Here is a 64,903-nt window from a genome sequence, read left to right on the forward strand (position 1 = left end):
CAGTGGCCAACTATGTAAACGGCAGTTACAGTTTATATGTACAAGGGTGTTTGTTTGTTCTTTTTTTTAATGAAAGAGCAGTGAAGAACATGCCAAGATGTTTCTGTAATAGCATCAATCATGTCAGTAATTGTCCATACATCAGTAATAGTATTTAAAGATCCCATATATTTAGGCTGAATGAAAGAAGCAATAGGCCTACTCGCGCAAATAAGAGAAGAGAGAGAAAACAAATCTAGGGATGTTTAGCATTGTTTAAAATGGCTACTGCAAATATTCTGACAACCTGGTTGATGCTGTAGGCAGTGTAGGGTGTAGGCCTACATCAATTATTGTGCTGTACAAAACAGTGATAGGGCACTCTCTGGTGGCCATACATAGCACTACATTCAGAGGTATCTAATGGAATTCAAAGTTGTATTCCTAGGAGGGGTCATCCCTATGTTCCCCATGCACTTACCTTAGGGTTAAGTTTAGGGTTGGAACATAGAAACTGTGGAACATGAGAAGGCATAACATCGCTGTTGGTCAGAAACCTCTTATTTCCATATTCTGTTGTGTTTTCCCGTAAATTAATGATCTGCTTGATCATAGGCCTACTACACAAAAGCATAAAAATCACACCCGTGTGAAGTGAGTGGTGCAACTCTGCGTGGGGGTCCCGGGGGGGGGGGGGGGGGGGGCAGATGAACATGACTTGTGCAAAATGAGTGTGTTGACTTTTGAATAAGTCAAAACGTTTGTACATTTTCAATTTCTTCTTTGCTAAAAACCTTCACCCGACAGCGACGCTATGCTGTAGCCTACTAGATGTTTTAATCCAACTTTAATTCAACTTCAATGACCAATAAGAGTGAAATTAACACTGAGGATTCGACTGTGTACTATTAACTGTTTTAAAGTGTCCCCTTGTTGATGCTGGGCTGTACATTGTGCAAGTATATTTACAACATTTTATTTCCAGGTTAAAGCTGCAATCCGGAACTGTTATTTTCAAAAGTTTTCAGAGTTGTCTCCCTTCTCTTTTGCTGCAACATTTACACCCTGGTATCAGTTAGTTGGGTCAAGTGTATTAGTTGACAAGCTATATGTCTTTTACATGGGAGAGCAAGGGTGTCTAATTCGGTGTCGTGGCTACAGTACATGAAATTGACTGATTGCAGCTTTAAGTGTATTCATTCAAAGGCTTGTTTCAAACTGTACAATAGCAACAACTAAGCATTAATCAATTCTTTCATTAGAAAAAAAAAATATCCACATATTTTCTACATCTTTACATAACAAAACAGTATATATACATATTTTATTTTCCCTCTATACCAGCAGTCATCAGCCACTGGAGCAGTGTGGAGCAGAAAGAAACACACTGCCCTCGTACTGTATTTCATAGTGTTTTCACTGTTTGTTTTGGTTGTCCAAACACGTCCCTGCCTACCAAATCCAACCGTGAAAACACCAAAATACAGCGACAGGACATTGTGTTTCTGGTGGCGGAGGAGACCCACATGCAACCCAATACTCATCCAGCAGTCCCACAGTAAAATCCTCAGTGTTCATCTATCCATAACCATTTGTAACGTCAAGATTGTACAAATGTACATTTACATGTGTATTTGTATACCCTCTCAGAGATAAATTAACACTCAGGATTTTCCTATGTACGCAAACTACGCATACCATTCACACGTTGAGCACATGCTCACAGGTGGGCTAGACTGTCCAAGGGAAATGTTCAAAAGCCAGATAATCAACAATTGGCTCTAATTTATGCACAGCATCCATGTTGTTAGGAAATTAGGCCTTTTCCCTACTTCCTCCTATCCTGTCCGTAACACAGTGCTTCTCAAACCTTTTAATGTCAAGGACCTCCATAACTCGGAGTGTACAAATGGAACCAAATGGTCCATTTGGTTCTATATGTACACTCTCAGAGTTACACACCATGAGGGTCTCTGGATCCCAATTTGAGACCCACTGGTGTATAGCAGAGTGTTTCCGCAGCCTGACTATTTGACCAGAATGGAACAGAGCCTTCATCCGTAAGAAGAAGATGAAGGAAGAGACTCGAGTTAGAGCTAAAATTACTTTCCAATATGGCTGCTGTGCATAGAGCCTATCGCATCTGTCAGCTCGGACATGTGGAAGGAAGTGTTTAGTTCGACATACAGAATAATCTTGGTGCTGAGCCAAACTGTTAACAGAAATCATGAAGAAAAGCAAAGGCTCGCAACTCACTTTTGTAATGCTCCACGTATTTTATTCACAAATTCACAATTGTCTTGAAAAAGACAAATACCGGTCGAAACGTTGCATGTCCTACGTGGAGCATTACAAAAGTGAGTTGCGAGCCTTTGCTTTTCTTCATAGTTCGACATACACCACATACGTCCAGAGATCATTGAGGATCTTGCCATTCTCCATTTCTCTGTCTCTCTCTGCCTGGCCTAGAGCGAGAGCTTAGTGTGGACCACCAAGTCAGCATCAGGTCCATATCCCTGGATGGATTGTTCTATATAGGGTTGTTCTGGAGTATCTTCACACTGCCGACTACTAGCTGGTCTCCAACACGTTGATGCTTATCGGGAAGCAGATGTAGGAGAAGTATTCGTGCGGACAGGGATTCATTTCTGGGATGTCGTAGCTCATCTGTGGGATAGAGAGAGCACCGTCACAGCATGTTGAGTTGAAAAATGAACATTATTTGTGGGTGCAAGTCAACACGTGCACGCCAACAACTGTTGCCAGATGAATGATAATTCTCGTATTTGTACTATCAATTTTACCCTCTGTGTGCCCAAATGTACAATAATTTCGAAATATCACAAAAAGGTGTGTGAATTTGCTAGATTCCGCCGTTGGTGATTCGGGATCGGGCTTGACTTTTCAAAATAAGCCAGTAAATCCCCGTCCCTTTGACCGGGGGGGGGGGGGGGGATTTAGCCATTGTCCCTCTGAGGGTAAGGTACATTTTGTATAACTCTTAAAGTAACCTGTTGTCTCAGCTTGTCAGGGGATGTAGGGACAGACTGACAGCTGCAATGCAACGAAGCATGTCATTTATGATTAAAGGAACAGCAATTCAATTTCCAAAAAGCATTTCTTGGACTTGCACGAGTGAGCATGTTATTTGCTCACGTGGCCCATGTCGTGTGTGTGTGTGTGTGTGCGCATGCGTGCGTGCTGGTGCATGTGTCTACATTAGAGATTTATTTTTCACTCTATACTCTTCGGCCACATTCACACCAGTGATAATTTTGAGCTTTTTTTTAGCTTTTATGTCTTTGAATAAAATTCAATTTAGTCGTATTTTAGTCATGTGAAATGTTTTAGTTTAGTTTTAGTGCCTGATTTGTAGACCAGCTATACCAAAAAATAGCCGATCTACAAACTCACAACTCACAAGGTGTCTGTGACGGTTAGTCGACGAAATGAGCACCGATTCACACAACCAGTGGTGGAAAAAGTACTCAATTGTTTTACTTAAGTAAAAGTATCGATACTGCATTGTAGCAATCCTAAATTTACTTGAGTAAAAGTACAAAAGTATTGGTATCAAAATGAACTTTAAGTATCAAAAGTAGAAAGTACTCATTATGCAGAATGTCTCATTTCAAGATTTCAAATGTATAAAAATCATTTGATCATTTGCTTCACGACGCATTGTGAGCTTGTAGATTGGCTGTTTTCAAATGGCTGAAATGTATATAGGGCTATAAGTAACTAGTATCTAAAGTTGTCAAATAATTGTAGTGGAGTAAAAGTACAATATTTGCCTCTTAGATGTAGTGGAGTGTTGTAATATACAACATGCTGTGTACTTGTACAATGCAGTTGTACGTAACTATACAATGTACTTATATGTATTGTGTACTGCTTGCTGGTATATTACAACATGGAGTATAGAAGTATAAAAGTATTGGAAATTGGAAATACTCAAGTAAAGTACAATACCTCAAAATTGTACTTGAGTACTTGAGTACCGGTACATTGTTGTTGTATTTAGTTACTTTCCACCGCTGCACACCACAGACGGAGTGGAGTGATTAAACGCATGGAGTGGAGTGGTTCAACGCATGGAGTGGAGTGGTTCAACGCATGGAGTGGAGTGGCTCAACGCATGGAGTGGAGTGGTTCAACGCATGGCGTGGAGTGATTCAACACATGGAGTGGAGTGATTCAACACATGGAGTGTAGTGGTTCTCACGTACGTCTGTCTTCTTGCTGCTGGTGGTGGCGGTGGGGTCCAGGTGCATGAACAGTGAAGCCAGCACTTGTCTTAGCTTCTTTGTACACTTCCTGTCTGGCTGCAGCAGAAAAGCATGATAGCTCACCGGTAAACCATACCTGGCAGATCATTTCAATCAGTTAGGGATTTTGTCAGATCAGACATGAAAAGCCATTTTTTCAAGCTGATAATAATTGTGTGTGTGTTTGTGTGTGTGTGTGTGTGTGTGTGCGCGCGCGCGCGCGTGCACACGTCAAATTCAAGACTTTACAACTTTAAAATCGCTCTACAAGCTCCTGATGTGACTCGATGTGAGCTTGAATAGCCAAAGTAAAATATAGGCTTAAGGTGGTCAAACTGATTGTGATGCTGTGACGCTTCACTAATGTAGATGGGGACCCCCTGGAAGCCCTCCAAGGACCCCTGCGGCTCCGTGGAGCTCACTTGGGAGTTGTGACTGAGCAACGCTGACCTGAGGACTGATTCCACGAACACCCTCAAGGCCTTCAGGTGAATCCAGGCGACAAACACCTCACTGAAGTTCACCTTCAGCCAACGCACAAAGATTCCCTACGGGGGAGTCATAAAATATACACACATGAATGCAGTGGTGGAAAAAGTATACTCGCATGTCTTTATGACTAACTTTAACTGACCTTGGCTACTACATAATCCCTTCATTGCCTCTGTCTGCTATCAACCTGTGTGTGGTTACTGGGTCTTTATGTTCACACATGTACAGTACAGAATGGTATGTACAGTTTTCATGTCAAGGTCCAAGGTCCCCCAAATCAATATGCATTTGGCCACGGACCCCCATCTGAAAATATTCTGTCCAACAACCCCCCCATAATAAGATTTTCCTTTTTTTTTATAGCAGATGTACAAGCTTGTATATATGCAGATGTGAGCTTGTATATCTGCCATTTGTTAATAGCAAACATAGAAAATATGGATACAGTCGTTGGAAACATTGTGATGCTGTATTCACAAATTTCGCTGGGGACGCCCTGTTTTTTGAATAGTGAAAATAGCCAAACAACTACAAGCTCAAGCAAAGCATTGTGAGCTTGTAGATCGGCCATTTTCACAATGTTGGCCCCTTTCTTAAGTCATATTTGACAATGTTTGTTGGAGTGGTTCCCCCAGTTTGGGAACCACTCCACTACTAGACATACACACAGTGACACAACCCATCCACACAACAGTACTCTATGTATTCACTCACATACTGCTCCCTCTTGTCCACACCAAGTTGCTTCATCTCAAGCCTTTGTCGCTCATCCAGGTCGAAATTGTACTCGCGCACGGTGAACCTGTGTGGGCAACGGGCTACACTATGGTAATCGACACAGACAACACGGCTCTGAGCCGACATCCTATTTTCTGGCAATCAAACCTGCTTACTTGCTCTGTTTGGCATTGGTTTTGAATTCACGGACGGCTCTTTTGAAAAGTGTAACAGTGAAAATCCCTTCCTCTCCGTCCTCATAAAGCTTTCTGTTGGTCACACAAAGCAACAATAAACAATTAGAGTTGGGAAGGAGCTAAAGGAAATCTAAGTACCGGTAGTGCACACCGTTGTTGTGACAAGCAATATGAAAGTGGCCAAGAAACTATAGCGGGCAACCTCGTCCTCCAGAGAAGAAACTCCAAGAAACTCTTCCATTAAAAAAAGATAATATTTCACAAAGACTGTCTTGAGAAATCAATATCAAGCCATTTCGGAAAAGTACATTTTCTTCTGAAAGAATACAGTGAATTCTAGTGTTGTAGTTCTCGAAACATTGTCTCGTCTCGAGACCAAGACCAAAGTTTCGTTGTCTCGGTCTCGTCTTGTCATTTTGTCTTGGTCTTGTCTCGGTCTCGCCCTTCATTTGTCTTGGTCTTGACTCGGTCTCGGACCAATTGTCTCGGGTCTCTTCCCCCACCAAGACCACTCGAGACGAGACGAGTCACTACAATGCAAAGGAATCATTTTATTATATCCATATTATGAGTAGGGGTGGGTCCCAAACCTCGAGACCAAGCAGGTAACGAACCTCTTGTCTTGGTCTCGACCCCCCTAGGTCTTGCTCTTGTCTTGGTCTCGACCCCCTAGATCTTGGTCTTGTCTTGGTCTCGAGTCTCTCGACCCCCCTGGGTCCCCCTAGGTCTTGGTCTTGTCTTGGTCTCGCTTTAGTTGGTCATGACTACAACACTAGTGAATTCTGTCTGAGGTAAAAAGTTTGTGAAACTTAACATGGGCTCATACAATGCTTTTAAATATACATTCAATGAGCCTTCCTGTAAGAAAGTCTAGCCTGGCTGATGAGAGAACTATACAGTATGTGTATAGGTACATCTAAATTAATTGAATGGGCTTGGACGGCAGAGAATGCTCACTGCTTTGAAAACAAATCCTGATACCACACCAAAGCCTCCACCACATGTATCAGTAGGCAGAGATCTCTGATCGTCTGGCTACGCAAGACTAGATTGATGCATGGATACTATCACATTAAATTATCTCATCTGCTACTCTCACAAATCATTATTGATGGCGCTATACAGCATATTACAGCTGGAATGGAACATTCTCTCGTTTCATTGCAACTCACTACAGACTCTAAACAATGCAAGGCCTTTAAAAGCAAAAGTTCAGTGGCATTCCTTTAAAATCTCACATATTTCAGGAGATTACAGAGGTTGCCCGAGACCACATGTGACCAAACTTTGAATAATTAAATAAAAGCTCAAGTGTTTTATCTCACGTTGCACATAGAAGGCACTTCTGGTGCTGTTTGAACGTATGCTCGGATGATCAAGAGTATACATCAGTTGGTTCGCCTAATTGAAGCCATATTTAATGAAATACTGTAAACGGAGACGGAGATTTGATTCTTCCGCCAGCGATCCTGGAGATGTGTCGGGACTCTTACTTTCTGCCGGTAACACAATACATGTGGTTTACTCCCGACCTTGTGGACACTGAGAACAGGACGCTTCACTGGCACACTTTAGACATGGATCAAATGGAATGGCTTACAGTCTCATTGCCACCGACCGCCAGGGAATCCAAAAGAACGCCTCCTTACCTGCTGGAGCGAGGCACCACAAACTGGGACAAGGACTCATAAGACTGCTCCCACTGCCGGTAGCTCCGTCTGTGACAACAGACGACGTCCACATTATGACATGAACAAGAGAGAGACACACACACACGCGCAGGCACGCACGCACGCACACACACAGACACACAGACACACACACACACACACACACACAAAACGAAATACAAAAACTAGCTGTTTTTAAGGAAGCCCTATTTAATTTGTCATAACTATGATTATTTGTATTCAGTTCGTTACACATTGCAAGCTTAATTGTAAATGTTTGCATGTAGGCCTACGCCACGCCACGCATGTGGACCGCAGAGACCACAGCAAAAAAAGTTCTAATTACAATGTGGCTTCTATGTAATGTGGATCTGAGACAATAATGATATATATACAGTATAAATGATATATAATGGGTTAATGGCATGCCCAAAATAGGGATGCCGGGTTGAAACTATAGCTTAATGAAAATCTCAATATGCTAAGCATGAAACCACCTCTAATCTAATGTTGTAGATCTGGATGGGGAGCAGATCGCCTCCTTGGCCGGGGGTGCTCAGCTATGGTCAATAATAAACATAATAAATAAATTAATAACACCACAGAGGTAGTGGCGCTCCAAAGAATAAGGATCCAAGACTGTTGGTTCAGATGCACATCTTTATTGCTACCCCAGGCAACAAGTTTTGTCTCGACTATGCACAACTTTACTGTGCTCTGATGAAGGCCCCTGCCGAAATGTGCATCTTCTGAGCCAATAGTCTTGCATCTTTCTTTTTTCTTTGGAGTTCTGCTATTCACATCTCAAGTGTTTTGTTTCAATGAACCACTCCATTTTCGCCTTTTCCTGAATGTTTTTCACTGACCTGGGGCACCACTGATTAATTGACTGATAATTGCATTAACAGTTTGTACAGTAAGCACAGTTCGTGGAAAGCACAGGTCAATAATACCTTAGAGTATAATACTCTAAGGTCAATACAAGGTCTGCTAAGAGGATTGAAATACCAAGAAAACCACAATGGCTTGTTTACATTGGGATCCTCCATTTTCAATTCATCAGCATTTATTCAACATGTATTTAATGACATACAAATATACAGTTTTATGCAAAAGAAAGAAAAGAAGAACATCATATCATAGGCCTATAAACGGTTAGAAATCAAACTAAAATAATAAATGCTCTTCCAGAGTGGTTTTGAAGGAGAGTAGGGACTCACATTCCTTTAGGACTGTTGTTTATGAGCTGAGCATTTTGTAGACCAGGGCCATTGCAAGTTGCTGCACTCTGTCGTCTACCTAAACCCAACCCACCACTACCAGTGTGACAAGGTATTCACTGCCTGGGCATTACGACTACCAGTAGTATGGTGAGGTATTCACTTATCTGGCATCGATACCAGTAGAGTGGTGAATATACTAACCTGGCCACCACTACCAGTAGTGTGGTGAGGTATTCAGAGTCCAACAAATCGTCTCTTCTGACTACTTCACTCAGGCTGCAAGTTACCAAGCTCCCCCTGGAAAGATACACACATTCAATATGAATACACCCGACTCGTGCATTTTTAAATTGCATCTATGCGGTTATATAGATACACAGCTCCTGAATTCTTTAGCCTTTTCGTAAATAATTCATGTCGTGCATGGTTCGAGGGGCCGTACTCACTCAGTTCTGCGCTCAAGGCCTTGCAAGCTGGCTTTGATGTTGTTGTACGCCAGCGCTCGAGATTTTAGTTCTGTCTCCACCAGGGACACTTGCTGTCGGACATGCAAGTACATGTGCATAAGCAGGCATCAAAACTGGGCAAAACGTTAACATGAACTAACACAGAAATGTGTTAGTTTAACTAAAAATCACACCAGTGTGAACTGAGTGGTGCAACTCCCCTCTCTCCCCCCCCCCCCCCCCCCCTCTCTCTCTCTCATTAGCAGGCAACAGTACAGCACTATCTATCTGTTTCTGGCACAACAGCGCCCCTACTGGTACTAATAGTCATACTCGTGCTCATTAACGTCACATACATAGGCGTCACATACATGCGGACAGACACGGACATTGCTGTTCCTTGGAGTGGCTCCAAAAAGGCAAATAAGTAGCAGAATTCTAAATATATATCTGCGGGCTGGCTTGACATGTTTCTATATGTCACGTCAGAGAGACACAGAGTTTGTGTACTATCCTCCATCATGGTATGCCTTCCTTCCACTGTCTGTTTGCACTGCATGTGAGGTTCAGGGTTATTGTGACATGCAGCATTATGCAACACCTGGATTCTAATTCCTGCTCTCCCACATGGTCATCTACTGTATAGGCCCCCTACTCAACCAAACGTGAACTCCGTCCTGCACCATGGTCAGGCTTCTGTAGTTCAAGCAGAGCTACTCTGCTATATTTGTCCCCTTCAACCTCTCCCCGAGTTTATAACGCCACATTTAACCACCTGGGTCTGAACCAGCTTGCATACGAAAGTTAGTTCTCATCAAGGAATATAATTTGCCAAGAGACATGTCTCATTTCCTATAACATCACAGCTAGGGGTTGCTTAGCAATGCGTACTGTAGTTTATATAGTATTACTATACATTTTGTATTAAGTACCTGTATCATTTCTTCATCAAAACATTATATCTCAGTGTAGCCTATAATTCATATAATATGCATTATAAGAAAGTTCAGTATAAAAGCAACTTTATAGATCACAGCTGAGCTTTGATGATCTACTTCGGTCATGACCGCGAGGACGGTTATTTACTGTAAAGCGCTACCGTGTTCATGTCCTATTCCTTAAATCATTCTCACTATGTTAATTCAGCCATATACTACTAGCACCCTTTGTTACGGGTATAAGCAACGTGTATGTTTGGATAACATTCAGTACCTTACTGATGATGTCTGTCAGGTTCCGCAGCGGCATAACAGTGGGATACTTGGCTCTGTCCCACTGGAACTTTGTCACATAGTTCACCAGATCCACTGACCAGCACGCACGCACGCACAGTCACACACACACACACACACACACACACACACACACACACACACACACACACACACACACACACACACACGCACACGCACACGCACACACAGCACCGGCTAATAAGAAAACAAGGCAGGGTCTAATTACACAAATTACACATGAAGCATCGGCTAATAACAAAACAAGGCAGGGTCTAATTACAATGTTCCTCAGACGTCACGTCAGCACTACAGTACAGTTTTAGTTAAGTTTTCAGCCCGACCTAGCCTCCTTTGACCTCCAGCATAAAAATGTAAGTTCTAAAAAGTTAACATAATATTTTACAATATTTACACACACACACACACACACACACACACACACACACACACACACACACACACACACCCGTGTGCACGCGCGCACGCATGCACGCACACACGCACACGAAACGTCAAAACGAAACCTCACAGCAGCCAGCCAGCCACGGCTTAAAAACAGACTCTACCACACAAGAGGAGAGAAACCAGTGATGGAAGAAGTTCTCAAAATAAAGTTTTTACTTACAGTAAGAAGTATCAATACTGCAACGTAGATATAGGCTACTCCAGCATTCAGAATGTTAAGTAAAAGTACAAGTATTGGCACCAAAGTGGTGTACCAAAAGTAAAAGTACTCATTGTGCAGAATGTCCCATTTCACAATGCGTCACATCGTGACGCATTGTGAGCATAAAGATCGGCTATTTAAAGATCGGCCAAAATATGTAGGGCTGAAGTGTTTAATGTATGTTTTGTGCAAGTTACTAAAGCTGTCAAATAATTGTAGTGGATTAATAAGTATACGACATTTGCTCCGAGATGTAGTGGAGTAGAATTGAAAGTACATAGATAATTGGAAATACTGAAGAATGTAAAAGAAAATACCTAGTTTACTTACACCACTGGAGGAGACAGGACAGTTAGATAAGGGCCATTCAAGAACAGTGCAGTGTTGATTTTGTCGACTAATACTATGACGAAAACTGTTCGTCGACTACCTTTTTCCATTGATGAAAACTAAATGGAAATGAAAACTAAGCTATGATGACTAAGACTAAAAAATATAACAAAAACAGATATTGACAATTTCGTCAACAAATATAAACTGGACTAAAATGTTAGGAAGGGACTAGTGGACAAGAGATCCAGTAATACCAAAGTAAAAGACACAAGTCATTTTGCGCTTCGTTGCATGCTGAAAATAGCCGATCTACAAGCTCACAGGGCGTCGCGCTGAGCTTGTAGATCGGCTATTTTCAGCGTGTGTTAAATATAGTCGACTAAATCAACTAAATCTATTTAGTCGACTAACATCTTATGACATTTAGTCGACTAAAACTAGACTAACACTAAAACATTGCAGGTGACTAAAATGTGACTAAAACTAAATTAAAACTATTTAAGAGACTAAAATCTAAATTTGCTGTCAAAATCAACACTGGAACAGTGACTGGTGAGTAGGCATGTAAACGACATATCGTATATCGATATACTGTATAGCGATATAAACTGGTGGCGATTTTAATTGATTTAACCCATTCTGACCGGGCACCCATTTTGGTGTCGGCATCATGTTATGCTTTAGCTATTGAAAAATAGCAGATCTACAAGCTCATATCGCGCCACCGAGTGGCGCGATACGAGCTTGTAGGTCTGCTATTTTTGAAAAATCGAAGAGCGACTGACATTTTTTAGAATCTGATCTCAGGTCAGAATGGGTTCATCAGACCAGTGTGTGTCCGGCGGAAACCTCGTATGAATCTGATCTCAGGTCAGAATTGGTTAAGAGAATAACATCATTATTTTGTCTGGAAAATAAATTTGTGAGCCTAATATCGTGATTCGAATCGTATCGTGAGTTGAGTGAATCGTTACATGCCTTTAAGGTTGCGTTCACACACGGGGCAGATGAAACGATGCAGTCTACCATTCATTGCCAATGGAAGCCAGCGACATGACGTTGCAAAGACGCAACGATGCATGTACAGTAGCTTCTCCAAGTCAACTCATGGTGGTGAGTGATGCACACTGCATGCACGGCACCGCAGCTCAAAGAGCACTCTCTGTTCAGATATATACCCCTCAGGGCTGCGAGGTAGGCTTTCATGGGAGACACGTGCACTTTGTGACGATGCTTGTGGTGGTCTGAAGGAAGGGGGCGAGAGAGAGAGAGAGCGGCCAAAATCATTTATTAGTGATGGACTTACCATGCAGGACTCGGTTATTAATATTATCGACCTCATCTGGTACAATAGCCCTCCAGATAAGTTCACCTTGTGCAGTCATGTTTAAAGTGTGTGGTGTGTAGTGTGTGTGTGTGTGTGTGTGCGTGTGTGTGTGTGCGCGCGTGCCTGTGTGTATGAGAGTGAGTGAGGGGGGGGCAGGGGTGGGGGTTGTACATGTACGTACACGGACAGTATGTGAGTTTAGATGTACATGCCTTTCATTTGCAAATGGCACCGTATTGCAAAAGTAATGAAAATGTAATACTATCTATGACTGTGTGTGTGTGTGTGTGTGTGTGTGTGTGTGTGTGTTGCCTGAGGCCATTGCACTCTTAGCTAATGAGTTACTTTACTATGCAATTAAGTGTGTGTGTGCGTGCGTGAGTGCGTGCGTGCGTGCGTGCGTGCGTGTGTGCGTGCGTGCGACTCACCTCCGTTGGCTAGGGCGTTTTCCAGCACTTTGTCACTGGAGTGTTCCATCACCTCCCCCATACACTGACATGTCCGCTTGATAACACTGACCGGAGGACAGCAATTAAAAAAAAAAACACACACTTTTGCAATGTGAAAATTAATGCTTTACAAGGGTTTATCTTGAGACAAATTTTGTTTCCTATATCTGGATGTAATCTAGGAACCAATCTCAGGCTCCTTTTTAATGAAGGGGGGGGGGGGGCGAGGGGAGTTTTTCTGGAATGTCTAAATATATTGAACGCAATGCGTAAGACATAGATTTCATTTGACTGACGCAACATCCCCCAAGCCTCTATGCAGAGCTGTGAAGGAGCACAGTGTACTATTAATCACATGAACCCTATAGCGAACCCTATTCGTGGCCATGTCATCATTATAATTAAACAGACCTCTGGGGGACCACTGTCAATAAATTATGAAGGGTTTAAGTGTTAATATAACCCTGAGTCTTTCAGTATGTGTTTCTCCCCACCTGGCTATAAAGACGAGGCTACTTGCCATAGATATCTTGTGTACAGTGAAGGCAGGATTTGAATTTGAGTTTTGCTTAAACCCTATATGGTTGACTGGAGTGAGTCCCTCATATACCAACCATATTTTCTATTTTCTGTTATTGTGGGAAACCCTTTCGATGAAAGTAGCCTACACATTTCTGCGAAAGCTTTTTTGCAGCCGACGTGGGGGCCCCAAAACTACATTAAAACCCAGATGTCGACCTTGACTATGTTAGCGGCTTAGCGCTCTCTAAAAGCTGAGGCTCAATTTAAAATCAGGTGTGGGGAAAAGATACATTGCTGGCAATAAAAAAATATTGTAGGCTCTCACTTGGTATTTATGCCTCCTCAGCTCAGGTACAAGCCCAATGAATTTAAAAGCAGACGGAAATCTAACCGTCAGTTGGGCCTGAGCATAAATTAATAATGGCAGAGAGACCTCACAGGTTCCCAGAGCCACTAGACTTAATTGAGGACAAAGCTACACATTAAGCGCTCTGCATGCATGTAATTCATGTGCAAAAGCCACCGATCCAACAGGCATTTATAAACAAGGTAGCGTACCAAATTTGATTTCTGTACAAGCAAGCACACATATGACTGTTTTACCTTTCGGTGTACGTGTCCAGCCTTGAGATTTCATCTGAAACAACAATCAGATTGTCCAATGTTCCCACCTGGGGGCATAGTCATGAGTCAGCATTAACAACATGGTAGTGGTATATATGCTATGTCTGTTCTAGCGGGCTGAAATTATGAGCGACAGAATTCCATTTCTAATCTATAGTCTCTTAAACCAGTTTTGAATCGGATCACAAAAATGGCCATAGTTTGAATTCAGCGGAACACGTGATGGCCTCCATTTGACTTCCTCAAATAGGTGACATGAGAATGTCATTTCTCTCATAGTGTATGCCGTAGGTTATAGGGCCTAGCTGTCCACACTGAGCAATGTGAGCATGTTGAAAGAAATGGGTCGGATGGAAATTTTGCCACAAAACGTACTAGAGAGCAACCTGAGCCTATAGCCCTTCACTGGAGAAGGACACCAAACACCTGCAACCTCCACGAACTACACTGTACATTACATACTCCTCCCAGTGCATATTAACACTAGCAATACTCTTGTCCTTTTAATTTAGCCTACACTAGTATGTCAGTATACTCATATCACATTATTTGGAGAGGGCTATAATTGTGTTATCCATTTGTTACTCCATTTGTTATTTGTTACTGAGAGTGTACAAATGCAATCAAGGGTAGCCTATATGGTCACATTTGGACACTCAAGAGTAAAAAATAAGGATAGGATGTTCTGTGTGTGCCCAAAGGCAGTTACAGTTCACTCAAGCTGACTCAAGTCCCTTCTCTGAGAGACAAAACCCTCATATTCCTTTGAGAGACTGTAGAGATCCATATAGCCAATATGCTACCTTCAGCTCTGGGATGGCGAACTTGCTGGTTGAAGCCAGGTTGGTTTTGGCAATGGTGCGCTTCAGCTTCTCTAAACTGGTTGCGCTGGTCCTGTCCAGTGGAACAGAAATCAACCAGAAGTCCGTCATAATCCCCACTGGTTCACGTCTTTTTCCAACGACAGCTCCAGTCGAATTCCTCCAAATAAACCGATTTGGCACGAATTGCAGACGAAATGGCAGACCTGGCCCAGAGCAAACACAAATTAATGTAGAATAACTACAAACAGTTTAAAAGGTCATTTTTCATTAGAATACCAGCACAACCTGTCATTCCGCTTTATTTGTAAAGGTCTATGAAAGGATGAGAAAACAAAAACAACGAAAAAACAACGAAATAAAATAAATAAAATGAAATAAACCTGTAAGAAAAGGCTATAATGAATTGTACAATAATTCCTACCTCTAATGAATCTTCATGACCATGTCCAGAGATGAAGCAGCCCGTGTCAGTCAGGTGGAGTGTTTGGAAGGTGAGCGGAGCGCTCTGAGAGCACCATGGGGATCGTCTGTCCTACCCATATTATTACATCATTCATTGAACAGCAGGCAGTGGTGGAAAAAGTACTGGCACTGTTTTACTTAAGTAAAATGACCAACACTGCAATTTAGAACTATACTAAAAATGTACTTGGATAAAACTACAAACGTTTGGGCATCAGAATGTATAGGCCACTATACCAAAAGCAGAAAGTATACTCCTTATGCAGAATGTCCTCGTTATTATAAATATCATTTGAAAATAGAACACCGACAAGCTCACGATGTATATGAGCTTGTAGATCGGCTGTTTTCAAATGGCCAAAATATATCGGGCTATACGGCTGTATAGTGGTTAATGCATGTTTTGTAATAATAATCAAAATCTATTGAAAATTGGTAATACCCTCAAAATTGTACTTAAGTACAGTACTTGAGTAAATATACTTGGTTACTTTAGTTTACACTACTGACAGCAGGTACTCTCCAGGGGGACTGCCCATAGAGCCGAAGTCCCGTTAGTCCGAACATGCATGATGCATTAAGGTTGGCAAGCAAACATTAAGGTTGGCGAGCAAGCATTAAGGTTGGTGAACATGCATTAAGGTTGGCGAACATGCATTAAGGTTGTTGAACATGCACTAAGGTTGGCGAACATGCATTAAAGGATTTGGATTTAAATGCCAAAAGTTTACTAAACCACTCGGAATGAGATGACCTTCCACATAAATCCCTTTCTGAGTGATATATTGTCAATGCCAAAAATACAAAAAAATACAAAAAAACTTAGACCCTATGAATGATTACCAATAGATAATCTTCATATGACCAGAGATCAAGCCTTCTATTGGGGCACAACTCCTTAGCGTTTTAATGCCCAAAAATGGATAGAAGCCTACAGTTGGATGTACTGCATGACATTTGGATAACATCTGAAGGAGTCATATTAGAAAATGTGTTTTACATATGTCAGGAACTGTCCGGTGGTGCTGCACAGTAGTGTTGAGGAAAAGCTGAAAAGCTGCTCCTTCTGTCCTCAAGCCCTTGGATGCAGTTTATCACTCTGCTCTGCGGTTTATATCTGGTGAACCTTACAGAACTCATCACTGCATCCTGTATGACAGAAATAAACATTGGTAGGCTATCTGTTTATCTTTAAAGCAATTGAACAACTGTTAACTGTGAGTGGACGACACCATAAACACTTGTTTACAATAGGGCCCACCATTTTCAATTTATCAAAACAAAGACGTACGAATATACACAACTATATAGTCAAAACAGGAAATCATCATAGGGGAGGTAAAAAGGGAAAAGAAACATATACAGTGAGGGAAAAAGGGTGGGTGGAATGACCCAGCTTAAATTAACGATCTGTTCTCCCATAATATAGGGTCAATTTCAATCTTTGATTGCAGACTTACCCCCAAGTGTGCAACTGTTTTTAAACATGCGTGCTACGGTGCTACATCACTCGATGAGTTGCATCTCGACGACAGTGCAAATGAGGGTGACCTCTATGTCTTTTGAGAATAAATAAAGATTTGAATGAATGAATGACACAAACATTTTGATTGATTGAAATATTTATTAACAGTTTGCAGAATTTACAGTACATTTCAAGCACAAACTCAATACAAAGACTGTTAACTGTGAGTGGACGACCCAATTAAGCATTACACTTGTTTACAACAGGGTCCACATTAAATTCCCATTGACAATGAATGGAGAATTCTACGTCATAGTGTCTGATGATGTCATAGCTAAGAAACATTGTAACTGTCATGACCAAATCCGCAAAAATAAACTTTATCAATGACAAAGCAGAGGAAAACAAAAACAACCAGGCTTCAACAGGAACCAATGTGCAGAGGATGTTCTACACGGAGCTATTTGGGAAAGCTCAACGTACTTCCTGTTTTGTTTTTGCTCCAGTGTGTAAGTGTAACAACGTGGGCATAAAGCTAGCCGGGTGGTGGTGATTTAGTGTGTTATGTGTGACACACTCCGCAACATCTTTTAAAATGCAGATATCTAGTGTGAATGATGTGAAGATCTACAATTTAAGCTATGGTAAATCTCTCCCAGAGGTAAGAGTCCCGCAGATTTGCCTCAGATATATATCTTATCTTAACGTTAGCCAGATAGCCTCTGGAAAACATCATCACATTCTGAAGCAGTACAGTCTTTGCTTTAACCATGCTGTTATTTGATCACGCAGTGGCTCTCGGATCGGAAGAGGAGACAGTTGCAAAAGAGCGATGACGGTGAGTGACTTTCAGTTAAATTGTCATGTGCCAGCCATCGTGAGATCACTATAGATCATTTCATTTTATGTTTGTTCTTTTTTTTTATTTTACTTCAGACATCCAGCGCAGGATCGAGCTCCTCCAAAACTTTGAGATGCCCACTGTGTGCACTTCTATCAAAGTGTCCAGGGATGGACAGTACATCCTCTGTGCAGGTGAGGTAGTGGTACCATTATACAACATAGGACCTATGTTGAACCGGTCAGGGTCTGACAAAACCAGCTCAGTGGCTTTGAGGGTAGAGAAGAGTGTCAGCTCTGAGATTGGGAGATCTGGGTTCAATTCTGTGTTGGCTAATCAAAAATAACAGATCTACAAGCTCACAGTGTGAGCTGAGCTGTGAGCTTGTACATCTGCTATTTCAATTTGACATTTCTTTTGAAAAAATAAAAAAAAAATAATAATAATATATATATATATATATATATATATAGCTCCATCTTAATGAATTAGAATATTGTGTAAAAGTGATTTCCCCCCCCCCCCCTAATATAATTCCAAAATTGAAACTTTCATATATTCTCAATTAATTGTACATAAAGTTAAGTATTTCTAACTTTATTTGTTTTAATCTTGATGATTATGGCGTACAGCTCATGAAAATCCCAATCTCAACAAATTAGAATATTTTATGAGACCACTAAAAATATATATTTTTTAAACGAGAAATGTCGACCATCTGAAAAGTATATTAATGTATGCAGTCTGGGCTACTTTTGAACAAATTATTTAATCAATGGGGCGTGGCATGGAGGTGATCAGCCTTGGTCACTGTCGAGGTGTTATGGAAGCCCAGGTTTGCTTTGATAACGGCTGTAAATGCATTTGTATTGTCTCACACCTTCCTCTTGACAATACATACAATGCACCGAATGCCGTGCTATGAGCTTGCAGATCTGCTATTTTTTTTAAATCGTGAAAATGTGGTGCAAATCTTTGAATATATATTCTTTCAGAGCGAACGTTTTTAACTCAAATCGTTGCTCCTGGGGAGATCCCTGGAACAACATATTTTCAGATGGGGGTTGGCGGCCAAATGCAGATAATCTTGGGGGTCGTTGACATGAAAATGTTTGAGAATGACTGAAAACATTATTTGTAGAATCATCATCGGGTCTAAATGGGTTAATTCCATTTTTCAGCTTTAATTTGACTGAGGGTATACACACTTGGAGTTAGAAATTTAATTAATCAATGCTGGATGTGTTTATTTATTCTACCAGGCTTGCATTAACCTTTAACGTTTCACCACATCAATATGAACTCCAGCATCCGTGCTGCATGGAAAGCTTTAGCTGGAAATGGGAAACGGAAAATAAGACCCTAGCATAGAGTGCTGAGGGTCTCCGCCTCTCCCGTCAGCCACATAGGGTTTAGGTGGTTAAAAGGTGGGACATGACGACCCACCCTTTTATGCAATGCAATTTGATAGCATAGGTTCAGGGTAGAAGACAGACAAGCAACTGAAAATGGGACTAGCATTCAAGATTGTAAATACAGCTCTGCCATCCATGCGCTTAGTCCCGACTCCCTAGTTACTTGACTGATTACCTCAAAAAGGTGAGCAATTCACACAGACATAACACTAGAGGGAGTGTGAATAATGATCTGGTGCCACCCATTTTTAGAACAAATATTGGTAAATCCACCTTCCACAGCACTGCCACTCGTGTGGAATACTTTCCTTTAAAAAAGTTCTGAAAATTAATCGGTTACTGTCATCAGGGCAAAGGGAGAGAATGTGATTGCCCCACCTCTTTACCCCCCCTTTGTTTTCACAATTTATTTCTATTCCAGCATGTACCCAGATTTAATTATTTTGGAGATATATCATTGCTGATGTCATCCTTGTGTTTTGAATGAATGTATAGGACCCGAATAGAAACAAGACTGCAAGGTCTTTCTTCGGTGCTACCTTTTTGGACCATTTGTGCTTGACTGTACCCCCTATACTGTTTGCATTTTATTGTCTAATACAATTATCAATCAAAAACTGCCTCACTGGCTCATCTACATCTTTCTTTTTACTTTCATCAATTCCAGGCACATACAAACCAAGGGTTCGCTGCTACGACGCCTACCAGCTGTCTCAAAAGTTTGAGCGCTGCCTGGATGCTGATGGTAGGTTATAGAGAGCAACCCAGCAGCTTGACAACTTGGGGCTGTCACGATTACAATATCGTTGCTGTCGGGAGGAAACCACCTAACTCCATTTTTGTTTTTGCATAAATCAGTGCTATTGAACACCCTTTACGTCTGTGTGTTGGTTAAAGATGGAGTGCCACGAATTTTTGTCCACCCTAAAACATGATCATCAGGTATTATTATAATAAAAGAAGGAAGAACTTTTTCCAAAAAGTGTACAGTATTTGTTAAAATCATGCTTTTATGTGGACACACCCACCAGTTCATAAAGTATGCCTGGTTTGCCTGGTGGGTGGTGATGGGTGGTGATCCACCTGAACTGAAGCCGCACCCACAGCTGTAGTTTTATGATAAAGAGGGAGGGGTTAGGGGAGGGTCTGATAATGTGATGTCACTACATTACTGTTTATTTCATTGGCCCGTTTGACTGTCAAGGGTTCAGCCTCCAGGAAGAAACCCAAAATACAAAGTTAATACACCATTGCACATAAAAACGACTCCAGGGTGTCTAATGAAGTACTGTCACCTCATAGACACATGAAAAACTGGAAAAATAAAAAAATTGTGGCACTCAAATATTGAACCAATGAAAAGTAGTAAAAAGCACTTTGGAAAAAACTCTTAACTCCATTGGATTGGACCCATCTCATCCAATTAATTGACAATATATAAAGTCAAAACACCAACTTTGATGAGGCGGTATTGCTTTGTTTTAAAAATATGTTTTCTTTATTTCCTGCAAAATTAACATTTTGGAGTTAGGTGGTTTCTTCCTGACAGCAGAGACATTTAGGTTGTCTTTGTGTGTTTGGCAACATTGAAACATGTGAATATATAATGTATTGCTGTTTGGCTTTTAGGATTTGTATTCCACAGGGCAGATACGACAAATTGCTGACATTTAATAATTTTCCATTTCAACATTTATTAAAATGCGGAAATGGCCGATCTACAAGCTTACAACCACAGCCCAGGGAATGCTTAGCAAAACTCGACCTATGTAGTATTTCAGATTGTTCTTATTCTATGAAAATTTTCAACAAAATAATGCGATTTGACTAAGATGTAATAATTGTGACAGACCTACTACACACCTTCAGCTAATCACGAACACTTTTACAATACATAATGTTTTTGCTTCTTTGCAGTTGTGGCCTTTGACATACTGTCTGATGACTACTCCAAGGTTAGTCAACAGGGCCCTGCTTGATGTCAGCATTTAGAATGAACTTGCTCCTTGTGCGTGATACGTTTTTGTTTATTATATTTTCCAGATTTATAACAAAGCCACTACAATAATATCTGAAATGTCAACTTCTATTTGATTGTGTTTGAGTGGTGATGTTTTTTTTTGTCTATAGCTGGTGTTCCTCCATTGTGACCGGACTGTAGAGTTCCACTCCCAGCACGGAAAATATTACAAGACCCGTATTCCCAAGGCTGGACGGGACTTTTCCTATCACTATGCATCCTGTGACCTCTACTTTGTAGGCAGCAGGTGAGCATGTGTTTACTGCAATCATTTGAGATAAGATTAATGCATTAGCCTTTGGGAGAGTAGCATGGTTACACACCAAAATCCTAAGTGTTCATTAAATTCCTGAGAGTGTACAAAATGGACGGGTAAGTGTTGTCACAGTTTTCTGTGGCGATTGTACAGGACGGGTCCATTTGATTCCATTTGTACACTCATGAGAGTTGAATGACAAATGCAGGATTTGACAGTGTACCTCACACAGCAAGAAGGTCCTGGATTCAAAGCGGCCTAGGGCTTTTCTATGTAGAGTTTGTATCATTTTCTCCCCATGAGCACGTTAAGGACATAACTCTTGCTAGTGCCCTTGTGCAAGGCACTGGTCTTCTTGGCTGGTCCCCAGTAGAGCCTTACTGATGAATTGGCTTGGCCGATATATCGGTCATTATTTCACTGTTTTGAAGACATCGGTATCAACAATATTATGCAGCCGATGTGTCCCGAATGTATTTCACTCTTTTGAAAGCATTTTTTCAAGGCGTGACAAATGACAATAACGTCTTTCTGGTCTGATTCTGACCTAAAAATCTGTCATCGGTCAATCTCTAGCCACCAGTACACTGAGTACAGGTGCTGCTCTCTGGCTGAGCACTGCTCCTAATAGTTGGGAGGGTTCAATTCTGAAGCTGCATTCAGACCTGAATATATATATATATATATATATATATATACTTTCATTGAATATGTATGTAATTTCACCACTCTAACCATCCAAATCGAAGTGCACCTTTTAGAGCACATTTATTCATGATGAATTGACGATGATGATTAATGTATTAATGATCAGCTCACAACATTTGCACATTTGTTCTGTGGAGCTTAGAGCGCTGCATGTGTGTTGCATTCATATAACACAAACGCCTCCCATGTCATCCTCAGCTCTGAGATCTACAGACTGAACCTGGAGCAAGGGCGCTTCCTTAACTCCCTCAAGACAGATGCTGCGTAAGTCATGCATTATGTGGTTTTTTTCCTCCATGGTGAAGACCTAAGGTGGTGCCATGATTTTGGTGCTTTATTTTCATTTTTAATTTGTCTAAAAGCAAACGTTTCGGTCCTCAGACCTTCGTCAGTGCCGTGCTACATAGCACTGACGAAACGTTTGCTTTTTAATTGCACCATGAGCACAGAGCATGATAAAATAAAAGAGAAAATATTTTTCTAAGTCTCAGTCTAAGGAGTTTTACTTCTTTTTCTATAGACCGATTCACAGAGGGTTTCCTGGGTGCGGCCATTACTGAGGTGTACCATTGAGTGCAGCAGCACTGATTAGCTACACCTGGCCTACGGAGCACCTGCTCCATGGATTACACCTCAGTAATGGCCACGCCCAGGGCACCCCTCTGTGAATCGGTCTATACGGTGAGCGAGTCTTTTCCTGTCAAAGTTTCCCTTATGTTTTTGAGACCACCGCTACCGTAGTCAAGTTTGAAGACAAAAAGGACAAAGAAAGGCGCAACAGTTTTCTCAGTGCTTCTAAAAGGACTCAACGACGTGTGAGAATGTCTTGCCTCAAGTTGGCTGGATATTTTAGTTTCCCCATTGTATCCTGCACTCTTTTATCAGGACTGTGTACCTCCCTTCAGGTGCAAAGTAGAAAGAAATATGGAAGGCGTGTATGTAAATCTTCATCTCCACAAAGATGAATATATAATGTGGTTGTTATGCTTGCCACCCGTGCCAATGGAAAATGTACTTGAAGGACATTTCTGAGAGTGCCGGTAATCCCTCTGACTGAACTGTAGAACATTTATAAACGGTAGGCTACATCCTCTAATACCCTGTTTTCACAAAGTGTAGTGGAAATCTGGAAAGTACTTTAAGAAAAATGATGCCCTTGGTGAAATTATAAATTTCATGCTAAAAGTTTGACACGAATAGTGTGGTATAAATGATTAAAACAGAACTATTTTGTTGGTTCCATAGCCAAACAATCACATACTAAAACTGAACTGAACTGAAAAGCTTTATGGTCTACTGTTTGATCAACACGAACTCTGTTAATTTATTACAGTCAATGGTGGCTGGGAATAATGACCTGGTTAGCTAGTTTGAAATGATTACTAAAGTTAATGTGTTTCCCTTCTTTCTCTTGTCTGCCAGAGAGCACAATTGCTGTGACATCAACCCTGTGCATCACCTGTTTGCTACAGGTACTATAGAGGTGAGAACTAGAACCAGCTTTTAACCCACTAAAACCTTGAAAGCTTCTTGTGTCGTCTTAGATTTTAGCATTGGCTATTCAAAAATAGCAGATCTACAAGCTCACAGCATATGGCACAAGCTTGTACATCTGCCTTTTTTAACACAAATCTTTCCTTCTGGGGGTCCCTGGCACAAAACATATTTGCGCTGCCAAATTTACGAATTTCGGGGTCCTTGGCACGAATGTTTAATTACGACTGCTCTAGAAAGCATTTTGTAGAATCGCCCTCGGGTCTCAATGGGTTAAAAGAACACCAGCAACAGACAGACACGGTGATAATAATACTTTTCCGTCAGCAGTGTCCGTTTCCGTGCCAGGCCCCTATGGCACCCCCACACGTCTGTGTGCCCGCACGTGCTGTGTACATGCCTGATCTTTCCCCCTCTGTGTTCTGTCTGCTGCTCAGGGAAGGGTAGAATGCTGGGACCCTCGCGTCCGGAATCGAGTGGGCATGCTGGACTGTGCCCTGAACAGCGTGACGGAGGGAACAGAGTAAGTGCCAGCCCAGTCACACAGATGTAATGCGATACCAATTTGTTTTATGGATCCACAGACACGGAGGCAGTCTTCCCCCCCCTCCTATATTTGTATTGTCCTTACTAAACAATAGAAATGCTTTGTTTAACGGCTCTTCACAGAAAACCTACTAGACTTGCTTGTTTGTGTTTTTATAAATTAGTATAGAGCCCTAAGGTACTCCAGTCAACCATATGGAGTTTAAATGGTTTACATACAATGAACTTTCACCCATACCCGAGGTCGGGGTTGGCGAAAGAGCCTTTCTGTGTGGAGTTTGCATGTTCTCCCCGTGTCCCCTAGGGTAGGTACCCTCACAAAAAAAACATGCAGTAATCCTGGTCTCTAAACTACCTCCCCCTGGCCAGCCGTGGCACTTGTATGAGGGAAAGGAACTGGTCGGAATAATGTTTTCCTCCAATGCGCTACGTCCGGACAGGGAAACTCCCCCCTGTCAGGTGAAACGAAGCAGCTTGAACTCCTCATGCTCACTCCGCTGCCATCCCCAGGTGGGCAGAGGAAGTGTAGTGCCCAGGATTACATTAGATAATTGACACTGGGTGAAAAAAAAAAACATTTAAGTAAAAAAAAACAATAATCTTTCAAATGAATCATAAGAATGATCAGTATTCCCAGAAATATGATTCTGATACCTAAACAGTGTGACACATTGTGTCATGTACCTGACTGCATGTATTTAAGATGGCATGTGATGAAGATGCTGTCACATTTTCCTTATTTCTTCCCATTCTCATTTTGATAAGAGCTGCCGTTAGTGGATCGGTTGTTTCTGATTGTTTGTACGTCCATAGGGTTCAAGGTCTGCCGTCGGTCACCGCTCTCAAGTTTAACAACTCGCTCCTCATGGCAGTGGGCACCAACACGGGACAGGTAAGCCAAGGAGCTTTCACCTTCGCCATCTTCATTGCATGGATGAAGGTTCTCAGGTGCCACGGCCGATGTCAGTCAATTGGATTCCATAGAAGCTAGCGTGTCTTCTCGTCATACATATTTCTCGTTTATTTAGCTTGAATCCATATAATTCTCGTTAACTGGGTAACGTAACCCTGAATTCGATCTGTGAACCTGAGGATTTGTGAACTATTGCGATGAAAGGTTAGACAATGGAATACAACCACCCTAAAGACTAATATCTGTACCAAGTATACCACAAGAACTACTGCACATGTAAACAGATGCTACATTTAAACGCATCTTAAATCTGAGGCTTTTTTATACTATTTAAATAGTCATATTTAAATGCTGCCATTTGTCCTAAAGTGACTGCAAAATATTGCCATTTGTTTCAGAAAAGCGTTATACCGTGTACATAACGACGCAATGTGACATAGCTCAGTTTACACAATGCTGTACCCCCTTCAACTGTATATACCTTTCCCCATTTTCAACAGTTTTTCATATATTTTGACACTTGCTTTGGCAATGTAAAGTTGTAAACCTATGCCAACAAAGCTCCGTTTGACTTGAATTCCTCTGGAGTTAATGTTGTCTGTCATGCCGGCCCGCAGATTCTGCTCTACGACCTGCGCTCCAACCGGCCTGTACTGGTCAAAGACCACTACTACAACCTCCCAATCAAGTCCATCAACTTCAACGAGCAGATGGACCTCGTCCTCTCCGCCGACGCCAAGATCCTCAAGATGTGGCACAAAGACACTGTAAGACTCTGGAATCAAATCAAGATGATTTTATTTATTATGTGTCAGCAGTCTATAGCACTGGCTCCCAAAGTGGGGTCCTTGAGGATGTTCTAAATGATAGTTTGGAACCAAATGGACCCTTATGGGTCTGTAACTCAGGGGTCTCAGAGATAGAAATGCCGTTAAATGGCAAAATGCCATTTAATGTAATCGGGGCATTTTAGTCTGTCAAAATGCCCCCAGTTTGACAGACTAATGCATGTCAAACTGGGGGGGGTGCTTGAAATGAAAATGGTTGAGAAATCTTCTCTTATGGGGGTCCCTGGCATTATCTCTTCAAATAGGGGTCTGTGGGCTCATTAGTGTCAATTTGGGGGTCCTTGACATGAAACAGTTTGGGAACCACTTGTCTAGTACCGGTACTCATACAAGCAGCAAAATGTTGTCTGGACTTGTTCTGCTAAAGATTGTGCAACATCCTAGACATAAGTCACCATAATGTCCTGTATGTAAATGTTTCTACCTGAGGTTGATGCATTTTACACGTCAATGATACTTTATTTCTATTATTTCAGGGCAAAGCGTTCTCCTCCATTGAGCCTCAGAGTAATATCAATGACGTGTGCGTATACCCCAACTCAGGTGAGTTCAAACACCACAAACCATCTGCTTGCTTGTGCCTGGGTAGTGTTCAAATACGCACCTCTACCTCTGGGTGGCGCCAACTTAACAGCAGACTTCAGCTTCCTTTCATGGTGTTTCTTGGGTTCTTTGGTTCACTTGGTTCATGTACAGTAGCTTGTTTTAAATACTGAAGTGGCTGTTTACACAAACCGTCACATGCTTCCAAAGTAATGTGGCTAATCTAGCTTTGTGTGTGTTTTCTAAACTTTTATAGCCATTTGATTTAGTAGAGTTTTTAGACATTTGTGTTGTTGGCCTAATAATGGACATCTTTTTTTGTGGGAAGAAAAGGGTGTAACTAAAGATTTAAGAGAACAACATCTGAAATGTTCTTTAAATAAATATCTGTCCTCAAACAACGTATAACTTTTGTTGCTGTTCATTGGTTTATTCACGTGCTTGAAGCTGTGAAGGTTCTTTGCGATAATTCTTTTATTACCTTTTGAAATTATTACATGGAACATGGAATTGGATCCTATGTAGAAGTTTACGTGTCATACTTGAGTATTATGTAATCAGGGCAGGAAAGTTACTCTTTTGTTCAGGTTGCTGGTAGATTACTTCCATTCAAGTTGCAGGTAAATTACCTTTGTTCATTTCTTTTCCAGACATGTAGCTGTTATAGATACTTTGGTATCTTACATGGACCATAACGGCAATGGCTATAAATCGTGTATACAGCTCAGGCATATTTCTTGCAGTGGAATGGTGGTATGGCATGCTGCCCTGCATAATGTTGGGGCGGTGCTGACATGTGGCCCAATGCCTAATGAGGCGTCTACGTATTTATGTCTATGGTTGGAACCCCATTGTTGTTCTGCCCACCTTTTGTGACTTATCCTGTCCTGTGTGTGTGTGTGTTATTGATTCGTGCAAGAGGTGGTGAACACTGAACAGGGTCAAAACAACAAAATGTGTCATTTTGGTATGCAGAATCACGACGCGAGCCCTGGTAATTCCCGTTCTCTTTATTGGTTCACCTGCTGCAATTTTCATCCTTATTTTGTTTGGGCGATTAGCTGGTCCATTTGGTTCCATACTGTATGCACAATTTTTGATTGATGTTTGAGTACCACTGCTTGTTTTTTTTTTCTTTGCATAAATATAGAACAATTTAGAAAACTCTAAAGGTTTCACAAACTCACAAAGGGCTAGCGTGTGCGTGTGCGTGTGTGTGTGTGTGTGTGCGTGTGCGTGTGCGTGTGTGTGTGTGTGTGTGTGTGTGTGTGTGTGTGTGTGTGTGCGTGTGCGTGTGCGTGTGTGTGTGCGAGTGTGTGAGAGTGTGAGAGACAGACGCACACCAAAATAGGACATCCACATAATGGCCTGCTTCCTGTGAGAGCGGCTGGCTGTGTCGACCGTCTTATCAGACACTACAAAACATCAGCCGACTTTTCAACAGGTGGCTCGTGTCATATTTCCCGCTTCGCCTATACTAACTTTATGCGACTGGAAATGGAACAGATGGAACGGAACTACGGTCCATTTTAGACTAGACCGTATTAATATCCTTCCTGACTTTGTTTTGCTTCCTGTCTCATTCACAGGTATGCTTTTCACTGCAATGGAAGACCCCAAAATGAACACGTTCTACATCCCGGTGAGTTCTGATTCTAAAGAGAGAAAATGCCCTAGCCCATGGGTTCCCAAAGTGGGGCCCGGGGACCCCCAGGGGTCCTTGAGGGAGCAAATGGGGGTCCGTAGCCGAATGCATGTCAAACTGGGCGTCCTTGAAATGAAACGGGTTGAAAATCACTGCTAGAGCCATAAAAATCTTATCTTATTGGGCTCCCTGGCATATCTCTTCAAATGGGGGTCCGTGGACTAATTAGTGTCAATTTGGGGGTCCTTGACATGAAAAACTTCAATGTGTAGCGTTGTATAAAATTGGGCTGAAGTGGTACTGGTTAATGTAGGCTACAACAATAACCCCTGAGCCCCTGCTTGCTTCCCCCATTCAGGAGAGCTAGAAAATCTAAAGTGTCTCAAAAGTCAAAACCAAACGGCACTGATGGGAAATGTTCATGGATATCATACTGATTCATTCCAGACAGGGACATACAAATAAAATCAGTGACTTTTCATGATTAGTATCAAAAAGCTACTGATGTGAAATGCAGTATGTTTACAGAGGACCGTGGACCATGTCTGAAACACAGTATTAAGTTCAAATTCACAGACAGACTATATTATGTGTTGCCGGACCACGCTGCTGGACAAAGTGTTATATTATGCTTTTTTTGGTGTATATCCTGGGTTTTAAATTTGATCGTGTTTACTCCAAAATCAAATCGGTACACTTTCATAATGAACGTCAACGCACAAATGTACAGCCATTAAACGGAGGGTTTTTAGGGCCTGTTTAGTGTAAAGTGTGTAAGTGGTTATTATTATTTCTGTTACGTTTCATGTATTAATCATCAAAGTAATCGATGGAAATGATTGGTAGTTTGATTATTTCACGTGACACTGGCATCTGTCACACGTGGCACAAACGATGTGTTCGATCTTAGCGCAACATTGTGTTCGGGGACCCTGTCGTCTTCAGGGATCTGCCCTTGTCTCACATGTTCCTTGGAGACAGACCTGTGTACACAGTCAGCTAGACGTTGTTTGGGGTAAACGCCTTCGTTTCAGATATGAAAGGCACGCTAAGGCTGGATTTAGAATGTCCTCGTCTGGCTTAGGGAGTCGTCAAAGTTTTTTTCCTTTCATTTCTGAGGAGTTAACAATAATCCTGGCATTCACTGGATACTAGCGCGGTGCTGATTGCAAAACTACCATGTCGCCTGCGTTCAGACCCAAATTTCCATGTAATTTTCCTAAACCTATACCCTTTGGGTGGCTCTAGGTCTGAGTTAAAACTTGTCTTGACTTAACTATTATCTTTAATGTGTCCTTCCAGCACGCACCATCAAGGCACTAGGCACATCTTACACTTCATACGTTTTTACATTGGGTTCTATTGGACTTTGGCCTCAGACTGAGAGAGATGGAGAACCATGTACTGTAGATGGATGACTGGTACAATCCAGATTTATACTGTGATGGAACAGAAATTAACAGATATACAAGCTCATAAAGCATGGAATGTAATGGACACGTTGTGAGCTTGGTACAGTATATCAGTAATTTTTGTCGACCCTGGAAGCCTTGAGGCCTATTCATACTCCAGTTTAGGTGGTAAGGTGACCACCCAAAACTACAACATGACGTCACGCCGCGATGGTAACCAACTCACGCTCACCCAAACACATCTCTGTTATTACTAACCGCCGTTTCGGTGGTCACCTTATCCCCTAAAACTGGAGTATGAACGCCTTAAAATCGTTGTAACTCCGTTTAATGCAATCATAGGATGCAATTAGCTCTGGTCCATCCATAGCCTTCTACTGCTTCGGTATAAGGCTACGGGACTTTCAGTTTTAAATCTCAAATCGAAATCAGACCAGCCTCTCCTCGTAAATAAGCGTAAATAAAAATAGCGTAAATAAAAAAAGTTTTTGCTACTCACCAAAAAATAGGCGGGTTGTGTCATTAGAAAGCCTACTTTCCTTAGTGGATGCACTCTGAGCCCCCCACCACACGTATAAACGCTACTTTTTGGCCAGAAAGGGTTTTATTTTCACCAGAGGAAAAATAATCTCTATGAGGCAGTTCTCTGGGCAATATCGGTAGAGGGCGCATTGGAGTAACTAAAAGTATTTTTTTCCCGGTGGAAGCAAAATTCCCTTTTGGCCAAAAAGTAGTTCTAATGACACAACCCGCCTTTGTTTTGGTGAGTAGCAAAAACGTTCTTTTTATTTACCCTAAAGAGGAGAGGCTGGTCTGATTTCGATTTGAGATTCAAAACCGAAAGTCCCATAGCCTTATACTGAAGCAGTAGAAGGCTATGGATGGACCAGAGCTAGGATGCAATGGGCTGTCAAATTTGAAAATCACCCATAAGTAGTGTTATCCTACTATAAATGCACCATGTCTTTGCATGCGTGAGTGTGTGTACTGTGTATGGTTTTAATGCACGTAACTCGAGAATCGTTTGCCCCACCGACACACACATTCCACACCCCCACAGGGGGCAACCCCACACCTGACAATTGATTAGCCTACCTAACCAGTCACCTTTTCACCGTCATTCAATTTGCCCTCTTCAGACACAGGCAGATACAGAGATCTCCATCTCCATGTGGGACACAGACAGTTAAAACGGGTGCTATGACAAGTTGACTGGTTATTATTAGGTTCCCAAGTTGCATCGTTCTCAAGTAGGCCAGTAGCCGTATAGCCGACGGGCACGTACAGGTCTAGTTACCTGTAATGTAAACAAACTAACAGTTGAACTACATTAACGCAGTAGCTTGCTGATTGTTCAGCTTATATTTTCATTTGCAATTTGGTTTGTAGTTAAATTCTGACATACATCCTGTACATTTTGGGCCATGAAAGGGATGATTTTCTTTTCTTCCATATTTGTAACACACTTAAACCTCTAGTCTTAGTGAAACTTACTTGAGTTACAACTCTACTTGGACCGCATATTTGTCGTCTACAGCTACACAAAATCTCCAAATACAACAAGTCACAATGTGCCGCGATGTAAGTTTGTAGAACGGCTTTATTTGGTGAATGTCCCCCACCCAGAATATGGATGCTGGGGTTCAAGTCGTTAACCATTGCCTTTGACCAGCCCCACCAATGTTTTTGGAGCGGTGCCTAACCGCTCCAAAACTGGCCGCATGTCTATATGTATGTATGTCTCTCTATATGTACGTATGTATGCGTCTATGTATGTCGGTTTGAGTACGGACAGCTGCAAATAAATTTGCAATACTGCTGGGTGACCCAAAATGGCACTGTTGAGCAGCCTAAAGGTCTACAGTACAGCTGTTGAGTACAGATTACAGTACACACACACACAGCCTGCACCACTCAGTTATTATTTTTGTTTACATCCACTGTGAAGGCATGCTCAGACATGGCCTTTTTACTGTGAAGTAGGGGTGCAATAGTTAATCGCAAAAACCCCATTTTAAAAATGGCAGATCCAAAGTTTGAAACAAGTGAGCTTGTACATTGGCTATTTTTGTGCGACACTGTATAACAAAGTATTAAAAAGGGCTTAATAATATTCATTGATTATGTTTCTTTATTTGATATGGATATGACAATTACATTGCTTATTGCACAGTTGTACAATTAGTTTACAGTGTGTTTTACACAATTTACACCACCTGTCCACAGGAGACTTTTCTAAAAATACAATACACTTTTACGTTTGTTGAAACTAAAACAAATGTACCAAAAAACTATTATTATTCTATTAGACAGAAGGCTAAGAAAAAATATATAATTGGAGCCCAACTGTGAAGACATGCCCGGGCAATGCATTTACTGTGAAGACATGCCCGGGCAATGCATTTACTCAGAAGACATGCCCGGGCAATGCATTTGTCAGGCAGCCACAGAACACGCTTAAATCACTTAACCTTTGTAGTGCATGTGCTCGCTCACACAGCAACCACATCACCAGGGAATGTCTTGAACCCCAGCCTAGTTCCCTGCATTTGTGCTGCCATGTGACTTTTCTGTATTATGATTTTTCTTCTTCAAAGCAGTTTTGAGTTACGTTTTCAAAGTAGCTTTGTTTAAGCCAAACTAGATGGCTCTATGGCAGCTTTGCTGTATGTACTTACTACTTGAACATCTCTGTGAAATACTTTGTACTGTAGCGTGCCCCTTTCATACACGTTGATGCTTTTATTCACTTTTGTTTCATGACAAATACTAGGTTCTATGCACAGGTCCTTCACAGGTCCTACCAATGATACGAATGAAGGCTCTGTTCCATTCTGGTCTCACTGGAAACACTACAGTGGGTCTCAAAAGTGTGGTCCAGGTACCCTCATGGTTCCTTTAGGCCGAGGGTCCAATTGATGCCTTTCGGGTGTGTAAAGGCCTTCATACTGCAGTTTTAGGTGATAAGGTGACTACCGTAAACTACAACATGCGGTTGTAAGTGACTCACCGCTCACCCAAACACATCTCTCTTTTGTTTTTAGTAACCGGTCACCTTATCACCCAAAACTGGAGTATGAAGAGGCCTTAACTCTTGAGTGTGCAAATGTAACCAAATTGACCTGTAAGGGTCCATTTGGTTCCAACTGTACACTCAAGAGTTATGGGGGTCCTTGAAATTAAAACACTTGAGACTGCTACACTGTCACGTAATAATTGCGTGACATAATAGTATTGTTTGGAAACTTGAGAACCACTGCTATACTGTCACATAATATTTGCGTGACATAATAGTATTGTTTGGAAACTTGAGAACCACTGCTACACTGTCATGTAATATTCGCGTGACATAATAGTATTGTTTGGACGTAATCATGACACAAACTTCAGTTTAACTTGATGGCATGAAATATGTACTCCCGGTGTGTGAGGGCCTTTACAGTGCAAACAAATAACTTTGTCAACACAATTAAAAGGTCAGGTGTGAAAACGACGTTGATTTAAAAGTAGTTGGCTAATAAATGGCAGGGAGCACAGTGCAAGATGGCAGAAATCCACTAAACCGAAGTGCACTTAATGTTTGTGCAACGTCATGTGCAGTATGTCATGTGTCTCATCAATGATTAACTAGGAAATCTATCTCCCCAAAAATGTTGATAATGGGGTTATCGGTAGACGTGTAGTTTTCCAGCAGAAGTCCTCTAATTTCTCAAACTAACATGAGGATTGTGTGCGAGGGGACTAGCATTCCGTGGCTCATTGTTACTGTACCAGCTGTGTTCCGAGGCGATCCATGTGGGTTTTCCATGGGCGGGAACGGCCAACAGAGCTCTCGGTGTCCGAGCCCGTCGATAATAAACGTACAGAGGCGGGGCCTTTTTGGGACTTTTCGAGAAACAGAAAAATCCAGACATTCTAAGAATTCCCCGTCCTTTTTTTTTCTCCTTATATACAATGCCCCCCACTGTTATGCGGGGAGCAGCTCAAGAAGCTGACTTCTGGCCCAGTTTTTAACCTGCCACATCATCAGAAATGAGACCGCCATCCCGATCCTGGATCGGGTGCTCCCTCCCCTGAACGGCTTTGTAAAGGCCGCCCGACGGCCCGTGGGAACTGGCTTTCAAAGAACGGCAAGCCCTTAACCCCCGAAGATAAGGATCAGGACACTGGAGTGAAATGCATCCGTGTTGCTGCTAACAGTTTACATCAACATTATCACGTAACGTTACAGTAGATTATCCATCCCATTGTTGCCGGCTGTATGGATGTCTGGAAATACTGTGTTTCAGTTCCTTCATCTTGGCTGCGGGAAACGCAGTATTTTCTGTAACATGACGGGGGCAGACGGATTACATAATTAGGCTTGAAACCTGAGCCAGCCAGGCCTCACACTGAGTTGTTTGTTTTGTGTGTGTGTGTGTTTCTATGTTTTTTCAGGCCCTAGGCCCCGCTCCTCGATGGTGTTCCTTCCTAGATAACCTGACGGAGGAGTTGGAGGAGAACCCAGAGAGCACCGTCTACGACGACTACAAGTTTGTCACGCGCAGGGACCTGGAAAACCTGGGTGAGGCACCCCGGCAGCACCTAATGCGCCGTCTGTTCACGAATGCCATCCTGTCTCAAAAGAGCGACCCGGTCCCCCCCCCCCCCCCCCCCCGCTGCCGCCGCCAACAAACTGCCTCGTCTTTCCGAGGCATTGCCCCCGCCTGGCGGTCTATCCATCTCTTCTTTTTATTTAAGCAGACAGTGATAACGGATGGAGAGAGGAAAGAGAGACTTGAAACCTGGCTCGCACGGTGGGAGCCAGATTTTTGGCTTTCTCTTCTCCAGGGGGGCCGACCATGACGTGCGTGGTCGGAAGTTTTTTTTCCTTCCTTTTTTTGGGCCGGGAAAGAATGAATGAACAGGGGTCGGTCTGAGCGCTTTTTTTGCCGCCTCTGGGGTTAGCGCAGGCGGCTAGACGGCCTAAGTAGAGACCAGGGGAAGGTTTTGAGAGGTTTAGGTAAGGGGTGTGTGTGTGTGTGTGTGTGTGTGTGTGTGGTGGGGGGGGGGTGGACAGTACAAGGGTTGAATGAACATGGGAATGCAGTCTCAGCAGTAAAGAGATCAAATGACGAGGAGAGAGGCGGTTGGCTGGCGGGGAATAAAAGCGGAGGAGGTTCTCGTCAGGGGAACGGGGGGAGGGAGTCCATTTACAGCAGCTGTGTGTGTGTGTCTGTGTGTCTGTGTGTGCGCGCGCGCTGCGGCCCCTGTTATGTAACGCACGGGTGTGGATAAGAGTCGAGATTCCCTGGGTAACACGAGGGCTCTCCTTCCAGTTACAGCACACACACACACACACTGACATGTTTTAATGGAAGGCCGTGCTCTCATGACCTCTTTTTCTCGCTTCACGCTACTTTTCCTTCCTTACTTGTGACCTTCCATACTTGTGACAGGCATGGCCTGTCACACGTCTCATACATTTTCAACAATAGTGGAAATGGCAGATCTACAAGCTCAAAACGTGTCACACCCTGATGTGTTTTATGTGCCTATAATAACGTTATTACATCATGTAAGAATCACTTGAGCTCAAGTATTGACGAAGAAAATATGATACAGTACAGTGTATATATATTTTTTTATCCTGTCTTTGAATGCTTTCTTTAATTTGGGTTCATGGTTTGTCGTCAGGTTTGACTCACCTGGTGGGTTCGTCTCTGCTGAGAGCCTACATGCATGGCTTCTTCATGGACATGAGATTGTACCACAAGGTGCGACACACTCCCTTTCATCTAGCATTTATTAACTACTACAGTACATCATGCCTTTTCTCAATTAATTAAAAATAGTTCAGTGTTGCAGGCACTACTGCTGCTGGTGACTCATTTGAAAAGAACCTCTGAACATCTTTGACGGCACTGTTTTGTTTGGCTGCAGGTCAAAACCATGGCGAATCCTTTTGAGTACGAGGAATACCGCAAGGATAAGATCCGTCAGAAGATTGAAGAGTCCAGAGCCCACAGGGTTCAGATTAAGGTGAGGGACAATGAAGAGAATGTCCTGTGCCGTTATTATTGGGACTGGGCAAATAACCGAAAATATATCCAAACTCATGTTTAGAACCAATAACCAACTTTAAAACCTGAGGCCAGTTCTACAAAATAATGCCTTCTAAATCAGTAGTTGTTTTTCGTGCCAAGGACCCCCAAATTGATATATATCTGGCCACGGACCCACATCTGAAAAGGTTTTGCACCAGGGACCTCCAGAAGAGAAGATTTAAATCATCTAAATCTAAATCATTACTTGAAACTGAAAAAATAAGTCATACTTTAGGCCTATATCAGCTAATCGACTAAATCGATTAGTCTGATTAACCACTTAAACCTGTATTATCATTTGTTGTATTGTCTGCAATAGTGAGCACAAAAATAGCAAAAAATAGCCAATCTACAAGCTCAAACGCAAAGCGATGCATTGTGAGCTTGAAGATGTATTTGATGGGATTTTCAAAAACCTGAGTTCATTCATTGTAATCGAGGACAAAGTTTGAAATAATCGCCCTCGACGTCATATTGCCCTGCCCTAGCTGTCATATAATCTCAGTCCATTTAAGATAATCAACTCTCAACGTTGAGTGAAAATCAAGTTTTCTTTCATCTAAATTTAAATATACCCCCAAAACTCCAAATTGTACACTACAAATGTACCCAAGCTGGTTTGAATCTCCCTAGGTCATTGGTTCTCAACACCCGCTTCGAATGTTATCAGCCTATAATCAAGAATATGTCCGTGATCAGAAGCTTGGAATAGAGCCAATATGTGATAATCAGACACAACGCAGAAGTGAAACTACTGACACGCTTGCTTTTTGTGACCGTGACCGTGACCATGGCGGAGGGCGCGCGTCGTCTCTGGTGGCCTTGAGCCACGTGAGGCACCGCCGAGCCGAGCGTTGCGACGGCCACTAGAGCTGACTATATTCTGTGCCTACCGATGGGGACAGAATAGTAAATATTAGTCCCCCGGCCCCTACTTTCCATGCCCCCGACATGTCTGCAGCTCCAATGAACACAGCCGAGCACCATCGCTGAAAACAACGTCAGTATGGCCATATTGGCCATATTCCAGCGTCTTGATAACGGTTGATAACGTGTATTTAATGCAGTGATAACATAATATGATTCATATTATGAATCCGTTGTTCTCAACCAGTGGTCCGGGGACCACCAGTGGTCCTTGAGGGTGTTCCAGGTGGTCCCCAGCTCAATGATGGAGACAATGGTAACCAAATGGACCCGTATAGATCTTTAACTATTGAAAAGTGTACAATGTCCATTTGGTTTCATTTCTCACACTCGCACAGTTGAAATGTAAAAAGAACCACCGCTCATCTGCTGAAAAAACTTACGTGAGGTGCTGGAGTCACAACAGAGTTAAATTATTGTTAAACTTAATTTACAAGAAGTCTGCACAATTATAGAATGTAGAATAATTGTTATTTTGATAAAAGTCTGTTATCTCTGCTATGGTACCGACATCAATACAGCATGGAATTGTGGACAAAATCTTATCCAACGATAACAAAGTGTTCTTTAGTTTTTGGTCTGCGTGGCTAAATGGTTTTCCGTGGCTCAAATTCTGAATAAATAATGGACCCTGATATGAAAAGGGTTGAAAGCCACTGCCCTACATGCAAATCTGCTTTGTATCAAATGTTAAGTAATGGACAGTTTGCTCTTTTGGTTGTGACATAACCTCTACTTACTGGCACACACCCACCACTGTGTTCCCCTACTGTTACACTGACGGTGTAGTTGAGAAACAGAAATGTATGCCAGCAAGTAATACAATATCAGAAGATAGCGTGATGCCTTGTTTAGCATTTAGTCAAAAGATGCTGGCTCATAGAGGAGTTCCAGTCTCAAACCGAGATAACCGTTGTTCCTATCTCTAGGGTCCCATGGCATTTTTCAAGAGGGATGGTGGCAGACACACATTGTAATGAATATGTATTGGTTCTTATTGCAATTATAAGCCACTTTTTTTCCATCCATCTATCTTTAACCCATTCTGACCGGGCACCCATTTTGGTGTCAGCATTATGTCATGCTTTAGCTATTTAAAAATATCGCCACCGAGTGGCGCGATACGAGCTTGTAGGTCTGCTATTTATTTTTTATTTTTTTTAAGATATTTTTTTGCGGCTTACGCCTTTTATTGATTTTTTAAGGGACAGATAGTAGGCTGACAGGAAACGGGAGAGAGATGGGGGGATGACATGCGGTAAAGGCCGTGTCGGGTTCGGGAGTCGAACCCGCGGCACACCGCGACTGGATCACCAGTCCGGTGCCCAGACCGTTACGCTACGGCCTGGGCCAGGTCTGCTATTTTTGAGAAATCGAAGAGCGACTGACATTTTTAGAATCTGAACTCAGGTCAGAATGGGTTCATCAGACCCAGTGTTTGTCCGGCGGAAACCTCGTATGAATCTGATCTCAGGTCAGAATGGGTTAACCGCTTATCCGTGGTCGAATCGCGGGGGCAACAGCTCCACCAGAGAGCTCCAGACATTCCTCTCCAGGGCAACTTCCTCCTGGTGGATCCCTAGGCGTTCCAAGGCCAGTGAGTCGATGTAATCCCTCCTACTGCGCCTTGGCCTGCCCCGGGGTCTCCTTCCAGTGGGACGTGCATCGAGGACCTCGGGAGACACTCGAGAGGCATCCTAACCAGATGCCCGAACCACCTAAGCTGGCTCCTTTCCAGGCGAAGAAGCAGCGGCTCTACTCCGAGTCTCTCTCGCGTGACTGAACTTCTCACCCTATCTCTAAGGGAGATGCCAGCCACCCGTCGGAGAAAACTCATTTCGGGCGCCTGTATTCGCGATCTTATTCTTTCGGTCATGACCCACACTTAACCCATTCTGACCAGGCACCCATTTTGGTGTTGGCATCATGTTATGCTTTAGCTATTGAAAAATAGCAGATCTACAAGCTCATATCGCGCCACCGAGTGGCGCGATACGAGCTTGTAGGTCTGCTATTTTTTGAAAAATCAAAGAACGACTGACATTTTTAGAATCTGATCTCAGGTCAGAATGGGTTAATCAGACCAGTGTGTGTCCAGTGGAAACCTTGTGTGAATCTGATCTCAGGTCAGAATGGGTTAATGTGTGAGAGTAGGAACGAAGATTGCTCAGTAGACCGAGAGCTTTGCCTTCGTCCCAACAGTGTGGTACTGCAATACTGCCGCTCCGATTGCCAATTTGTTTGAGTGGGAAAAGTTACAATCTCTGTGACTGACAAACTGTGACTAAATATACTGACCGTTTCGTCAAAGAATACAACTACAACTATAACTAGACTAAAATGTTGGAGTGACTAGTAATGACAAGTTATTTAGTTTGGCTCTGTGTGGGTTTCACGCTCTGAAAATAGCTGATACAAATGTGTTAGGTTGGCTATTTTTGGCACACAAAAAGTATTATGTCCCCATCAAGGCCTGCCAAAATACATTTTGGGTGACTAAATCAACTGTATATAGTATATGTATTATTAGTAGTAGTGAACTGTAGATATAGTTCAGATGACCAATTCATACTAAAACTAAAGATTATGACTGAAACGGAGTCAAAATGTGCCCTTTAAAATGAACCCCCATTGTCCAAACTCACTCTTTTCTCCTGACCGACGCACACAGGCGCTGCCTAAGGTGAACAAGGAACTGGCCCTCAAGCTGATGGAGCAGGGAGACGCCGAAGCTGAGCTGGCCATGAGGAAGAAGAAGGGCAAGGTAGGAACATGTACTGTAGAGCAAGCGTTTTCATGCCAAGGACGCCCAAATCGATATAGTTCAAATCGAACTAATCAATTTTGTGTGTGTGTGTGTGTGTGTGTGTCGCTTGTGGCATCATGTGAGGACGTGTGTTCAAAGAGGCTTCTATTTAGAGAGAGTAGGGACTACCTTTCATAAGATTTTTGTTTTTTAACTGAGGCGGTTGAAAGTCTGCAGTTGTGTGTGTTTGTGTGTAGACTTCAAAATGTACGTCTAACGTAACCACTTATGGCCTGATTTATACTTTCATATACTTACAGTATATAAGGGCGATCTACAAGCTTAACAGCTGTGAGCTTTTATTGCATACATTCTCATTATCATGATCTTATGAACCTACTGTATATACTTGACAGCTTAACTCATTTGGTCTGCAACTATCAATTTTATTTATTTACTTCCATCTCATTGCATTTATTGAATAAGCGAGAAACATGTTTTTTATATATTTTTTTTCGTGTTTTCTATATCAGCAAATCAATTAACCACTTAACCATTATCTTTTACTTTGTCAAAGTTAAAATGGCAGATTTCGCATGTCGGTTGGAAACCTCATATGTCCAAAACTGGTACATTTTCCGGATTAAAATTAAAAAACGGCAAAAGTAGCAGATCGACGAGCGTTTCGAGCCTCGTGGATCTGCTACTTTTGATGCTTTTGTGTGACGCTGTAGTATGTACAGTATGATCATGTATAGGCCAGGGCCCTAATGTACGAAAAACCACACTCTCGCCCCGCAGGCCGTCCCCAGCATCCTGGGCGACGACCGCTTCCACATGATGTTCGAGAACCCCGACTACCAGGTGGACCAGCAGAGCGAGGAGTTCCGCCTGCTCAACCCCATCGTGTCCAAGGTGGGCGACAAGAGACGGAAGAAGCTGCGACTGCTCGCCCAGCAAGCTGACGACGCGCAGAAGGTGAACCAACACACTTTTTTTTCTTTTTATTGTCTTTAATGTGAGGACAATGGGTGAAGTGGTCGATGCATGGAGGAGCACAGCTGTAAGCATGTGTGTGCACTGTGCAGGTCGCACGTCATTCGGAAACATCATAAATATTTGTTTAGTTCAGTTCGATTGACTGAATATTTGAAGTTTTTCAGAAACCTTAGGTTTAGCAGGCGTTTTTAGAATGGAGCTCGGGGTTTAAATGGGATAATATAGTGTGTGTGTGTGTGTGTGTGTGTGTGTGTTGTCCAGGCCGCTGAAGAGTTGGCGGAGCCCGAGGGACGAGCCAGCTCCGAGGAGGAGAGCTCTGACGACGACGACGACAAGGCCTGGGTGGAGGAGGTGCGCGAGCAGCGGCGCCAGCTGCACCAGGAGGACTACGAGCGGCGGCAGCAGCAGAGGAAGGCGGACCGCGACACCGTCCTGCTGGGGAGCCGCGCCCCTCCTGCCAGGGGCGGAGCCTCGGCCGCGGCGGCGGCCAACGAGCCGCGCTTCTACCAGATCAAGGCCGGCGAGGAGTTCCGCAGCTTCGCCGACGTGGCCCACAAGCAGAAGCTGCAGAAGTAAGGGCGAAACTATAGGATGTTGACAATTGATTATTTAAAATAAGAACATTACAATAGTTTAGACCTTTTCAACCAATATGTATTTTAATTATTTTTTACCTTTCAGTCCGGGACAGCATCTGTGTCAATTTAGGCCTCTTTTCCACTATGGGGTGGAACAAGAACCAGAACTAGAACTTTCCAGATCCCAGAACTACCAGGAACCTGTGAAGTTCCAGAACCAAGTTCTGCTTCTGTTTCCATATAACCAGAACACAGAACTTTCAAGAACCTGTTAAGTCTTCATATCTTTTGTCAGGTGTGCGCTGTGAACAACAAGTGTGACTCAGCCTTTTTACACATTACCACATTTAACCAGACAAGGAAGGTAAAATACAAGGAACAAGGAACTGAAAAATTATACTCTGGGAAATCAAAACAATAAAGTTCCTTTAAGGACAGTTCCGTGAGTGCTGGTATTAACAGGTTCTTCCCAGACCGTGCACCCGATAAAAGACATTAAGATGAATTGCAGTCGTGCCTGCTTCCTTGATGCGTGGTGAGACGAGAAAAAAGGACGAGACGAGAAAAAAAATGCGATGAGAAATAAAAGACGAGATGAGAGAAAAAAGACGAGACGAAACGAGACGAGAAAAATAAGACTAGACGAGAAAAAAGATAAGGAGTAAAAAAGACGAGAGGAGCTGTTTTGGGGGGAAATAGTATACCATCTAATGGCAATTTCATTGGAAAAAAATGCTGTCTGTATTACTCTTTTACACTATTACACTATTATACTTATTACACTAATATACTTATTACACGATTACATTTATTACACTTGCACTTATCGGATTGAGGGAACATAGGGCTGAGGGAACATAGGGTCTGTTTTGAAATGGGAGAACATACTAGGGCTGAGGGAACATAGGCATGACCCCGAATTTAATTCTTCCAATGTGTAGTATTGTGTACAGCACATTTCTAGTAGCCTAATGATATGCCTAATGCCTTGCCCTGAAAAAGAAAGAAAATTCTGTTCTGGCAATTTAGAATAGATCATATGGCGCTCTCGCGCGCGAGCACTCACACGCAAACACATACACGCACGCAAACACATACACACACGACACACGCACGCATACACACACGCACACACACCCCTATCTGCAGTTAGCCTAGCTGCTGTAGTGTAGAACAACAACTGCAAGCAAACAACTCGTCGCGACAGCTTTATGGCTCTCTCTCTCTCCCTCACGCACACACAAGCTCTGTCTCTCCCTCTCTCGTGGCCATAGTGTTTCTGTGTGCTTTTCCAGGTTATTTTTCTGTGTGTCCGCTGTCGCTGTGTCGCACTTAGGAGTTTAAAATGTGCGCTGTTGTGTTGTGTGCGCTTCTCCTCGCTCCGGTCTCCTCAGTGCTCAGGGTGCTGTCACCTCAGCTCGACCAATCGAGAGCAGCAGCGCTGCTGGCCCCGCCCATAGGTTCCAGTGTTAGTACTACCTCAAAAGCAGGGCCGAAAAAAGGTTCTGAGAACCTGGTCTGAAACCGTGCCGTACCGCGCTGTGGAAACAAACCCAGAACTAAAAAAATAGGTTCAGGTTCTGGAAAGTTCTGGTTCCACCTTGCTAGTGGAAAAGTGGCCTTAGATGTTGCTACATTAATTATAAATATATATATATATATATATATTTTACAAGCTCCTAAACGAGACTACACAAGACAGAATCAAGCAGAGCTGACAACGGAAGCGCTCAGATGGATGGGCTTAGCTGAGTATACTTCTGAACACAAAGAACTTACCTAGCAAAAAATATACTTCGCCCAGGAGTTCCAGAGTCCACCTTTATCCTCCAATATTGGAGTGATGCTAATTGCACAGAATTATTCAAAATAGAGAAAATGTAGCAAATTACTTTGATTACAAATTGTAATTGACAGAATAAAATTTGAATAAAATAATGCATATTGCCCTTGCCTTTTATACGTTATATGGACATAAAGCAAAGTAAAGAGAGACGTTATCAAGTATCATTAATGTTGTCAATTTTATCAACCGGCCCCTGGCCCCTTGCCAATGCTCTAATGTGGCCCACAGGTTGAGTATCCCTGGTCTAAGGAGTATGTTGTGTTTGTCAGGGCTTCTCTGGAGGAGCGTCTGAGGATGGAGCAGCACTCTGGAACCAGCAACATGGCAGACACTGCTATAGGCAGCAAGCAGGTCACTTTCACCCTCAGAAAGGTGAGTGGCTCCCGTGTGTTTTTGCTTCTTTTGCTTTCAATTTAGATTTTGTCGTCTTGATTTCCAAATTCTTTGGAAAATGTCCACCTCCGTGCTCCATCGCCCCTTTCTCTCCTATCAAACGTTCCGCATTACTCCACTGAATGTCGTCTAGTGAAGCCGATTTGTGAAGCAGGTACACCACCAAAATGGTGGTTCAAAATTAACACTTGCTGTCTCTACACCAATAGTATTTGAAAGATCATTCTATCTCATGTTGAAGGAGTCCATACCACAATCTATCGCAGAGATTTCATCATCAACACACTGTTGGTGGTGTTGATGGTCTGACGACCGAAACCTCCAGTCTCTGTCACTTTGTCACCATGTGACTTTTTGCACTTTTTGTCAGTAAAAGACAACATTTTTGAGCCTCAATGTTCACTTTTCAGTGTGTGAGCCGTGTCATTGTTTATGGACTTTCATGCTGGCCTCTCGCACCTGTATTGCGCCCTAGTAAGCCTTGAGTTTAGACTGCAAACTTCTCTACCGTTTTCTATATGAGGAATACAAAAAGAACTGCTTGAGCAAGATTAAGTCAGTTATTTGTTCTGAATATGGGGTTTCGATATATTCCTCCTCAGTCGGAGCAGCAGCAGAAGCAGCAGCAGGCGGAGCAAGCGCACCACGAGGAGAGGAGAAAGCTGAGGCGCTCGGCCGGACACCTCAGCAGCGACCGGGGAGGTCGCGGGAGAGGTCGCGGAGGCTGGGGGGGAGGTAGAGGAGGAGGGGGGAGAGGAAGAGGAGGAGGAGGAGGGGGAGGAGGAGGAGGGGGAAGAGGGGGAGGAGGAAGAGGAGGAAGAGGAGGAGGTGGCAGAGGGAGGGGTCGCTACTGAGTAGCGCCGGACGACTGTGAAACTGTACTAAACGGTGGATGTCAAACTCTTTAATTTCAACTCCCATAACTCTTGAGAGTGTACGAATGGTGTTCGTTACACATCTGCAAGGGTCAATTTGGACCCGCTCCCCCCCCCCCCCCCCCCCCCCCCCCCCCCCCCTCAAGGAACCCTGAGGGTCCCTGCATGGGCCCCACTTTGAGAGTCACTGAACTAAACCATCCCAGACACCCACTGTCTGTCTTGTCTGTACAAAACCTGGGTAATGAGAAGTGTGAGCCACGTGAGGTTTAAAGCCTCGGCTGCGAAGCCCGTCTTTATGGTTCAGCCGAAGGCGTCTCTCTGCAGTACCGCCAGGTGGTCAAGACGACCTGACGGACCAACCACGTCCTGGGTGGGCTTGGCTGCGTAGTAGTACCGCGACTGCTCTCTCTCTCTCTCTCTCTCTCTCTCTCTCTCTCTCTCTCTCTCTCTCTCTCTCTCTCTCTCTCTGTGTGTAAAGGAAAAAAAGGTTTTGTGTCCCAATGATGCTTGGGTGTGTGTTTGTGAAAGAAAATATATTTTTGTCTAGAAATAATGTGTGCCAAAAACGCATACGTTTCATATTTTTGGGGAAAATATTTAACTTAGATTTTATGATGGAAGTCTATAGGGCGGTCGAAACGAGCTGAACTGCCCATAATATGCATTTACCCAAAACGCATACATCATGGATGACTGATGTCACAGACAGGCCACACATGGACTGAGATCCACACCTTTATTAGACCCCGTCTTGTTTTTAAATAACTTTGTGTCGCTGCCATGTAAGCAGAGGGAGGAAGAACTGATAACATAAGAAGTAGAGGAGTTGGACAAAGTTAAGGACATGATCCCCTTCCACAAAACGACCATAAGTGAATCGAACTAATCGATTTAATGGATAATCGCTAACTTAATTAACATTTGATTCGTAATCAATCAATATGTTGGGCATTTGCAAAGTTCAAAAAAAGTTCAAAATATCTTGTGTGAGCTTGTAGATCTGCTGTTTCAATTATTTGTTTAATCGAAAAGGTGATCGACAGACTAATCGCTGAGGCGGTAATGGATAGTTGCAGCCCTAATCTCAATGGCATCGTCCCTGAGAGTACGTTAAACAAGGTCCCCCACTGGCGGATCTGTAATCTCTTGACTGTACACTTGCCCCACACAATGAAGAAGAGAAAAACGAGAACCCTGATGAATATCACTTCTTTTTGCACAATCCACACAAGAAGATTACAAGCAAAGGTTGAATTGTGTTTGAGGAGACCTGTCAAAGTGACTCAAAATTCATAAACAAAGATGTGTCTTTGTTGTTTAGTATTGTCATTTTTTGTCTAAACAGGATATATAAATTTGTATTTGGTACAACTCTGTTGTTTGTTTTTTGTCATTGTGCTTTAAAGGAGATTTCCATGCTAGAAGTCTTTCTTACCTTTTATTTGTATAGTAGTTACGTCCCCACCAAAGAAGTCCAGGTGTTACTTTGTGCAAAGGTGCATTATTGGCCATTTCCCCTAATATATGCCCTCAATGGAGTTTGGGGTTTTTGTGCTAATTCGCTTATTTCCATCGAAATATAAAAATAATTCCCCATTCAATGCAATTCAATTCATTGAGGGCATATGGTAGGGGAAATAGCCAATAATGCGCTTTTGCACAAAATAACACCTGGACTTCTTTGGTGGGGACGTAACGACTACAAATAAAGGTAAGAAAGCCTTCTAGTCTGAAATTCTCCTTTTAAGATGGTTTACTTTAGGTACAGGAATTTCAGGAAATTCAGTCTGTTGCTTCCAATTTGAATGTGTAGCAGTTTAAATAAGAAAGTTATATCAATATGAGTGAACACTACTTGTTTTTCTCACATTTCTTATAACATGGCGAAATATTTGACACCACCATGTCCTTTTAAGATATTATATTTTTCCTGCTTGTATAAAAAGCTGCTCACATTTCCATATGAAAAGCTGCATATTGGTTACATTTCCATATCGGTTTTAAGTTATGAGATTAGACGTGACGCCTTTTGAATTGAATGCATAGCGTGTAATTGTTTCTTCTTTATTGCCAAGGATATCAAAGTAAAGCGTTTTATTTTCATTATGTTTATGGCATTCTTTACATACTCGGGCAGGTCACAGTGTGCTTGTCTTGCATCGTTTTATGCAGTACATTTTCTGTACATGGTGTCAATTTAACCCTGAGATTGGCACCCTGACGTTTTGTACCCTTTTACACTGGGGTTGAAGTGCAGTGTACCGGTATAATTGGTCTTTTCTTCAGAGGGAGAGGGCTTTTTTCCCTCTCTCTCTCAGTTCTTGGAACTGCAATGCCTGGGTGGGTTTCCCTACCACCCCCCACCCGCCAGTGAACCTCTCCTTAACCAGCATTGGTCCTTTTCAAATGTGAGGGAGGTCCATTTCACCCCTCTCAGCATGCTGGCCCTGGCGTCGGCCTCTCTTTTCAAACCGCCATGCGCTCTCACCACAGACGGTTTGTTTTATCAACCGGCTAAGAATAGTGGTACTGACTGAAGATGACTGGTCCGCTTACATAAGAATACTAAACCCAATTATGAGATAAATTGTAATTACATTTTCAAAACATTCTGAGAATTTCAAACTTTCAAAGGCTTTAAAAAAACTGTCAAAAAATAGCAGGTAGACACTAGACAAGCGCAATGTGACACACTGTGAGCTTGTTAAATGAGCAATTTTTGTCATAATGATTGCAGTATAAAACAGGGCTACATATTCATCTTTAAATCTGGCTGTAAATACTATATATCTTTGCATGCCATTTGGGTTTCTGCATGTTGTGTGGGGATGTTTTTTTTCTCCTTTTAATAAGCCCCGTGTTGCTCATTAGCTCACAGTGTAACTGGAACTTGTATTTTCTATGTGACACTCACACTATCGGAGCAGATCAGAATATAGGGTTAGCCAGGTTCAATGTCTGAAATGTATGCTTTTCAATGGTTTAGAATTCCACGCATTGCGAGCTTGTAAAGTGTCTTTCTTTTCCACTATTATTGATATATCCGCAGCCTTACATAGCCATTTTGGGGGCCTTTGACATGAAAATGTTTGAGAACCAGACCACCCAGAAAGGCCACTCTGTTTGAATGCAATAATTCTCCAACACAAATTTGTGTTTGGTTGTCTGTATATATGTAACAATTCAAAATGTAATAATGGTTCATAATGAAATAGTGGTTCATAATGAAATAACTTGAATGTAATACAAGCTCATAATGTACTGTACATTATTTACATTATGAGTTGCTACAGACAGTGTAGTCTGTTGGGTGTTTTATAATATATTTTATAATGGACCACAATGGGAACAAGCTTTTCTTTTGTGTTCAATAGTTCATTGGTGTTTTAGTTTTGGTGATGCCGTGTTGTTGCCAAATAAGTATTCTGTTCTTTCTACCATGCTCTCATCACGTCGCATGCTGTCTCAATCTAGTCCACTGTCCCAAAATAGATTTCAATGTACTGTCAAAAACGGAGCGTTTATAAGAATGAAGAACGGTGCTCTCAGACGGACTGTCGTTTCAACTGCACAGTGCACAGTGTCGTCTTCAGACTCAATGGACATAATATTCAACGTTTTTACGTGCCTCCAGCGCTTTCCTTTCTGATCCTTTTTGACAAAATACGTTAAATCTAGTTAAAATTCAGCCGTAATTCATTTCAAGCTCCTGCTCGGGGTTGGACTAAAATTCAGCATTTTGAGTTTTAGTTTTGGGTGGATAGGTGTAAAGGTCAAAGGTGTCGGGTAGATTCAGCCTCGTTTAACACATTGTGTCACACAAGTGACCATTCTTTCGCCTAAGCGTCTGATACTGTGGATGTCTTTGAGATGATATGCTGGCCTACCGCCAAACTGAAACTGAAACTCTTTTTTTACTTCCTCGTGCTGTAACTCACCATGAAATGCCAGGAAGTAGGCCAGCTAAATTTGACTTCCGAACATAACAAACAAAAACAAGGATACAAAAGGGAATGGAACAGAAAGAAAGTGATTGCTATTCAATATTCCTTGGAGACCAGACAACCACATTGAATGCTGAAGATTCTATTTCTAGATTACCTAAGAATAATTATATCTGGCCTGTATTCTCTAGGTAAAACCCTATTCCCACCAGAACGTGTCATTTTTGGTAAATTTCCATGTTTGTCCTTTGTGCGAATAGGTGCTGGTGTCCAATGCCGGGTTATAGGACTCCCAACTTCCTTTCCGTGGTTATTTCCATAGCATTTTTTCCTGGCTGGAGTGGGAATTAAAGCATATTGTGACTTCAGTAGCGAATGACCATAGCTGAATAGCTAGAGGTCCTGCCTGGTAAGCAGAAGGTCCCCGGTTCGATTCCAGGCCCCGGCAACGTGAGCATCATGTGCACAGTAGGGTGACCCCTTCACAGCCACATTGGACAGCAAGTCCAAAGAGTATAGGGAGATCCATGTAGTCATGTATGACCACTACAATCTCCTATCTGTACTATTAAGGAGGCCACATGGAAGAGATTCCAGGGTGGCAAACTCCAACTTTGATTGGCTTCAATGAAGTTTACCATTAGAGTTGGATTGGAACAAATTGAGAGGTGCTAGTATTAAACACCTTTTGTGTAGAAAGCTATTGGTATTTAAACTTATATTTTGCAGATTGGTCAAAAAGTTGGCTAACTTTCCCTAACCATAACCTCAGTCATCCCTAAGCTAAATTACAAAGTTCAGGGAAGAAGTACCAGACATCAGCAGTGAACATGGCTTGTGCTCCTCCAGGCATGTAATGTTGGGAGGCAAGAGGATACATAATGATGGAGAGCCATCAGGTTTTAACACGCATGACATAAAGGTCACCAACAGTCAGTGGCAGGCATGCTTATACCGCCACTTCCCCTGCAGCTTCTGCTCATTTGGGAGTAACTTGAGTTGGAAACAGAGCCACGTACAGTCGTACACGTACAGTACGCTGCTTAGTATTCATGGTGCATCAGTGCAGTGGGTCAGACTGTCGTGACGGACAGTAATCCATTTAGCTTCACAGTTGAATGGAGTAGCTGCACTAACGGCCGCACGAAACGTCAGCGGCTGCTCTGGTGACGCGAGGATGAGTTAAGAAAAATGTCAGTCTTGAGACGTGAGAAGGGGTACAGAGACGGGGAAGAAGAGGGGGTGAGGAGAGGAGTGGAGTGGAGAGGGAGGAAGGGAGGGAGAGACGGAGAAGGGCGTTTTCTAGGAAAGGGATAACACACATACAGTATAACACATTCACCCAATAAGGGCCTCCTTTCTTCATCACTCAAGTGTCCCGAGTCTCAACCCAGCTTGGCATTGTGAAAGAACGATATAGTCAAGAGGAGGGGGGGACCCCTCTGTTTGACCCTTCCTTCCCGAGGTTTCTTCTTTGCCTCTTTCCCATCAAGGGTTTCTTCTTGGGGCTTTTTCCAGGCATGACCCAGATTTTTCAATTCTTGAAACTTGATAACATTATATAACCTATAAGAAACGTTTTAATAGATACAAAATAAACAAACTATTTTATATTTTATATATATTATTTTATTTAACCACACGTGGTAAAAAATATATATATATATATTTGTTTAAATATTCATTTTATAACACACAAATTAGGGACAACAGAGTGGTAAAGACCTGGGTCTGTCGCTGTGTCCCTGGCTGTGTCCGAGCATGAAAATAGCGTTTGTGTCACTGTTGCACAGCCACACACACACACACAGACCAGAGAGGAGGGCTTGTATAGTACAGTACAGCACAGCACAGCACAAGTACAGCACCACTCACTTAAGGCGGGTCTGATTTTGTATTTGTCTGCCGATGTAACGTGCAGATTGTCTGTTCAAGTCATGTAATCAGATATTCCACTTCTTAACAGCAGCTCAAACGCTCAGAGCTCGCGGTCACTTGGGAAGCCATGACTCACTCCTTAACGGGGCTGTGTCTTAGATTGTGTGGTCCTTCGTGATAACAAAACCACTCCATAATACGAGAGGAAACAACTGGCAACCGTTGTACTCACAAGCATCCTATATCCGAGGCCATGATTTCCCCATCCGTAACATCCAGAGCCAACACATTAAACTAAGAAACGTAAGCGAACGGGGGAAAAAAAGAAACGACCTCCCATTAGGAAGGAGGTGGTTAGTTGGCCAGATGTAATGTTTAAGGGGCGCTAGCCGCTCCTATGCTTTGTGTTTGTGTGTACTACGAACGGATGATTTGATTGGCTGAGCACAGAATGTGATGTATGATGATGATGAGAGCGCCCCTCACTTCACACAAGTGTGATTTTTTTTAAACTATAGCCGCAATCTGTAACGTATTTTAAGAAGATGTTATAACAATAAGTTATGACAATAAGTAGTACTGCCTGAAGCTTTAGGTAGGACATAATATTTACTGTACGGGTGTCAAATTTAAGAATTGCAAACTTTACTATTGAAAAAGTTCAGTGTGTTTTGCATATCATATAGTTTTTTCTGGGACAGTTGGACTGAGACATGCAATTCATCAATTTTCTCCACTTTGCTCTTCAAGTGTGGATGCAATATGAACGAGCAAATGTCTGCTGTTTCTGTGTGTGCAAACGTGACCTGCGATGAGGCACACTGTAGACATTTCTGTTCACATTGAGGTGAAATTAACCTTCAGTCCAGTGCTTCCACTTGTCCCACTTTTGTCAGCGTTGGATTGCAACGCGGCAGAGAAAATAATCTGTGATCCTCCTCTTCGGTTTTTCTGCACATAAGGATGAAAGGCGTGAAATGTGCTGATGCAGGCCGTTTTTTCCCACCAAGCATCAGGCCACCACAGAAAATCACAAAAGATGGTCCCACTGGAAAATACCTCGCATTTTTTTGTCGTCTTGCTCGCCACACTGTTGAGCTAACTAACTCTGGGCAAATCAACCTTGAAAGAAGACAAAATGATGAGTCAGCAGAGAGCGGGATTAAACAACTCCCTTCTCATGCACTCGAGGGCCAGCGCTCTGATGTCAGGAGCACGATGACCTCCAAACAGTGGTGTAAAGTAGAAAGTACATTTACTCAAGTACTGTACTTGAGTACAATTTTGAGGTCTTTTTTACTTTACTGGAGTATTTCCAATTTCCAATACTTTTGAAAATAGCCGATCTACAGCTTGTAGATCTAGCTATTATCTTTAAAATGAATATATATATATTATTTTATTATTATTATTGGAAGTTAGGCACAACATTGCATAATCCTATGCAGGTATATATGGAATGACAACTTTCTATCAACAATCCAGGTTTGTCTTGCTTAATGCCTACTTCCTTAACTGTTTAAAAAAAACACAACCAAGAATATGGAAGTAAAGACCACATAGAAAGAGAGAAATGGGAAGTAGGCCTATAGAAGGAAATGTAGAAAGAGAGAAGGGGCTGGCCCGGGCCTGAGCCGTTCGCTCTCTCTCTCTCATCTCACTGCCTCCAGTCGTGTCTGGTTTTCATGGGCAGACATGCATGCTGCATCATTTCAACTTGATTCATGCAAAAGTTGGACCTGGGTTTATGACATTTCTTTCCAAATATAGTCTAGAAAATAAAGGTCATTGTGCACTCGGCTCACGTACGTCCCTCAGGCTTTGGGTTGGTGGAAATGCAGTTGGTACAATCTCCACTCCAAAGTGCTTGGCTGTTTTCTGTGGTTTTCAAACGGTTTTTGCTTGTGTTTGTGGCTTACAAAAAGGGCAAGACAAAATGTCAAGGCACTTTAGGCACACCTTGCATTCACAAAATAGCCGATCTACAAGCTCACAACGCATCGCAGCATCAGCTTGTAGAATATGCCATATAATGTACCTATTATTATTAGTGTTATTAGATCAGTTTGCACAAAGTACTGATATTATAGTGAATTAAAAGATAATTCACAACTTTTTGTATTGTTGTATTTATCGCAATAATAGTGTTTGATTGACATGAAATGGCAGAAAACTCATAGATTAAGCCAGTGTTTAGCTGAGCAACAGTGGTCTGTTGCTCCTTGAAACATATGGCAGCTTTTTCCATTGGGGTTGTTGTGAATGTGGGCCTGTACTTTGTCGCGTGTGATAGTAGATAGATAGTAGAAGTCTGATAGTAGATGTGTGGCGTAATGGGATATTGTGAATCGTGATTTTGCACTGATTCTCATGTCCTGGTGTGACCCCACAGGAAAGTATGTGGATTACAGGGATCGCTTCACACTGACACTTCATTCTATCTCTCTCTCTCATTATTTGGCACAGGCTGGCACACAAATATGCAACCGCCTTTCAATTCATTAACCACTTCAACCCCATGCGATGCGCTGTTGAGAGGAGTCTTGTACTTTTCTGTTTTCACTCTACTCTACATTAGATAGATATCTTTGCTGAATATAGCAATTTTCTGTCCATAATACGGATGTTGGGATTTGGACCACAATGTCCTTGGTTTGATCCCAGGCACCGCCAGCATGTGAGCAGCACTGGTTGGGGAACTGAGTCGCGTGTTAAAGGGTTAGTTCAGATTTTTACACTTGAAGTTGTAGGAAATACTTGCCATTTAATATAGTAGTTGCAAAGGTATCAATTGAGTCCTGTGGCGGGAGTTCTGGTCTGGTTTTAGTGAATTTTAAGTAGTTCCGGTCATTTAGTGGGGGTCTGGGGGCCACCAGTTAATAAAAATAAACTAATCCACAAAACTAGTGTCATTTTATCGTTGACCTATTTCTACCATATAATCTTTATTGTCCCGAAGGATATTCGTCTTCACGGGTCTGTTCAACACCCACAACAAAACAATACATAGTACAGGAAACATTATAGCAAGACAGTACAGAAACATGAGGTCCCCACTGTGTACAGAACCATCCTATCCAAGACAATACAGAAACATGAGGTCCCCACTGTGTACAGAACCATCCTATACAAGACAGTACAGAAACATGAGGTCCCCACTGTGTACAGAACCATCCTATCGGTGGGGCAGTTTGTTTAATGCCGCAATGGCTGAGGGGACAAAACTCCTACTAAAACGTGTATAGCGCAACTTTAGTTCAACTTTGACCTCTTTGTCACATGGAACTATTTTCTTTTTCTTTTTTTTTTAAAGATTTATTTATTGATAATGCAGATATTTACCACAATGAGTTACAGAATCATGATTTTTTTTTTTTTTTAAACAAGACAAGACAAACTCAAAAAAGAAAAGACAAAAAACAGTAAAAACAACCCCCCACCCCAACCCCAGAAAGGAAAACTACACAGCTCTCATTACTCTGTATTGTACACAACACCTCTTGACAGCAACAACTCGGATAAATACATGAAAATAACAATATAAATAAAAACTAAAACTAAATCAACCCAGAGGAGATATTGAAGGTATAGAACCTCAAAGAACCTGCCCCATATTTTTTCAAAAGTAGCAGGCCTTCTTCTTACATTGTACAGTATCTTTTCAGGGGTACATGGAACTATTTTCTGTGTCCAGTATCACCACGCCAGCTCAGCACAAAACCCATAGATAATAGATAATAGATAATGATAATGAGGATACACCCTCATTATCAGCCGATACTGACAATAAGCCCCTCTACTCTACCAGTTCAACCCGGTCCATTATTTATTCAGCATTTGAGCCACGGACCACCATTTTGATGAGATGTAGCCTTGCACACCCAAATGTTGATGTGGTACCATAGGAGAGATAACAGACAATCAAAATAACAATTAAGTAACATTTGACACTCTCAGAGAGAGAGTTAAAGATCTATAAGGGTCCATTTGGTTACCAACTTTCCATCATGTCGTTGGGAACCACCTGGAACCCCATCAAGGACCACTAGTGGTCCCCGGACCACTGGTTGAGAACCACTGTTCTACAGTATACTAAATCACTTCTGTGAAAATATCTGTATCTGCCATTTTTGACAAAATTATGACATGCCCAGAACAGGGATGCTAGGGTTTGTGTGCTTAAATCACTGAAATGATGCTGTATATTCACCTCATATACCACAGTCGAATGTAAGTGGCTATTGAATCACTATCACAGACATCACTTGCATAATTGTCTAGAATCTACAAAGATCACAATCACAATCTAGACTCCAGATTACCTCAAATGGGGAAAAGGGCATCATATAACTTCTTGTAAATGTGTTGACTCATATGGCACAAAAAAACGGAACCATGTGCTGCAAAGGTCTTTTGTTTTAAAAAGCCATTCACTGTCTCCTTTTGTGGCTGAGTGTGGTCAGCGTAGACCCAAAAAGACTAAACCCTCAATTCACTCTCCTCCCTTTTTCTTGTGGTAGGGAACCAGACACCACAGCACTGGGAATGACCTACAATCACCAGAAACCCACTCGCTTTTCCTTGTGTCTGCGTTGTTTCCAGAAGCTCCTGTTCTTGTCATTTTAGCTCCTCGCTGGCTTCTGGTTTTCTGAAGCACATTGGCATTCTCTCACTCTGCAAAAGCTACGCTATATCCATTATGTGCATGTCTCCTGTCCTGTGGGCACAATAGCATGTACATCAGATGTGTATGTGAATAAAAAAATAAGTCCTTATGGAGACAAGATCAGCTCTTGCTTTGTGTAAAGAAAAATAAAGCAAGAGCATCACAGTGAATCGAGTATTCATTTAACAGTGACCCAAATGACCAAATTTGGGTCACTGATAAATTAACACTCTGGATTTTGCTGTGTATTTTAACAAGATAGTGTAGGATCAGCGTGTGCATGGCTTTAAGTCTGCCCAGCTGTCTAGGTGGAAGTCTTGACGTCATCAGGGAGTGCTAAGTTGATTAAGTTATCACTCTGTGTCAACAAGCTCGTGCAGGGGCTCGGCCTGCCATAGCCATTCAGTGTTACGCTGTGTGACACTGACATGACATGACAAAAAGGCGATCGAAGTCAGGAGCGCGAAGCAAAGCCACCATCTGCCTCGGTGGGTCTAAACTTTAAAGCCAGGCAGTATACATTTTAGGTTCTGCGGCTACAAAGAAATATTGAGGTCAGGTCGTTTATGGATTTTCTACCTGCAGACAAGAATCTTTTGTTGGTTGTTACTAAATTCATTTCTGTCTTCAATGAACCTCTCCTTATCTCCTCCTAGAGTCATAGAACTGATAATGTATTGGACCAGGTGACCAGCAGTGGTTCTCATTTGTCTTCCTCCTCTTCCTCCTTTTCCCTGATCTGTGAAGTAGGCTAACTAACCCCCTTGACCCGACTATAGCATTTAGCTAGTATGATGCGATAGTATGAATGAATGATAACCTGCCAGTTGAAGAATATAAAATAAAAAATTGGAAATGTAGTACACTCCATTTCCAGTTTAGTGCCACCTGACACTTCTTAACAGTTCATTAAGTCCTTTTGATAGCCCCAGCATCCTTGGTGGGGAAGGCTTTCGCAGAAAATAGACGTTGATCGGCTATTTTCAGCAAAAGCTTTCCCTACAATAGCAGAAAAGACCCTAGCATAGAGACCTGAGGGACAACCATATGGAGATTTAAGTGGTTAATGAAACGGCACAAACACATATTGCTTTCTATTCAATAACAGTTGTGCTAGTCAGGTTTTTGCAGGTCAGACGGTTTAACAACATTGCAGACTTTCAGTTTTCCACTGTACCCCAAGTACCCCATAGGCTGTATACTATACCTCCTCCACGTAGATAGATAGATAGATAGATCTTTATTTGTCATTGCTTGCATGAAACAACAAAATTCAGTTTAGAGCTTCACCACTGGCATCAAATAAATATCCATACTGTACAATAACCCAAGTGCTGGTGCACGTTGGGCGCAGTCCTTTGGGGCAGCGGTGGCCGAAACGGTTTGCGGAGCGGTCTTGATATCGGAAGGTCGCTAGTTCGTATCCCCGGACCGGCACGTTAAAATGACCGCCGCTGAAGTGCCCTTGGACAGGGCATTGAACCCCTACCATGAAATGTTCTATGAGCAGGGCCTGGCTGTAAACAAGTTCTTGAGCTTAGTCCAGTTACCCTGGGTAAACATAGTACCTTTCCTTTCCGTTCAATGTAATAGTGCAAAGTTCAGTGCAAGACCAAGTCCATTTTCAGTACCCTTTTAATACTATAGAGGGGGCTCGGCGATGGGGGGGGCGGGGGGGCAGGTTGTTCATTCAGCAGCCTGACAGCCTGTGGGTAAAGGCTGTTGCTTCTGGACCGGATGGATCGATATCTTCTACCAGAGGGCAGACGTTGGAAAAGATGGCGTGCTGGGTGGAACTGGTCCTGTAGGATGTTATGTGTGCGGCGTAGGCAGCGGGAGACTGTGTGGAGATAACCGGGAGACTGGTCCCAATGATCCTCCCTGCAGCCTTGACCACTCTGTGGATGGCCTCCTTGTCTGCCCTGGTGCAGCTGGTAAAGCACACCAGCAGCTGGACCATAAGGGGTACACATACATCCAAACTCTTCTCCGTGTCTCCCTTTGTGACCTATCTCTCCCATTCTAGACCTACCCAATCTCAAACTGACACTAATCAACAAGGCCAATCCCTCCTCATCTTCTGCGCTTTCCTCTCTTCCCTCCTCTGATTCCTTCCCCTCCCTTCCGTTACTGATTCCGAAACCTCCCAGTTTCCTTGCTCTATTTCATCTGATGTTGATGCGAACATCATCCTACAACTAGAGGCCTATACCTACTCATGATGGGCAAGCTCCCTCCTTTTATTCTGCGGTGATCGGCGTAATGGCTGTTGTGATGAATGAGTGTGTGTCTTTTTATCTTGACTGTGGGGAAAAGTGAGTGTCAGGGGTAAAGTCCTGGTGATTCGTGAAGAAGGTGTGTGCAGTCCAACAGAATGGAATAATATGCCCTCTTCACCACCTGACTGACATAATAATGTTTACACTGCCATACCAATAGATTTGGGGAAATTATTAAATTGGTTCTGTTTAGGATTTGTAAAAGAAAGTCATCAGGGACCTGTCAACATGAAACCTTTTATTTTGCCAACTTTCTGTCTTTCCAACATGCTGTATCTAGGGTATTTTCTTGGCCTGGAATCTGTATTTTTAAACTGCTGGACTGTCTTCGGCAACTTATTACAGTAACTTTCCTCTTTATCTTTCCTCAGGCAAAAAAAATAAGTAATTGACTACAATACATTCAAATGTGAGATCAGTCATGGTTCTCTGAGTGGGAGCGGCCGGGTGGCATCTCAAATGCATGAGTATTTAGTCTTTGAGAGAAGCGTGTGAATAATGCGGATTACTAGCAGTTGCTGCACTTTTTTCAGGAAATGTCAGTTCTCAAACTGTCTCCGAACGTTTTATGTAAGAATATAAATGAGTGGTGAGGGAACAAACCCCTGGGGTGAACATGTAGGTGAACTGAGCTCCTCTGTGACATGCACTTGTTAACCCTCACCCTCTGGGTTCTGTTGCAGAGGATGTGGAGGATCCAACCAGCCATAGAGTAAACCCCAAAGTAGAGTTGAATTGCTCAAATCTGGTCTTGAATGGTGCTGAAAGCTGATAAGAAAATAATAATAATATATATATATATTTTTTTAAATCAACAAGGCACAGCTTGGCATGAGTTTTACTCCTCTTTTTGAATTGAGTGTTTGAATTAAAAGTTGTACATCTGTTTAGCTCGTCAGTTAGAATCGCCAGTCAAATTCTTGGCTCACGTTGTAGGCTATTTCTGCCTCTGCAGGGATGTGCGGGCCATTATCTCCGATCTTACTCTTAGTAATTGCTCCGGATAAGAGAAGAGCGTGTGCTAAATGTTAAATTAGCTGTTTTAGTGTTAACATTATATAATGTGACCCACATTATTGACAGTGTTCAAAGTCAAACCAGATGAGTCATTTACTGTATAAATATATTGAGTCATGATACCCCCATGAGTCATTGTACTCAGCTGTTGGATGTGGCTTTGTTTACATAGAACCCGGGCTTTCATTACAGTCACAGTACACAGGCTACACCCCTCCTTTGAAGGGCAACAATACCCACACTGTATGTCTCCAGTAACATCACTACTAGGAGGTGTCTGGTGTTGGGAGAGATTCTATTTTAGTTATGTATTCATTTTCACAAACAATCGCATCAAAACATTACATTAAATGACAAATAAGCCCTTCTTGATTCATTATTATTGTTTCAAGCATTCATCACAGTCCTGGAACATTGTCCATGTCCCATTTTCATTGAATTGGAAAAATCGATAATCGTGTTTCTTTTCCCAAGCAGTTGCTTGTGTTTTCAAACAAACTGCAGGCAAAACTAATAATGGCTTACTACTGTAGCTATCAGCAGCGAATAACAACAAAAGTCAAGACCACATGTGAATACACAATGTACTCCATGCATCTTGTGGGCAGCAAATAACAATAATAACCCTTGTCTTTTTGTGAGGCCTTGCAAATGTGGGGTCAGGCCACAATGGTCTTCATAACAGAAACTCCACACATACCACGATAAGACAGGAGAGTAGGAGGAGGGCGGAGTGGGTGGAAGAAATAGATAGAGCAAAAGGGAGAAGAGGGGAGACGGGAAGAGCGAGAGAAATAGAATAGTGAGATACTTGTTGATAGACCCAACTCAGGGTCACTATTGAGCGCATAGTACGAGTCCCATGACCTTGTGAATTTGAACAAGCACATAAACAGCCATGGTAAATGAATTAGCCCCCAAGCCAGACCCAGCTTCCTGCCAAACAAGCCTGGGCCTGCTGTGGGCTGGAGGTGGTCGCCCGGCAAGATGCGAGATTCGCCTGCAAGAAATACTGGGGGGATAATGGGTTGCAGATTGTGCTCTGATATCAGACTATACATCCATCGCAGCCTCTGTAGCTTGACGCCACATTCAGAAAGTGCCGCGTGGGTCATGCCGTTTTTAAAATTGAGCTTTTTGGGGGAAAAAATGACTTCATTCACTGGCTTTGCAGACGTTTCGAATGGAAACGCTGTTGTGTGAAACGGAGTATGCCAACTTGATTGTGGCTCCAGATGTGGAAAAACATATTAGGACCGCACAGATATGTGGTCCTCATGTGGCCTGACGCTGCCTGTCAGTTGCCTTTGAACTGAAAGCCTGTGTTACATTTCCATATGTGCTATTAGGTCATACTAAAACCAGATTCTCCACTTCCTTCATCTTCATGAGATTTGGGCTGACTGTGCAATATGGGGGAATTCTCTTTATCTTTCATTAAAAACTAAACTAGAAAATACCACCAACCTTTAAATCTTGGGTTAATGATGTTTTACATCATCTGACATTGGAGAAGATTCGCTACTCCACAAGAGGGTACGCCGGTGCTTAAAAATGTTACACCATTTGGCAACCTTTTTTGACACACATTGAGAGGATGAACGCGGCTGACATCAACAATCCTTAACTTATTATACTGACCCTACTGTAATTTATTTTTATTTTTATTATTATTATTGTCTTTATTTATTTATTTTATTTTTTATACATATTATTATTATTTTATTATTATTATTTGTTTGCATACTTCTATTATTCTATTATGTCTATGTATATTTGTATGTGCCTTTTATTTCATATGGTGCAAGATACCGGGGTTGTGGCTCTTTCAGAGCGGGAACTCTGGGGGGAGGGGAGCGAAAAAAGGGGAAAAAAATGTTCTCGTTTCGTTTTTGGCTGTGGGACCCAGCCTTTCGTCCAATCAGGATAGAGAGTCAAAAACGAAACCTAAGGTTTTTTGACCCCCAGGGGTTAACTAGGGACAGGGAGTAACTCCTTATATGGCCAGCACACTCTATAGTAGGGAGGATTATCACAACAAAACAAAAAAATAAGTGATATTTGAATTAAGTGAAATCACTGAATATACCTTTAATAAAAAAACTTTGATCAAAAACTAAACTAGAATTCTACATAATATTATAATATTATACGTCATCTCTTTTTTTCTCACTGTATATGACCAGATACCTAAATGCGTCAGCTGTGTGTGCGTGTGTGCGTGTGTGTGTGTGTGTGTGTGTGTGTGTGTGTGTGTGTGTGTGTGTGCGTGTGTGCGTGTGTGCGTGCATTTATGAGGGAGAGGAAGGAAGGGAGGGAGCGATGTCTGCAGTTTCATCCATTTCAACACAATTTGTTTCACCTGGTTTACTGCTTTGTTATGAGTTTAGCGCAAACACATTTGCACGCCGCACACCCACACTAGACCTTTTCCACAGATAGTAGGTATGCACGTGTCATCTGCCCTCTGCTAATCCCACCAGGCAAAGGGTCAGTCAAGGTCTAGTAGAAGCAACAGGTTGACACCTTGTCTGAGCAGACTGGGTCCTTTTGCGGACCCGTGCTGTCACACTAAACTGGCAGAAGGCCGCAGTCTGCATCTACGGGATTAACTTCCTCCTTCCCAGTTGACAGGTGACCACGTGAGTTATTCCTCCCAAACTTTGCTGAGAATCTACTCATTTTACTTACTGGAATAGTTACGTTTAAACGGAAGGAAAAAAAAAGATATATATGATATGGATAGTCTCACGTGGCCAGACTGTTGCCTCTCGCAATTTTCAAATGCTTCTGGAGAGCGGAAGCGCTGATCATGAGCAAGCGATGAAGCGTGAAGCCTTCTACCTACTTCCGTTTTGTCTTTACAAGTCGCGCAAATTTATCCTAATTAATAATAATAATAATAATAAAGTGAATGGCACATCGAGTGGCAAATCGAGTGGCAAAGCAACATGCAAAGTAAGTTTAACATTGTTTGACGTTGTTTAATGCAATCATATTGGACGTTTCTGTTTTGATGAATGGGTTGTCAAGGCCAGAAAGTAGTTTTTTACCACTCAGTAGGCATTCCTGCATAACTTCCGGGTTTGATGATGATGTCACGCGCATACCCTCTATATAAATAGAAGTGCTGCTTAGCACTACAAAATAAAATGTAATGATATTTAAAGATATATTTTCGTGAACGAAAAAGGCAGCTTCCTTGCTTGGATTTGTAGGTGTAGTTCCAGACAGTATGCATTCGGAGATTGTGGAATAGCTGTCTGCCTATGCGATTGATTGATTGATTGATTGACTGATTGATTGAAAATTGTATTCACAGTTTATAGAATGGGTATAGTTCAAAAGATAGTACAGGTTAATACAAAATCTGCTACGAGGATAAACCAGAAAAAGCACTATAAGACTTGTTTACATCAGGGTCCTCCATTTTCAATTCATCAAAACATTTAATGACATACAGTACAAAATGGAGCGAGACTATTATAATAATAATAATAATAATAATGCATTTTATTTATAAAGCGCTTTACATTCTTTCGAATCTCAAAGTGCTACAAGGTTCAAAAAGCATGGCAAAATTAAATAAATAAAAAACAATAGGGATCCCGACGAGTAGTGCGTTGCAGTAATCCAGCCTGGAGGAGATGAAGGCGTGGACGGGTTTCTCAGCATCTGGCAGGGTGAGTGTGGAGCGGAGTTTGGAGATGTTCCTGAGGTGGAGAAATGAGCTCTTGCATAAAGGTGTTTGATGTGTGCCTTGTAGTTGAGCTGCGGGTCCATTTTCACACCCAGGTTGGTGTTATATGGATGGTGTCTCTAGACTAATTAATAACTTAATTACCACTTGCAGGCATTATCTATAATGGCCATCCATTGTACTCCACCACTCAGAGCTCAGCAGTCGGCAGTCTTCTCACCAACACCACACCCAATCCACAACCCGGCTGAATGATGCACCTCTTGGCACTCCCTGCTGCTACTAACTGAGGACAAAGCCCCCCTACTGCCAAAGGATGGGGGGGGGTGTCACCTGTTTAACCCATTTAGTCTTCTGAATCCTCCAGTTCTCTGCAATAAATATTTTCACGATTTTTCAAAAATAGCAGACCTACAAGCTCGTAGCGCGCCACTCGGTGGCGCGCTATGAGCTTGTAGATCTGCTATTTTTCAATAGCTAAATTATAACATAATGTTTAAAACACCAAAAGGGGTCGTCGTCGTCCCCCCCCCTCCCCCAAATGGGTTAAGGGGGAAGGATCATTTCCTCTCCCTTGGGCCTGCTGAAAGGTGGATTTTCAGGCCTGTTTTAAAAGATGTAAGTGATCTGCATTTTTTTTTTATCCCACGATTTGTCAATTATCTAATGTGATCCTGGGCTCTACACACTCTCCGCCAACCTAGTCCCCAGGGACATGGGGAGAGCAACGGACTTGAACTCATGCTTCTTTCAAGTTGTCCAAGTTGCTCCTTTACATCTGACTAGTTCCCCTAGTTGGACGTAGCGCGTGGAAGGAACACGTTATTCCAACCAGTTCCTTTCCCCTCCACCAGGCTGGCCAGGGGGAGGCAATTTAGAGACCAGGATTACTGCATATTTTTTGTGAGGGTATACCCTAGGGGACACGGGGAAAACATGCAAACTCCACACAGAAAGGCCCTTTCGCCTTCTGATCTGCATTTTTTGAGGGAGGTGAGTTTGGATCTATACAAACTCAGAGTAAACAAGGTAAATATTGGAACACACACACACACACACACACACACACACACACACACACACACACACACACACACACACACCTGTCACCTGTTTAAGGGGGAAGGATAATTTCCTCTCCCTTGGGCCTGCTGAAAAGTGGATTTTCAGGCCTGTTTTAAAAGATGTAAGTGATCTGCATTTTTTGAGGGAGGTCATATCCAAACTCAGAGTTAACAAGGTAAATATTGGAACACACACACACACACACACATTTTTCATTGTTTTCCCTCACGATTTTTTGACAATAGCACATCTACAAGCTCACAATGCTTCGCATCACGATGCGGCATGACCTTGTAGATCGGCCTTTTTCAAATAGCTAAAATACGTTTAAATTGTTTAAGTGTAGGCAAGTCCTGAATTCAAAATCTACTTGAGTAAAAGTACAAAAGTATCGGTATCGAAATGTACTTTGGAGTGGAGTAGAAGTAAAAGTATTGGAAATGTCAAATACTCAAGTAAAGTACGAATATCTCAAGTAAATTTACTTAGTTACTTTACACACCACTACTTTTCAGCCCTGGCTGTGAAAGTCGCCTGCATCGCTCAACACCGCAGCAACCGCAAAGCAACACCCTGTAATAACCACCTAGTGACAACTTGACTACTGCTTTACCCCATAGCAACCACCCAACACCATAAGTATAACCACCTAAGTGACAGCTTGACAACTGCTTCACCCAATCACCCCTAGCAACCACCAGCGATGTGCAGAGAGTGTTAGAGAGGAAGGGGCTGACATCCCGTAAGAGGGCACTTTTGGACAAGAATTGCAAAAATAGCACATCTACAAGCTCACAACACGGACTTGCAGCATTGAGAGCTTGTATATCTGCTATTTTCGGGGCTCAACCCGCATGCACTCTTTAGCAGATGCAGTGTACGACCTGGGTTTCTAAACAAGTTCTGCATTCAATGCAGTGTACGCAGATGCAGTGTACGACCTGGGTTTCTAAACAAGTTCTGCATTCAATGCAGTGTACGCAGATGCATCGTACGACCTGGGTTTCTAAACAAGTTCTGCATTCAATGCAGTGTACGCAGATGCATCGTACGACCTGGGTTTCTAAACAAGTTCTGCATTCAATGCAGTGTACGCAGATGCAGTGTACGACCTGGGTTTCTAAATAAGTTCTGCATTCAATGCAGTGTACGCAGATGCAGTGTACGACCTGGGTTTCTAAATAAGTTCTGCATTCAATGCAGTGTACGCAGATGCAGTGTACGACCTGGGTTTCTAAACAAATGCTGCATTCAAGTTCAGGAGACTTCGGGGGGAAAAAATCAATTCTCCTGAATGCTGCTTCCGGCATGGCATGGAAAGGAGTGGCCTTTCAATTTCTTTCACCATAGTAAATGCTGCATTCATGGTCTGTAGAGGGCAGATGTTTTACAGACAGGTAAAAAGGCAGGGGCTGAAGCCCCCTTTAACGTGTGTGCACGTCCCTGGCAATTAACCACACACCATAAATAACCACCTTCAGTACTCACGCCTAATATTATGGGCCGCATCCTTTAGTCTGGCTCATTCTTTGAGGGTCCGGGTCCCTTTATTTTTAGTTACCTACATTATGTTTTTAATTATTATTTCAAAACTTTTAAAATGTTTTTTTTTTTCATGAATTAAAAACTATTAATTATTTTCAGTAATTTTCATGAAGAAATAAAAGAAAAATGTAAGAAATTCCATAAATTAGAAAACAAATGTTTTAATTAGTAGTAAAAACCTGTACGTTGTGAGCTTGTAGATCTGCTATTTTCACTAGTTTGGGTCCCGGGGAGGCTAAAAAGTTTGGGAACCACTGATTGCTCTATAGCTGATATTAGCTGTTACCTTTCATCAAGGAATAGAATACACCCGCACACTGTGTATTTGCTCGGTACAAAAGTATTTTCTTTAATAATGCAAAGGTCCCTCCGGACCTTCCTCAGGCATAACACATCATTTTGACAGAGTTACTTAGGCCTATATATGTACAAAACAAAGCAAAGCAAAGTTACCATGTTTACCCAGGGTAACTGGACTAAGCTCAAGAACTTGTTTACCGCCAGGCCCTGCTCATAGAACATTTCATGGTAGGGGTTCAATGCCTTGCTCAAGGGCACTACAAACATTTGAAGAACGGGTCACAGGCTAAAACGTTTGGGAACCACTGACAGCTCTCTAGCTGATATTAGCTGTTACCTTTTTCATTCATTAAAATGCAACATTTCAAACTACTACACTTTCATCACTTCTGCACGAAGTGCATGACTAGTAGGCCTAGTCGAGACTCGAGAGAGAGGTCACTGGTCTGACTATATTGCTTCCTGCTGAATACAGCTGCGGTGTGCAAGGCTGCATGTCATTTCTGGCAATGGCA

General features: G+C 42.4%; 2 protein-coding genes across 2 annotated transcripts; one reads left to right on the forward strand and one right to left on the reverse strand.

Annotated features, from left to right (window-relative positions):
- Nucleotides 1-2,550: 2,550 nt before the first annotated feature.
- On the reverse strand, nucleotides 2,551-15,081 carry atp6v1c2 (ATPase H+ transporting V1 subunit C2; the record flags this gene model as incomplete). The annotated part of the gene is made up of 12 exons (XM_083791716.1): nucleotides 2,551-2,646; nucleotides 4,209-4,344; nucleotides 4,698-4,795; nucleotides 5,454-5,541; nucleotides 5,633-5,725; nucleotides 7,303-7,371; nucleotides 8,748-8,843; nucleotides 8,993-9,084; nucleotides 10,205-10,299; nucleotides 12,983-13,068; nucleotides 14,129-14,196; nucleotides 14,953-15,081. The coding sequence occupies 12 exons, from the start codon at nucleotides 15,079-15,081 to the stop codon at nucleotides 2,551-2,553; spliced, it is 1,146 nt and encodes a 381-aa protein (XP_083647842.1).
- Nucleotides 15,082-17,414: 2,333 nt separating this feature from the next.
- On the forward strand, nucleotides 17,415-43,970 carry nol10 (nucleolar protein 10; the record flags this gene model as incomplete). Its single annotated transcript, XM_083791717.1, has 21 exons — nucleotides 17,415-17,561; nucleotides 17,693-17,738; nucleotides 17,837-17,935; nucleotides 19,824-19,901; nucleotides 21,074-21,111; nucleotides 21,287-21,423; nucleotides 22,339-22,404; nucleotides 23,563-23,623; nucleotides 24,072-24,157; nucleotides 24,994-25,072; nucleotides 25,711-25,860; nucleotides 26,418-26,484; nucleotides 28,074-28,126; nucleotides 33,979-34,105; nucleotides 35,218-35,297; nucleotides 35,464-35,562; nucleotides 39,226-39,318; nucleotides 40,102-40,278; nucleotides 40,561-40,871; nucleotides 42,993-43,095; nucleotides 43,719-43,970. The coding sequence occupies exons 1-21, from the start codon at nucleotides 17,496-17,498 to the stop codon at nucleotides 43,968-43,970; spliced, it is 2,268 nt and encodes a 755-aa protein (XP_083647843.1). The 5' UTR covers nucleotides 17,415-17,495.
- Nucleotides 43,971-64,903: the final 20,933 nt, after the last annotated feature.

Source organism: Protomyctophum parallelum, assembly GCF_964188405.1.
Source record: "Protomyctophum parallelum genome assembly, chromosome: 20".
Lineage (NCBI taxonomy): Eukaryota > Metazoa > Chordata > Actinopteri > Myctophiformes > Myctophidae > Protomyctophum > Protomyctophum parallelum.